This window comes from Narcine bancroftii, unplaced genomic scaffold (genome assembly GCF_036971445.1).
Source record: "Narcine bancroftii isolate sNarBan1 unplaced genomic scaffold, sNarBan1.hap1 Scaffold_248, whole genome shotgun sequence".
Lineage (NCBI taxonomy): Eukaryota > Metazoa > Chordata > Chondrichthyes > Torpediniformes > Narcinidae > Narcine > Narcine bancroftii.
This window is the reverse complement of record NW_027211983.1, coordinates 103,404-164,351: the sequence shown is the minus strand read 5'-3', so window position 1 is coordinate 164,351 and position 60,948 is coordinate 103,404. Positions and strand designations below refer to the sequence as shown.

At 49.2% G+C, this 60,948-nt stretch overlaps 2 protein-coding genes across 7 annotated transcripts; both read right to left on the bottom strand.

The window, feature by feature from the left end:
* Positions 1–4,243: 4,243 nt before the first annotated feature.
* On the bottom strand, positions 4,244–5,664 carry gjz1 (gap junction protein zeta 1). 4 transcript variants are annotated; one of them, XM_069912855.1, is made up of 2 exons: positions 5,632–5,664; positions 4,244–4,975 (listed from the first exon to the last, which is right to left on the bottom strand). In XM_069912855.1, the coding sequence occupies exon 2, from the start codon at positions 4,973–4,975 to the stop codon at positions 4,298–4,300; it is 678 nt and encodes a 225-aa protein (XP_069768956.1). In that variant the 5' UTR covers positions 5,632–5,664; the 3' UTR covers positions 4,244–4,297. The 4 variants fall into 4 exon arrangements, with proteins under 4 accessions (XP_069768956.1, XP_069768954.1, XP_069768953.1 ...); XM_069912853.1 differs by lacking the exon at positions 5,632–5,664 and adding an exon at positions 5,569–5,630; XM_069912852.1 differs by lacking the exon at positions 5,632–5,664 and adding an exon at positions 5,405–5,499.
* A 13,021-nt stretch (positions 5,665–18,685) lies between these two features.
* LOC138750744 (linker for activation of T-cells family member 1-like) lies at positions 18,686–36,659 on the bottom strand. 3 transcript variants are annotated; one of them, XM_069912861.1, is made up of 13 exons: positions 36,464–36,658; positions 34,113–34,215; positions 30,386–30,413; positions 29,751–29,815; positions 29,475–29,508; positions 29,332–29,384; positions 28,888–28,923; positions 28,735–28,780; positions 24,187–24,269; positions 23,646–23,702; positions 23,069–23,110; positions 22,701–22,838; positions 18,686–20,262 (listed from the first exon to the last, which is right to left on the bottom strand). In XM_069912861.1, the coding sequence occupies exons 2-12, from the start codon at positions 34,213–34,215 to the stop codon at positions 22,708–22,710; spliced, it is 678 nt and encodes a 225-aa protein (XP_069768962.1). In that variant the 5' UTR covers positions 36,464–36,658; the 3' UTR covers positions 18,686–20,262; positions 22,701–22,707. The 3 variants fall into 3 exon arrangements, with proteins under 3 accessions (XP_069768962.1, XP_069768963.1, XP_069768964.1); XM_069912862.1 differs by having other exon boundaries at positions 29,751–29,806; XM_069912863.1 differs by lacking the exon at positions 28,888–28,923 and having other exon boundaries at positions 36,464–36,659.
* Positions 36,660–60,948: the final 24,289 nt, after the last annotated feature.

Here is a 60,948-nt window from a genome sequence, read left to right as displayed (position 1 = left end):
AAAAAGAAATGGGAACAACAATTCATGCAATCTGGACATGTGAGAGAGTAGAAAAATTTTGGGATGATCTCAATCAGATATTAAATAAAATAACAGAAAACAATATACCAAAGAATCCAGAGATCTTTCTCCTAAGTAACATAAAAAACAAAGAATTTGGAATTGATTTGGAGTATGCACAAAAAAGATTTGTTAAGATAGCCCTAGCCGTAGCAAAGAAATGTATTATGTCAACCTGGAAATTGGAAGATAATTTGAAAATACAACAATGGTATATAGAAATGAATAAATGTATTCCATTAGAAAAAATAACATATAGTTTAAGAAATAATATGAAAATATTCGAACAAGTATGGGAGCCTTACATTAAATACAATAGCGAAAACCTACCGGGGATAAACATTACCTAAGTTGATGGAAGGAGAAGGAAAGAAAAGAATGGACTCAGTAGAATTTCTGGTGTATTTTTGTTGAATGACAACATTGTCTGACTGAATTAATGCAACCTTGATTGTATACCTAAAATGGATGAGAGGGGGGGAGGGGGGTGGGGGGTGGCTTGGGAGGAGGGAGGGGGGGGGGAGAAAAAGTCACTGTAAATGTGTGAAAAAGAAAAAGTGTATATCATGGCTAATGTGATTTATGGTGTGAAAAAAAAATAAAAAATAAAAATATTGAAAACCTTCCCTCTGTCCACAACGCCTCCAATCTCAGTGTCATCTGCAAACTTGCTGATCCGATTCACCACATGATCATCCAGATCATTGATATCGATGACAAACAACGATGGTCCCAGCACTGATCCCTGAGGGACCCCACTGGTCACAGGCCTCCAGTCTGAGAAGCATCATCCACCACTGCTCTCCAGTCTCTCCCATCCAGTTGTTGGCGAATTAAGTTCACCATGAAAACTCAGCAAATGAACCTTCCTGACTAATCTCCCATTCGGGACCTTGTCAAAGGCCTTACTAACATCCATGTAGACAACATCCACCACCTTCCCTTCATCAATTTTCCTGGTAACCTCCTTGAAAAACTATCAGACTGGTTCAACACGATCAACCATGCACAATGCCACATCGACTATCCCCAATCAGTCCTTGGAATCCAAATAATTGTATATCCGGTCTCTAAGAACACCTTCCAATAATTTACCTATGACTGACATTAGTCTCACCGGCCTATCTAATGGAAAAACCACAGTCGGTCCAGGTCTGCAGCATGATGTCGGGTGCTATTGCGCTGAGCACTGAAGCATCTTAGGGCGGTGTGCTCACCCCGCTCCAGTTCCCGCCACTGACCTACGAGTGCATTGCCAGGTCCAGCTCCAACAGGGTCATCGAGTTTTCAGACAACACAACAGTCATTGGCCTCATCAGCAACGATGAGTAATCGCACAGTGGAGAAGAGTGGAAATATCATGAAATGGTGTGAGAGTCTCATCATGAAAGAAGGAGATGATGGTGGACTTCAGGAGGATCAGGAACAACCACCCTCCACTACACATCAACATTTCTGTAGTGGAGAGCACCAAGTTCCCTGGAGTTCACTGAACCAGTGACCTATCATGGACACTCAACATCTCCTCACTTGTCAGGAAGGTGCCACAGGACCGCCCCTTCCTGAGAAGACTGATGTGGGCAAGGCCACCAGTCACCATCATGTCGACCTTCTACAGGAACTCTATGGAGAGTGTCCTGGGTGCCTGCGTCACCGTGCAGTTACGGTTATTGCAGAGAAATGGACCGGAGGGTGATCCACAGAACCAGAAGGAGAGGCAGAGTGGATCACTGGGGTCTCCCTCCCCCAGCGATGTGATCTTCTGGTATCGTTTTTTCAAAAACCATCGAGGACCCTTCCACCCCACATATGGCATCTTCCAACTGCTCCTGTCAGGGAAGAGGTCCAGGAGGATCAGAACCAGCACCACCAGGCTGAGGAGCAGCTTCTCCCCCATGGGGCAGTGAGAATGGTGAACAACCAAAGGAACTGCTCACACTGACCACCCGAGACTCTCGTGTTCACAAAACGATATTTGGACAGATGAAATGCTTGTCCTGTGTACATGTTGTTTGTCTGTATGTGTGTTATCTCTGGTTGTGTATCTGTGTTTTCCCCGAGGAGCGTAGAACACTGTTCCGTTGGGTTGCACTGGTACAATCAGATGACAATAAACTGGACTTGACCTTTAGATCTTCTGATTGGTTTGGTACAAAGATGAACAGAGGGACCTTGGGGTCCAGATCCCTCCATCCTTCAAGGTCACCGCGCAGTTTGATAGGATTGTTAAGAAGGCCTCTGGGATTCATTAGTCACGGGATTGAGTTCAGGATTTGAGAGGTCACCTTTCAACTCTTTTAAAGGAATATATTTTAAGGAAAGATGTTATGGTGAAATTGTACAAGACATTGATGAGGCCACATTTGGAGCATTGTGCAGTTTTGTCACCGAACTACAGGAAAGATCTCAATAAGATAGAAAGCTTCAGAGAAGGTTTACTAGGATGTTGCCCGGACTTCAGGACTGAGTTACAGGGAAAAGTTAAACAGGTGAGGACTTTATTTCCTGGAGCATAGAAGGATGAGGGGAGATTTGATCAAGGGGTTTAAAATGATGAGGGGGACGGACAGAGTAAATATAGGTCGGCTTTTTCCACTGAGGGTGGGTGAGATCCAAACCAGAGGACATGGGTTTAAGGGTGAAAGGGGAGAGGTTTAGGGGGAACTTCCTCACACAGAGAGGGGTGGGGTGGTGTAGAACGAGCTGAAGAGATGAATGTGGGCTCAGTTTTAACATTGAAGAAGAATTTGGACAGGTCCATGGATGGGAGAGGTACGGAAGGATATGGTCTGGGGGCAGGTCAGTGGGATGAGGCAAAACATAGTTCAGCACAGACTAGAAGGGCTGAAGGGCCTGTTTCTCTGCTGTAATGTTCTACGGTTTTGTCTAAGGTTCATGATTGGCTGCCTCCATTTCCCAGCCAATCAGGTGGTATACTCCCAAGGAACACAGACAGAAGGCCACACTGAGCCCAGTGATTGGTTGGTTTGATCAGGCCTTTATTATTCAACCAATGGGGCACCATTCCACGTGAGACCAGCAGGGCTTCCGATTGGTTGTCAGGGTGGTCAACAATGTCAGAGCGGAGGTCAGATGCTAACGAAGGTGCTGATGTCAGTCCCAGATCGAGGCCCGGCATTGGCTGACCCCTCCCATGCTGTGATGCTACCGGCGACTTGAGGCTTCTGATTCGCTGCCCGCTTCCTTGAGACATGACAGCTAGCGGAGTTTGCTGATTGGCTGCCTCGCTTTGGCCAGTGATGATGGCTCTAGTGAATGTCACCGATAGGTCAGGTTGCCCTGCTTTTGATGATGGGGGAGAGGGAAGGGTTGGGCTAGGCTGTTGATTGGCTGTGACCTGACCCTCCCAGGGACAGGGTCCCATCAAGGCAGGGGATTAGCCACCCAGGATGTCTAAGGGGATTGGAGGGAGGGAGAGGAGGGAAGGAGAGGGAGGAGAGGGATGGAAGGAGGGAGAAAGAGGGAGGAGGGATAGGGAGAAGGAGGGAGGGAGGGAAAGGGAGGGAGGTGGAAGGGGAGAGGGGTGGGGAGAAAGAGGGAGGAGGGAAGGGGAGAAGGAGGGAGGGAGAGGGAGGGAGGTGGAAGAAGGGTGAGGGGGTGGGGAGAAAGAGGGAGGAGGGATGGGAAGAGGGAGAGAGGAAGGGAGAGGTGAGGCTGCAGGGTCTGAGAGGAATGGGGTGCAGCTGGCAGGAGAGGAGGGATGGATGGAGGGGAGGGTGAGGGGCCTGTGGGGTGAGGGGGGAGGGAAAAGAGGTGGGATGGAAGGGACAGTGGGGAAAGATGGTAAGGAGGAAGGAGACATGTGAAGACACATGGGGGGGTATCCCTCACCTTTTCCTTCCCTCTCCCACCTCTCCCTTCCCCTCCCCCTCCACCCTCCCTCTCCCTCACCCCTCCTCCCATCCTCCCCTCTCTACTCCCCTCCCCTCCATTCCCCTTCACCCTCCCTTCTTCCCTCCCTCCTCTCCTCTCCCTTCCCCTCCCCACCCTCTCCCCTTCCCCTCCCCCTCACCCCCTCCTCTCCTCTCTCCCTCCCCATTCTCTATCCACTCTCACCCCACTCCCTCTCCCACCACACACCCTCTTTCCATTCCCTATCCACTCTCCCCTCACCCCTACCCCCCCTTTCCCCTCCCCTCTCTCTCCCCTCCCCATTCCCTATCCACTCTCCCCTCCCACTTCTCCCCTCTTCTCCTTTCCCTTAGACCCTGTTTTCTCACCCAGACAGACAGGCCACTCCGACAAACACTAAAGCTGCCATCAGGTTGATGGAGGACACCAGGCCCAGGATAGCAAGGGACGTCACCTTCTGGGCCATATTCCGCACCAGGCAGTTGACGACAGGCAGGCTGGGGCACCTGGAAGCCAGGCAAATCCGAGGCCTGATCTGTGGTAGCTGCAGGCGGAACACCACCGTGAGGAAGGTCACCTCCACCACAGCCAGTGACAGGCCACAAGCCACAGCCAGCCAAGGCCTGCGGCGAGGGCCTGAGGCCTGAATGGTAGGCTGCACAGCCTCCTGGGAAACAATGTCACCAGGATGCCCGCGGACTAAGCCCAAGGCCTGGTTGTCAGGTGATGGGGCCTCCGGGGAGGCCGGAGAGAGGAAATAGAGGCAGGCCACAGGCAGCAGGGCTAGGAGGTAGCTGAAATCCCAGGCCGCATCCATTGGGAAGGCAAAGTGGGCCTCGAAGCAGGCAGCTGAGCAGTACGGCGAGAGGGTGGCGTTGCACACGAAGTCACTTTCATCCTGCGACCAGGGTCGGCCAGCCATCAGGAGGCCCACAAAGCGCAGGCCCAGCAGGCCGTACCAGAGGCCCATCCCTTTGTGGCTGGAGAGGGTGGAGAGAAGCACGGAGGCCAGACGCACTAGACCGGCGAGAGAAGCAGCCATCTGCAAGGGAAGATGGTCAGGGAGAGAAGGGAGATCGTCAGGATGCATCTGGGGCCTAATAGGAGAAGGAGGAAGGAGAAAGGGGAGAGAGATGGGGAGGCAGAAAGGAGAGGGGATAGAAAGAGAGGGTAGAGAGAGGGTAGAGAGAGGGTAGAGAGAGGGTAGAGAGAGAGAGGTGGGTAGAAAGAGAGAGGGAAAGGGGAGGGGTAGAGAGAGGGGATAGAGAGGAGAGAGGGGAGGGAGAGGAGATGGAGGGGAGAGAGAGAGAGGAGAGAGGTGGAGAGGGGGAGAGAGAAGAGGGAGAGATGGGGAGAGAGGGGAAGAGGCGGGAGAGAGGGGGAGAGGTAGAGAGGGGAGAGAGAGGGGGGAGAGAGGGGGAGGGGGGAGAGAGGGGGAGAGATCGTTCCACAACCCACACTAATTTCTCACCATCTTGCCACTTCTCTGTCTGACACAGACCGAATCTACCAACTTCCTCCTGCTGCCGGGTCCCAGCAGCAATTCTCTCCCTCCCTCCCCCTGGAATCTCCGCAACGCCTCCCTCCAATCTGTGCCATTCCCCACCCCTCTCTGTCTCCCATCCCTCTCCATACCTCAGCCTGGAAATACTCCCTGCCAGGCTCTCCGTCACCCAGCCCCACTTCCCCCAGCTCTACCTTTATCGCACTCCCTCCCCATCCGCTCTCAGACCTCGGTGCTTCCTGCTCCTGTTCCCCTCTTCCTCCTCTTGGCATCTCTCCCTCTCCCTCTCCCCCCTCCCTCACTCCATCGCTCCCCTCTCCCCCTCCCTCTCTCCCCCTCCCTCTCCCCCTTCCTCTCCCCCTCCCTCTCTCCCCTTCACTTGCTCCCTCTCTCTCCTCCGTCTCCTTTCCTTCTCTCCCCTTCCCTCTCTCCCTCTCTCCCGCCCCTCTCCCACCTCTCTCTAACCTCCCTCTCTCTGCCATCTCCCTCCCCTCTTTCCCCCTCCCCTCTCTATCCTTCCCACTCCCTTTCCCTAGATCCCTCCCTCTCTCCATCCTTCTCTCCCTCCTCTCTCTCCCCTTCCCTCTCCCCCCCTCACTCTTCCTTCCCTTTCTCTCATCTCCTTCACCTTTTCTCTCCTCTCTCTATCTCCCTCTCTCCTGTGCAGCTGCTCTTCATCGACTACAGCTCGGCCTTCAACACCATTATTCCCTCAGTGCTAGTCAACAGGCTCCAAACTCTGGGCCTCTCTACTCCTTCCTGCAACTGGGTTTCCTCATTGGACGACCACAGTCAGTATGATTGAAAAACAGCGTCTCCTCCTCACGGATCATTGTCACAGATGCACCCCAAGGATGTGCGCTTAGCCCACTGCTCTACTCACTCTACACCCATAACTGTGTGGCCAGGCACAATTCCAATGCCGTCTACAAATTTGCCGATGACACCACAGTTTTCGGCAGAATCACAAATGGCAATGAGATAGCGTCCAGGAGGGAGAAGGATCAGCTCATTGAATGGGGTCACGACAACCACCTTGTGCTCAACGTCAGCAAAACTGAGGAGATGATTGTGGACTTCAGGAGGGAGTCAGGGGAACATCGAGGGCTCAGTAGTGGAGAGGGTCAAGAACGTCAAATCCCTGGGGGTCAACATCTCTGAGGATCTGTCCTGGAGCCTCCACGTTGATGTAACCATGAAGAAGCCTCGCAAGCAGCTGTACTTTGTGAGGTGTCTGAGGAGATTCGGCCTGTCACCGAAGACTCTCGTAACCTCTACATGTTGACCGTGGAGACCATTCTGGCCGGGTTGCATCACTGCCTGGTCTGGAGGCGCCAACTCTCGGGACAAGAATAAACTCCAGGGAGTTGTGAACTCACCTGCGACATCACGGGCACCAGACTTCACTCCATCAAGGACGCTAACATGAGGCGGGGTCTTAAAAAAGCAGCCTCTCTCCTCAAAGACCCCACCACCACTGTGGTGATACATCCACAGCACTGGGCTGTGTACCCAACAGCCAACTGCAGGGGGCGACCACTGTACCTGCAGGAAGACCACCTGGGAGGCCGGCCCCACCTAGCCAGCTGTCAATCACTGACCTGTATGTAGACTTGAGCCGGCCCCTCCCAGGCCAGTCACACCTGGAGCCATCGAGACTACTGCTGGTGTACAACAGAGTTGAAGTGGATTAAAACCTGTAGTACAGTCTTTGCATCTGCTGGCTGCACCACAACGCACCACAATTTAATCCACTTAAAATGTAAAGACCACGGAGAAGTTCCTCACCATCGAGAGTCTGGAGTCAACCCCCAACACCTGGATGCCCAGGTGCACTTCGAGCACCAGAAGAGACTCACGGTACTTTGCACCAAACTGGGCCCCCAAACTTTCCAGGCCATCAGAGCCTGCTCGGTCTTCGAACCAGCGATGGCCATGCTGGAGGGCATGTACGAATGTGCTTTACACCCGGTACCTGCTCAGCATCAGGGTGCTGACGGCAAACGTCTCTCTGGGGGCCCTGCAGGGGCTAGCTTGCCCGTGCACACTTGAAGCTGGGGTGACTGAAGGGGAGGGGGAGCGACTCGTCCGAGATGCCTGCGTGCGAAGACTGTGGTCAAGGGTGACTCGACAGAGGCTGTTGGAGGAGAATAATACTTCCCTTACCAGGATTGTGGAGGTGGTCTGCTCTATAGAAGCTGAAGCTCACCATGTAGAGGCCTTCGATGCTCGCCTCCCCCATCCTCCGGCCTGGTTGACAGCAGTCGCCGAGGGGCTCCACGTGGAAGAGACAATTGCCGCCGCAGTCTGCCAATGTAAGTACTGTGGATCCCGGTGTGGGTCGGGACAGGCGCTCCTGAAAGAGCTGCCCTGCTAGGAATTCATATTGCTCCCAGTGTGGCAAGAAAGGCCATTTTGCTAAAGTGTGCCTCTCCAAACCCACTGGGAGCGCTGCGGTCCTCCTCAATCAGCCGGGAGGCCCGTCCAGACACCGGCAAGTGCGAATGCAGGATCGCGCCATTACTCCACCCGCACTGTGGACGTCACTTCCGGCCCGGCCATCCACCCACGTCGCCACAGCGTGCTCACCACGGGCACTGCCATTTTTCATCGTCCAACTTCTGCCTGAACCAAAGATGTCACGTCTTCCCACACTGATGACATCACCACCGGCCTCAATTCCGGGTGGGTCGTCCGACCGCACCAACACCACATTTATCCACCGGGCGCCGCCATCATAGGCCAGCCAGCCCCTGACCGCCTCAACTTGTTCACCTCGCCAATGGGTACAAAACTGTCTTCCTGCCCCACCCCACACTCCCGAAGGGCACCCACTGGCCACTATTTGCCACAACTTTTGGAGAGCAGCGACCTGGACCATGAGGTGGTCCTAGCATCCACCTCACAAACGGAAGCCATTCCCCATGGACTCAGGTGCTCGATAATGGACATCGCTGTCAACGGGAAGGTAACAAAATGCCTGTTTGATAGCGGCAGGATTGAGAGCTTTGTGCATCCGAATGTGGCCCGGACACTGAAATTAAAGGTATACCCAATGAACCTCTCTATTGCCTTCGTGGCCCAGGACCACTCCATCACAGCCCTTGGGTGCTGCTCAGTGGACTTGACAGTGGGAGGGGGGGGATCATATCAAGGGTTTAGACTCCTGGTCATGCCCCATCTCTGTGTCCTGTTATCAGTATCACCTCCACAGCCTCACTCTCGCCTTCAGTGACCCACCCCCCCCACTCACTATCCACAGCACGAAGTCCAGCAACCGCCCCCAGTCCACCTCCGGTCTCTGCACACTACGGGCCCCCCCTCCATCCCTCTTCAACTACCTAACACCAGACTGTAAGCCGATAGCGGCCAAGAGTAGATGCTACTGTGAACCCAACATGACCTTTATCAAGGCAGAGGTGAGATGGCTTCTGGTGGAAGGAGTTATAGAGCCCAGCACCTGCCCCTGGAGAGCTCACATCCTGGTGGTCAAAGGGAATAGCAAACCAAGGATGGTCATCAACTATAGTCAGACCATCAATTGGTACACCCAGCTGGTCGCCTACCCCCTATCTCGCATCACCGACATGGTCAATGAGATAGCCCAGTACTGGTTCTTCTCCATGATTGATCTGGTTGGCCTATCACCAGCTCCCTATCCACACCCGGGATAAGCCCTATACCGCCTTCGAGACAGACAGGCGCCTCTACCGGTTCTGCCGAGTCCCATTTGGGGTCACTAACAGGGTCTCTGTTTTCCAGCAGGAGATGGACCGCATGGTAGACTGGAACAGAGCAACCTTCCTGTACTTGGACAATGTCACTATCTGCGGCTACGACCAGCAGGACCACGATGACAACCTGGAGAGATTTCTCCGGACGGCTGAGGAGCTGAACCTCATGTACAACAAAGAGAAGGGCGTGTTCAGCACCACCCCTTGCCATCCTGGAGTACATCGTGGAACATGGTGTCAACGGTCCTGACCCCGAATGCACGCACACAGTAATGGAGCTGCCCCTCCCCCCCACGCTCAAGGCCCTCCACAGGTGCCTTGGGCTCTTCTCATTCTACTCCCAGTGGGTCCCCTTTTTCTCGAACAAAGTCTGCTCACTGGCCCAAGCCACCACCTTTCCTCTCTTCCCTAAGGCACAAATAGCTTTTGCCCACATTAGGCAGGACATCACCAATGCCACAATACATGCCATGGACGAGGACACCCCATTCCAGATGGAATGCAATGTCTCTGATGTTGCCCTCACGGCCACCCTCAACCAACATATAACATAACATAACATAACAATTACAGCACGGAAACAGGCCATTAGGCCCTCTAGTCCGCACCGAACCAAACACCCCTTTCTAGTCCCACCTCCCTGCACAATGCCCATGACCCTCCATCTTCTTCTCATCCATATACCTGTCCAACCTTTTCTTAAATAATACAATTGACTCCGCCGCCACTATTTCTCCCGGAAGATCATTCCACACGGCTACCACTCTCTAAGTAAAGAAGTTCCCCCTCATGTTACCTCTAAACCTCTGCCCCTTAATTCTTAACTCATGTCCTCTTGTTTTAATCTTTCCTCCTCTTAACGGAAATAGTCTATCCACATCCACTCTGTCTATCCCTTTCATAATCTTAAATACTTCTATCAAATCCCCTCTCAACCTTCTACGCTCCAAAGAATAAAGACCTAATCTGTCCAATCTCTCCCTATACTCTAGATGCTTAAACCCAGGTAACATTCTGGTAAACCTTCTCTGCACTCTCTCCACTCTGTTTATATCCTTCCTATAATTAGGCGACCAGAACTGCACACAGAACTCCAAATTAGGCCGCACCAACGTCTTATACAATCTCAACATCACCTCCCAACTCCTATATTCCATGCAATGATTGATAAAGGCCAGCATACTAAAAGCCTTCTTCACCACCCTATTCACATGAGTTTCTATCTTCAGGGAACGATGTACCGTTACTCCTAAATCTTTCTGCTCTTCTGTATTCCTCAATGCTCTCCCATTTACCATGTATGTCCTATTCTGATTCTTCTTACCAAAATGAAGCACCTCACACTTATCAGCATTAAATTCCATCTGCCATTTTTCAGCCCACTTTTCTAAGCAGCCCAAATCCCTCTGCAATCCTTGAAAACCTTCTTCATTATCCACTATTCCACCTATCTTAGTATCGTCTGCATATTTACTAATCCAATTCACCACCCCATCATCTAGATCATTAATGTATATAACGAACAACAATGGCCCAATACAGATCCTTGAGGCACACCACTGGTCACCGGCCTCCAACCTGACAGACAATTATCCACTACCACTCTCTGGCCTCTCCCTTTCAGCCAATGTTCAATCCATTTGACTATCTTAAAATTTATACCTAAAGACTGCACCTTCCTAACTAACCTTCCATGTGGTACCTTATCGAAGGCCTTACTGAAGTCCATATAGACAACATCCACTGCGCTACCCTCATCCACATTCCTAGTCACCTCTTCAAAAAATTCAATCAGATTGGTCAAACATGACCTTCCTCCCACAAATCCATGTTGAGTGCTCCTGATCAGACCCTGTCTATCCAGATGTTTATAAGTACTATCTCTAAGAATTTTCTCCATTAATTTACCTACCACAGACGTCAAACTTACAGGCCGATAGTTGCCAGGCTTCCTCCTTGAACCCTTTTTAAATAACGGAACCACATGCGCAATGCGCCAATCCTCCGGCACTATCCCCATATCTAATGACATTTGGAAAACCAAGGGGGGGGGCGACTTGTGGCCTTTTTCTCCAGGACCCTCCATGGTTCCGAGCTCAGACATTCCACCATTGAAAAGGAAGTCCAGGCGATCGTGGAAGCGGTCTCACTGACACCACTATTTGGCAGGCAGGAGGTTCACCGTCCTCACCAACCAACACACAGTGGCTTTCTTGTTCAGTACCACCCATAAGGACAAGCTCAAGAACAATAAGATCTAGCACCGGAGAGTCGAGCTGGCCACGTTCAGCTATGACAACCAGTACAGACCGAGGAAGTTCAACAGCTCCTTGATGCCCTGTCCTGGATCTTGCTGCGGTGCAGTCAGATCAACTGCAGGCATTGCACGACGCCCTTTGTCACCTGGGCGTCACGCACCTGTACCATTTCATCAAGACCTGGAACCTCCCCTTCTCTGTCCAAGAAGTCTGGACCATGACTGAGTCCTGCAGGGTCTGTGTGGAGTGCAAACTGTGCTTCTTCTGCCCGCCGCAGGTCCATGTCGTCAAGGCCACTCGGCCCTTTGAATGGCTTAGCATCGACTTCAAGGGCCCCCTGCCTTCCACGAACAAGAACGTCTACTTCCTTGCAGTTGTAGATGAATACTCCCACTTTCCTTTCGCCATCCCTTGCCCTGACACCTCCACAGCCGCCGTTACCAAAGCTCTGATGCAGATCTTCACCATGTTTGGATACCCGGAGTTCATCTACAGTGACTGGGAGTCCGGCTTCATGAGTGAGGAGCTGTGCCAGCACCTGCAGCGCAAGGCATCACAATTAGTTGCATGACTAGCTACAACCCGAAGGGCAATGGGCAGGTGGAGTGCGAAAACGGGTATATCTGGAAGGCAGTCCTCCTGGCCCTAAGATCCAAAGGCTAGACTACTGGTGAGAGGCCCTCCCTGAGGTGCTCCATGCCATACGGTCGTTCTTGTGCACGACTACCAATCAGACCCCTCACGAGTGCCTTTTCTCATTCCCCAGGAAATCAGCTTGGCTCACATCTCCGGGACTGCTGCTCCTCTACAAACACATGCAGGCCCACAAGGCCAACCCACTGGTCGAGCAGGTGCTCCTTCTCTATGCCAACCAGAACTACGCCTACATCAGGTATCCCAGTAGCCATGAGGACACCGTTTCGACCAGGAGTCTGGCACCAGCAGGGGCCCAACCTTCCCATCCCGGGCACCCCTGGACAAGCCAGGATTCCCCAGGAGCCGGCTCCCTCCCTCAGACTCTCCAGAGGGCCCCACTCCTTGCGGACCTGCCCTTCATCTCCACCCTCTCACGGCCAGACATCATCCTGCCCGTACCACTGGCCACCCGGACCCAGCCGACCCTCAGGCAGCCCCATCCCTGCTGATCATTGACCAGGAGCCGGCCATGCGACGGTCCCAGAGGCACAGATGACTACTGGACTGCTTGAAATTGTAAATACTACCCGCCGCCGAGTCACCCCCACCCCCTTCACCCGGAGGACTCATTTTAAGAAGGGGATGAATGTGGTGATACAACCACTACACTGGGCCGCACTCCCACCAGCCGACTTCAGGGGGTGACCTCTGTACCTGCAGGAAGACCATCTGGAAGGCCGGCCCCACCAGTCCAGCTGTCATCACCGACCTGTATATGGACTCAAGCCAGCCCCTCCTGGGCCAGTCACACCTGGAGCCATCAAGACTACTATTGGTGTACTACAAAGTTGAAGTGGATTAAAGCCTGTAGTACAGTCTTTGCTGTGTTTTGCGTCAGCTGGCTGCACCACAGCACACCACAACCATCCAGGCCAGGCCCTCTTCACTCCATTACCATCAGGGAAAAGGTCCAGGAGCCTGAAGACAAGTTACTCAGCGGCACAAGGATAGCTTCTTCCCCTCCGCCACCAGATTCCTGGATGAACCACAGACACTGCCCGACTTTGACTTTTCGTGCACTGTTTTTATTTATGGTTGTAAGTTGGTTTATATGAACATTCTCCCTCCCTCCTCCCCTCTCTCTCTCCCCCTCTCCCTTTCCCCCCCACCCACCTCCCACTCTCACACCTCCCCTCCTCCCCTCTCTTTCCCTCATCCCTTCTCCCCACACACCTCCCACTCTCACACCTTCCCTCCTCCCCTCTCTTTCCCTCATCCCTTCTCCCCACTCTCTCCCCTTCCCTCCCTCTAACCCTTTCCCCCACCTCTCCCCCTCACATCCATCTTACCCTCTCCCTCATTCCCTATTCCCTTCTCTCCCCATTTCCCTCTCAGGCTCTCCCTTTTCCCACACCACTCTCTCCCTCATCCTCCATCTCCCCTCTCCTCTTCCCCCTCTCCATCTGTCTCCACTCTTGCATTCTCCCCTCTTCCTTCTCTTACCCTTTTCTCCCCCGCAGCCTTTCTCCCCCACTCCCCTCCTTCTGACAGTCTGAGCCTTGCAGCAGCAAGACCTTCGACCCTCCATGTGTATACTGACCCGTCAGACATTCTAGGGCTGATCTCTCTTGCATCTTTCTCCCTCCATCTCTCCCCCCTCTCTCTCTCCCCCCATCCTTCCCTCCCTCTCCCCCTCTTTCCTCATCTCCCCCTCCCTCCCCATAGAACATAGAACACTACAGCACAGGACAGGCCCTTCAGCCCTTGATGTTGTGTTGACCCATGTATTCCTTAAAAAAAGTACTAAACCCTCCCTACCCCGTAACCCTCTATTTTTATTCCATCTGTGAGAATGTCTATGAGTCTCTCAAATGCCCCCAATGTTCCAGCCTCCACCACCATCTACGACAAGGTATTCCCGGCCTCCACAACTCTGTGTAAAAACTTCCCCCTGACGTCTCCTCTAAACTTCCCTCGCTCCACTTTGTACACACGTCCTCTGGTGTTTGCTGATCCCTCCCTGGGAAACAGACGCTGACCATCCACCCTATCGATGCCTCTCAGAATCTATCCTCTCATCCTTCTACACTCCAGAGAAAAGTCCCAGCTCTGTGAACCTTGCCTCATAAAGACTTGTTTCCCGATCCAGGCAACGTCCTGGTGAATCTCCTCTGCCCCCTCTCCGTAGCTTCCACATCCTTCCTGTAATGAGGTGACCAGAACTGAACTCAATTCTCCAAGTGGGGGCTCACCAGAGATTTGTAGAGGTGTAACTTGACCTCTTGACTCCTGAACTCAATCCCCCCACTAATGAATCCCAGCATCCCACAGACCTTCTTAATCATCCTAGTAACCTGTGCGGCAGCCTTGAGGGATGTAGGGATCTGGGCCCCAAGGACCATGAATCCTGGTTTGTCTAAAATCCATCATCTCACCTTTATCCAGATTGAATCCATCTGCCACTTTCCTGCCCAACTCTGCCTCCTGTCGATATCCTCTTGTACCCTTCAACAACTTTCAGCTCCATCCACAACTCTTCCAACCTTCATGTCATCCACAAACTCACTGATCCATCCATCTGCCTCTTCACCCAGGTCATTTATAAAAATCACAGAGCAGGGGATCCCAGATCAAATCCCTGTGGCCCCTCCACTAGTCACCGACCTCCAAGTAGCAAACTTTCCTTCTACCACTACTCTCTGCTTTCTTCCTACGAGCCAATATTTTATCCACATGGACAAGGTTCCCCCGATCTTGTGACTCGTGACTTTCTGGATGAGTCTCTCGTGGGGACCTTGTTAAATGCCTCACGAAAATCCATGTAGACCCCTTCTACCACCCGACCTTCATCAATTTCTGTTACCTCCTCGAAAAACTCAATTAGTCTCGTGAGACATGAACTTACCCTCACACAGCCACGCTCTCTATCCTGAGTAGACTGGACATCTCCAAATGCTTGTAGATCCTATCCTTAAGAATCCTCTCCATTCGTTTGCTCACCACTGAACGTAAGACTCACCCGGGTCTATAATTCCCAGGATTCTCCCCATTACCTTTTTTAAACAAGGAGACTACATTTTACATTCTCCTATCCTCTGGCACCTCCCCTGTGGCCAAAGAGGACTCAAAGATCATCACTACTGCCCCAGCGATCTCTCCCCTCCCTTCCCACAGCAGCCTGGGGTATATCATGTCCAGCCCCGGGGACCTATTGATCTTGATGTTTGTAAGAAGATCCAACCCTTCCTCTCCAGCGCACAGGCCTGTTCAATTCCAACCTCAACCTGATCCAGGTCCTTTTGTGAATACTGACACAATGTATTAATTTAGCACCTCCCCAACCTCCTCCGCATCCAGGCACATGTTGCCTCCTTTATCCTTTAACGGCCCCACCTCATTCTCGTCGTCCCCCTGATCTTCACATAGGCATAGAACACCTTGGGCTTCTCCTTAATCCGACAGGCCAAGGCCTTCTCAGGCCCCCTTCGAGCTCTCCTCAGTCCTTTCTTAAGCTCCTTCCTGGCTCCCATGTACTTCTCGATCCCTTCCTGTTTCCTGCTTCCTGAATCTAACATATGTTTCCTTCTTCTTCTTCTTTACTTGTTTCCTCACCTGCTTTGTCAGCCACAGTTCCTTTTCCCATCATCTTTTCCCTTGTCCCAGTGGGACAGACCTATCCTGAACCAAGCATGTGATCCATAAACCTCCTCATGAGTTCAGAGCTTGAACACCCTTGAACATCTGTTTCCAATTTACTCTCGCGAGTTCCTGCCTCAATCCTTCGTAATTTGCCCTTCCCCAGTCCAGCACTTTCCCAGTTTGACTGTTTAAATCCTTTTCCGTAGCTATGTTGAAGCTCAGGGAGTTGTGGTCACTCCCTCTCTCCCACTTCCCTTCCCCTCCCATCTCTCTCTCTCTCTCTCTCTCTCTCTCTCTCTCTCTCTCTCTCTCTCTTTCTCTCTCCGCCCTGTCCCCTCTGTCTCCCACCTCCCCATCTCCTCTCCCACCCGCTGCCTCCCTCCTTTCCCTTGTCCCTCCAGCCCACCCCCACTTCTCCTCTCCTAGACTGTTTCGACCCTCCTCATGTACACTGACCTGTCGGACATTCAGAGGCTGGTCTCTCTTGTCTGTGCCTCTCACCCCCGTACCATCCTTCATTCTCCCATATATCCCTCAGGGTCGCCGCACAGGTTGATAGGATCATTAAGAAGGCCTGTGGGACGCTGGGATTCATTAGTCAGGGGATTGGGTTCAGGAGTCGAGAGGTCACGTACCAACTCTACAAATCTCTGGTGAGCCCACACTTGGAGAACTGTGTTCAGTCTGGTCACATTACAGGAGGATGTGGAAGCCACGAGAGGGGGCAGAGGAGATTCACCGGGATGTTGCCTGGATCTGGAAACAAGTCTTTATGAGGCAAGGTTCACAGAGGTGGGACTTTTCTCTTTGGAGCGTAGAAGGATGAGAGGAGACTTGATAGATGTCAACAGGATTCTGAGAGGCATCGATGGGGTGGACAGTCAGTGCCTGTTTCCCAGGGTGGAATCATCAAACACTGGAGGACGTGTGTACAAAGTGGAGGGAGGGAAGTTTAGGGGAGATGTCAGGGGTAGATTTTTTACACAGAGAGCTGTGGTGGCCAGGAATGCCTTTTTGGGGATGGTGGTGGAGGCTGGAACATTGGGGATATTTAAGAGACTCTTAGAAAGTGACACACCATTGATAATCGCAAAAGTTTGAAGTGGTGGCTGGAGTCTGCAGTGTCCTGGTGGTGGAGGCTTGAACATTTGGGGCATTTAGGAGACTCTTAGACAGGCACATGGATGGAAATAGAGGATTATAGGGTAGGGAGGGTTTAGTAGAATGAATATATGGGTCAGCACAAGATCGAGGGCCAAAGGGCCTGTATTGTGCTGAGGTGTTCTATGCTAGAATCAAGTCACCTTCAACTGCTGCCAGGATCTCGTTCCAGTCAAAACACTTCCCACCCCCATACCCCGAGTTCCTCTCCCCTCCTCTCTTTTCCCCCACCCTCTCCCCCTGTTCCCCCACACCTCTCTCCACCCCTCCATCCTCTGCCCTGCTCCCACGCACCTCTCTCCTCCCTCTGTCACCCCTCTCCTCCCTCCCCCTCAAACCAGTCACCCCTTTCCCAACCCCTAAGGGGGGGTGGTGTGGGAGAGGGCAACTCTCTAGCTTTTCCACGCACCTTTTGTGGTTTTAGGAATGCCTGGAAGGTCTCCCTCTCACCCGTTCTCTTCTCCCTCTTCTCCTCAATTCACCTGTGATCCCAGCTCAGAGGAGGCCCTTGGTCCCAGCTCAGAGAAAGGGAAGGAAGAGTGGTCCCAGCATGGAGGAAGAAGGCCTGCAGCCTCAGCTTGGAGGGGATCCTTGGTCTTAGCTCAGAGGAAGGGGACCCATGGTCTCAGCTCAGAGGAGGTCCCTGGTCCCAGCTCAGAGGAGATCCTTAGTCCCAGCTCAGAGGAAGGGGTCTGTTTTCCCATTTTGAAGGAGATGAGCCGTGGTTCCAGCTTGGAGAAGGGGACACTCTGTTCCATTTCGGAGGAGATCCTTGGTCCCCGATCGGAAGAAGGCAGCTCGCAGACCCAGGTCAAAAAAAGGGAGGCTGTGGTCCGAGCATGAAGGAAATGAGTCGTGGTCTCAGCTCAGAGGAGGTCCCTGGTCCCAGCTTTGAGGAAATCCTTAGTCCCAGCTCAGAGGAAAGAGTCTGTTGTCTCGTTTTGAAGGAGATCTGTGGTCCCAGCTTGGAGAAGGGGGCACTCTGTTCCATTTCAGAGGAGATCCTTGGTCCCAGATTGGAAAAAGGCAGCTCACAGACCCAAGTCAGAAAAAGGGAGGCCGTGGTCCGAGCATGAAGGAAATGAGTCGTGGTCCCAGTTCAGAGGAGGTCCTTGGAGGAAGATGCACAAGGCCCCAGCTCAAAGGGAATGACCCGCAATCCCCAGCTCGGAGGAAGTGACCTGTGGTCTCAGTTCAGAAGCATCCCGCGGTCCCAGTGCGGAAGAAGTGACCCATGATCGCAGCATGGAGGAAAGGGGGGGCCCTGGTCCCAGCTCGGAGGCAATCCTTGATTCCAGCGCAGAGGTCAATGGGTGTGAGATGGGGATGGGGGATGGGGAGACTGGAGGGGGATGGGTGGGATGATGGAGAGGAGGGAGCTCCCTTGGGATGCTGTGAGGGAGGGGATGGGGCATGGAAGCGCCATGGGGGGGTGGGGTGGAAGCAGAGAGGAGGGAAGTCTGCACGTGGACTCTGGGATGGTGAGGGAGCTCCTGACAGAAAGGAGGGAGAGAGGTCCCCAGGAGAGATGGTCCAGTGAGGATAGAGCCTCCCTTGAGGAGGAAAGGGATGGCGAGGAGGGAGCCTCCGGACAGGAGTGAGGGAGCCTCCCCTCAGGAAGGGGAGGTGTGGAAAGGAGGGAGCACTTACAGGATTGAGGGATCTCCCCAGTAGGGAGTGGGATGGGAAGAAAGATGTCACCAAACAGAGGCTGAAGGCGAGGTTTGAGAGATTTATTTACAAAGAGCCGCATTCCCTCCCTCCCTCCCTTTTCCCCCATCCCCCACCTCCTCCTTTAGGCCCCAGGCTTGAACCCTGAATTAAAGCCCCCTCCCTTACCCCCCACCCCAATCCCCTACAAAAACAGGGAAAGGAATCGGGAAACAAATCCAAGGAGATTTGCAGGCCCATTCTCGCCATCAAAATGGTAGGATTAGGATCCATGGGAGTCCTGAACGAATAGACCTGAGGCCATGGTGGGGGGGGGGTGGGGGGAGGTGGCCTGCAGCCTCGTGGGTCAGACTGCAGTCTAGTGGGATAGGCTGGGGCCAACTGGGACTGACTGGAGCCCAAGGGTATAGGCCAAGGCCTAGTGGGACTATATGCAGCCTAGGATTTAGACTGGGGCTGTGGGACTGGATGGAGCCTCGCAATCAGACAGGCCTAGTTGGTCAGGCTGGTACCCACAAGTCAGGCTTCGGTCTAATGGGACAGGCTGGGGCCTTGGGGTCAGGATTGGGTCTTGTAGTACTGGCTGTGGCCTAGTGAATCAGGCTGCAGCCTAGTGGTCATGCTGTAGCCTAGCGGCTCAGACTGAAACCTAGTGGGGCTGGTCTGGAGCCTAATAAGATAGTCTATGGCCCAGTGAGACAGCCTGTGGCCTGGCGGAATGACTTGAGACCTTGTGGGACAGGCTGTGACCTAAGGGACTGACTGAGTCCTAGAGGTCATGCTGTAGCCCCATTGGAATTGACTGGACCCAGGGGGCCGGGCTGCGGTCAAGCCCCAGAACTGGGTCCACTATGGAGATAAGGCAGGGGCAAAGTCGAGGGAGAGAGGGGCTCCGGATCGGGAGGGGATAATGCTCCTTGGTGCTGTTCACAAGGGAGGGGAATGGCAGAGGAAGTAGGGCAATGGGAAGGTCACAGATATGTACACGGTCAAACGGGAGGAGCAGATCTGGGAGATGCAGAGGAAAAGGTTGGAGGGAAAGAGGGGGGTGTAGGGAGAGGCGGGAGAAGGGGGAGGGGAAGAGGGGGGAGAGAGGGGAGAGAGGTGGAGAGTGAGGGGAGAGGGAAGAGAGGGGAGAGAGGAAGAGAGGGGAGAGAGAAAGAGGAGGAGAGAGGGGGAAGGGAGAGGGGGAAAGGGAGAGGGGAGAGAGGGGTGAAGTGAGAGGGGTGAGGGGGGAAAGAGAGAAGGGAGAGAGGTGGAGAATGAGGGGAGAGGGGAAGAGAGGGGGTTAGGGTGGGAGAGAGAGGGGAAGAGAGGGGAGAGAGAAAGAGGAGGAGAGAGGGGGAAGGGAGAGGGGTAAGGGAAAGGGGAGAGCGGGGTGAGGGGGAAAGAGAGGGGGAGAGAGAGGGGCAGAGAAAGGGGAAAGGGGAGATAGTCTGAGGAGAATAGAATCGCTTTCGAGCCACTCCATTCTTTCCACTCTCCCGTCGCTCTCTCCTCTTTCCTCCCCTCTAGCGACATCCCCTCATCCCCAATGACAATCCGTTCCCCAATCTGCTGCGTTCACACCCAGTTACAACACAACACACAAGATAACACAGCAAAAAAAAAGTTATCTCAGGGAAATCGTCAACCAAATGTAAGTGTCCTGTTGTGCAGGAATCAACAACGTTCCAATCGAATGGGGCATCCCTGAAGAATTCTGCTGCAGGGAGAGAAATCCGATCTGTAAAAACAGAGTGTGTCAGTGAGAGAGAGTATTGTGGGGTGGGGGGGGAAGGGGGTCCGTGGGGAGAGAGAGGGGGAAGGGGGGAGAGAGAGGGGGAAGGGGGGAGAGAGAGGGGGGGGGAAGAGAAAGGGGAGAGAGGAGGGATAGGAGGGGGATAGAGACAGGAAGAGGGGGAGACAGGTGGTGAGAGGGAGAGGGGTGAGAGGGGGAAGGGGGAGAGAGAGGGGGAAGGGGAAGAGATGGGAAAGAGTGGGGGGAAAGAGAGGGAAGAGAGAGGAGGGGAGAGGGGGAGTGAGGGGAGAGGAGAGAGATGGGGAGAGAGGGGAGAGAGGTGGTTAGAGAGAGGGGAGAAAAGGGGGAGAGGGAGAGAGGGGTAGAGAGGAGGGATAGAGAGAGTTGGAGAGAGGGAGAAGAGGGATAGAGACGGGGAGCGAGAGGGGAGAGAGACGGGGTGAGAGGGGAGAAAGATGGGGAAGAGAGGGGGAGAGAGAGGAGGGATAGGAGGGGGATAGAGACAAGGAGAGGGGGAGACAGGTGGTGAGAGGGGTGAGAGGGGGAAGGGGAGAGAGAGGGGGAAGGGGAAGAGAGAGGGGAAAGGGGAAGAGACAGGGGAGAGAGGGGGGAAATGAGAGGGGGGGAGAGGAGGAGAGAGGGATTGTGAGGGGAGAGATGGGGAGAGAGGGGAAAGAGGTGGTCGGAGAGGGGAGAAAGTGGGGAGGGGGGTAGAGACGGGGAGCGAGAGGGGAGAGAAATGGGGTGAGAGGGGAGAAAGATGGGGAAGAGAGGGGGATAGATGGGGAAAGAGGAGGAGAGAGAGGGAGAAGTGGAAGAAGAAGGGGATGTGAGAGAGGGGTAGAGATGGGGAGAGAGAGGGGGAGAGAAGGGTGAGGGGGGACAGAGGGGGGACAGAGGGGGGACAGAGGAGATGAGAGGGGGAGAGAGCAGGTGGGGAGAGGGGAGAGATGAGGGAGAGTGGGGAGAAAGACAGAGAGAGAGGGGGAGAGGGGGAGATTGAGGACGGGGATAGAGGAGTGAGAGGGATAGAGAGGGAATGAGGGGGAGAGACAGGGGTAAGAGCGGGGAGAGAAAGGGAAGAGAGTAGGAGAAAGGGGGAAGAGGCAGGGAGAGGGGGAGAGACAGAGGGGCAGAGGGGGTAAAGTGGGAGAGAGAGGGGGGAGAGATGGGGAGAGAGTGAATGGCGAGAGGGAGAGGGGAGTGAGTGAGGGAGAGCTGGGAAGGGGAGAGGGATGGGAGAGGGTGAGAATGGGAAGGGAAAGAGAGTGGGGAGAGACTGAGGGGAGAAACAGTGAGAGGGGGGAGAAAGTGGGAAGAGAGAGGTAGTGAAGGGGAGGGAGGTGGTATATAGAGGGGCAGAGAGAGGAGGGAGAACTATGGCAGAGATAGAGGGGAGAGAGGGGAAGGGGGGAGAGTGGGTGAAAGAGGGGAAGAGGGTGAGAGAGAGAGAGGGAGAATGACTGGAAGAGAGACTGAGGGGAGAGAGGGATCTGAGAGGGGGAGAGTGAGTGAAAGAGGGGGTGGGAGAGACAGAGGGAGAATGACTGGGAGAGAGACCGAGGGGAGAGAGGGGTCTGAGAGGGGGAGAATGAGTGAAAGAGGGGGTGGGAGAAAGAGAGAGGGAGAATGATGGGGAGAGAGACTGAGGGGAGAGAGGGGGATGAGAGGGGAGAGAAGGGGAGGGACGTGGTAGAGGGAGGGGGAGAGTGAGGGGTAGAGAGGTGAGAGAAGGGGAGAGAGGGCACAAGAGAGGGGGAGAGAAAGGGGAGAATGGGGGAGAGAGAGGAAGGAGAGAGGGGAAAGATGGTGGAGAAAGGGGGATAGTGAGGGGAAGTGAAGGGAAAGAGGGGAGAGAGAGAGAGAGCGGGAAAAGGGGAGATAAAGAGGGCGAGAGAAGGGGAGAGAGGGCGAGGGAGAGGGGAAGAGGGAGAAAGAGGAGGGAGTTCGAGGGTAGAGATAGAGAGGGGGGAGAGAGGGTTGGAGAAAGGGAGAGAATGAGGGGGAGAGAGGGTTGGAGGGAGGGAGAGAATGAGGGGATGAGAGGGGGAGTGAGAAGGGTGGGAAAAGGAAGAGAATGAGGGAGTGAAGGTGAGAGGGGGAGTGAGAGAGGGGGAAGAGAATAAGGGGGTGAGAGGGGGAGTGAGAGAGGGGGAAGAGAATGAGGGGGTGAGGGGGGAGTGTGAGGGAGAGTGAGAGAGGGGGAAGAGAGAGGTGGTGAGAGAGAGATGGGGAGAGAGGGGAAAGTGGGGGCAGAGAGAGGGGAGAGAATCGAGCCCCCACTCCTCTGAGAGCAGTGGAATGTTGGGACAGGGAGGCCATTCAGCCCCTGTGTGGGACAGTCCCAAATTAGGAAAGTGTTCCCATTCTGAGCTGCCACATACGCTGACCCCGATCTGGGCATTTCACCCACCGCCACTCACATGGTTCTCAATTCCTGGCCACACACTTGGAGGAATTGACGTAGTCTGATCCATCCTCCTCCTCATCGTCCTCGTCCTCCTCCTCCTCATCCTCCTCTGCTTTTTCCACCTCTCCTTCCTCTCCCATCACCTCTTCCTCTGCGAATGAGACAGGGCATTGGCGGCCACTACCACAGAGACAGGGAGGGGTGTATGGGGAAAGAGGGGGTTTACAGAGACAGGGAGGGGTGTAGGGGACCAGAGGGGGTTACAGAGTCAGGGAGGGGTGTTTGGAACAGGAGGGGGTTACAGAGAGAGGGAAGGGTGTAGGGGACTGGAAGAGTTACAGAGACAGGGAGGGGTGTAATTATGGCCCCTACCCCACCTACCTTCATTCATGTGTTCAATGTTGACGTAGTTGGAACTCCCATCTACAATGGGAGACAGTGGGTCAATTCTAGGATTCGGAGAATGGGGTTCGTAGGGAATGTTTGGGAGGACAAGGAAGGGGTTCAGGAGTGGGACGATTAGAGGACAGGTTCAGAGGTAGGAGAGTGGGGAGAGAGGAACAGGGTGGGATCGGGGGTATTTGGGGAGTGCAATGGGGTAAACATACTTGGGCCAGGAGTTCAGTGTGTGGGACAGCAGGGAGGAGAGGGGATGAATGACCTCCAATTAAGATTGGGGAGCAGTGGCAGCAGTGAGATGTGGGGATGAGAGATCTCCTCATTGCCTGGGGTGTGGGATAGCAGTATGAGAGGTCTGAGCTGCTCGGTGGGTGGAGTGGTATCGCAGGCCGAGATGGAATGAAGGGGCTCACCATATTATGAGAGAGTGGATAGCAGGGAGGGGAGAGATGAGTGGTCTCTGATGGACGGGGAGTGGGATAGCAGAGGGGAGATGAGATGAGCGACATTTGAAGAACGCAGAGTGGAATAGGAGGGGGAATAGAAAGAGTGCCCTCACCTTGTCCGTCAGTGAGTGGCTGGTCCCTGAGGTTCTCGTAGTCCTCAGCGATGGTTCCTGTCGGAAGGGGGAGTGTCAAAGTCCATTCTGCCCTTCACACACATACTAGCCCAAAATGAGGGGACAGGAAGGGGATCACCCCAGAGCTCAGACGGGTTTTGGGATGGTTTGTATTTTACACTTGAATGGTTCTCCCCCCTCTCTCCCTCTATCCTCCATCTCCTTCCCTCTCCTGCCTATCCCCCCTACTTTCACTCTCTACACCCCCTCTCCACATTCTCTCCCCCTCCCCTCTCCTGCCTACCTCTCACTCTCTCTCCCTAACCCTCTCTCCCCAATGCTCCCACTCCCCCTCTCTCTCACCTCATTTCCCCACTCACCCCCCCCCACTTTCCCTCCCTCCTCATTTCCCTCCTTTCCGCCTCTCTCCTTCTACCCCACCCCTCTCCCCCCACACTCTCTCCCCCTCTCTAGCCTCGATCCCTCCCTGTTCCCTCACTCCCTCGCCTGGTGAGGGGGACGTTCCGTGGGCTTCACTCACCACAGCTGTTACGATCGATTTGGGAATCTCCAGTGTTTGGAAGTGGCATTCCCAAGGCAGGAATATCATCAGGAAGGACTTCTCTGTCAAAGCAGATGGGAAAAAGAGTGAAGCTCCATCTCCTGCCATCCTGTCGCACACTCCCGGGGTGGACACAGAGTGAAGCCCCCTTACCCCCCCCTTCCCATCACACACCCCCGGGGTGGGACACAGAGTGAAGCCCCCTCTCTCCCCATCCCGCCACACACTCCCAGGGTGGGAAATAGAGTGAGGTCCCCTCTCCCCTGTCCCATCACACACTCCTGGGGTGGGACACAGAGTGAAGCCCGCTCTCCCCCCATCCCATCACACACTCCTGGGGTGGGACATTGAGTGAAGCTCCCTCTCCCCCCATCACGTCACACATTCTCGGAGTTGGACACAGAGTGAAGCCCCCTCTAACCCATCCCATCACACTTCCTGGGGTGGGATAGAGTGAATTCCCTCTTCCCCAGTCCTGTCACACACTCCTGGGGTGGGACACAGATTGAAGCCCCCTCTACCCCATCCCATCACACTTTCCCGGGGTGGGATAGAGTGAATTCCCTCTCCCCCAGTCCCGTCACACACTCCTGGGGTGAGACACAGAGTGAAGCTCTCTCTTCCCCCTTCCCATCACACACTCTCGTGGTGGGACACAGAGTGAAGCTCCCACTCCCCTCAACCCATCACACACTCCTGGGGTCGGACACAATAGACAATAGGTGTTGGAATAGGCCAATTGGCCCGTTGAGCCAGCACCGCCATTTATCGGATCAAGGCTGATCTTTCCCTTACAATAACCAATCCCAGCCTTATCCCCATAACCCTTAACTCTCCTGCCCACAAGAGCCTTATCCAACTCTCTCTTAAATCTATCCAACAAATCCGCCCCCACTACCCTCTGTGGCAATGCATTCCACAGATCCACAACTCTCTGGGTAAAAAAAAATTCTCCTCATTTCTGTGTTAAATGGCCTTCCCTGTATTCTTAAACTATGCCCTCTGGTCCTGTGCTCTTATTTCAACCTGTTAAACCCTTTGATAATCCTAAATACCTCAATCATGTCTCTCCTCATCCTTTTAAGCTCCATCGCATATAATCCCAGTCTTTCTAACCTATCCGCGTATGACAATCCTGCCATCCCGGGAACAAATCTTGTAAATCTGTGCTGCACTTTCTCTATAGCAAGTATGTCCTTTCTTAAACATGGGGACCAGAACTGGACTCAATACTCCAGTTGAGGTCTCACCAGGGCCCTGTACAACTGCAGGAGGACTTCTCTACTCCTATACTCCAATCCCCTCTTTATGAAACCCAACATACCGTTCGCCTTCTTCACCGCTTGCTGAACCTGCACGCTAGTTTTCAATGACTGGTGAACAAGTACGCCCAGATCCCTTTGTATTACCCCACTCCACAGCTTAACTAATACTCTGCTCTCTTGTTTCTGCCTCCAAAATTGACTACCTCGTATTTTCTCACATTAAACTTCATCTGCCATTTCTCCACCCACTCCCCTAACCTGTCCAAGTCCTCCTGTAATTTCCTGACATCTTCCTCACATTTCACACTACCATCCAGTTTAGTGTCATCTGCGAATTTGTATATGTAGTTATTAATCCCTTCATCCAAATCATTTACATAAATGATAAACAAATGAGGGCCCAACACTGACCCATGTGTGACCCCATTCATAACATCCTGCCATCAGAAAATGGCCCGTTTATTCCCACCCTTTGCTTCCTATTTCTCAACCAACTATCTATCCATGACAACACCCTACCCCTGATACCATGCTCCTTGATTTTGCTAACCAGCCTCCTGTGTGGGACTTTATCAAAGGCTTTCTGGAAGTCCAAGTACACCACATCCACTGGCTCTCCCGAGTCCACCCTCCTTGTTATGTCCTCAAAAAATTCCAAGAGATTAGTCAAGCAAGATTTTCCTTTAAGGAACCCACACTGACTAGCTCCGATACTATTATTCCTTTATAAATGTTCTGCTATTTCTCCTATAATGATGGATTCCAATATATTCCCCACCACCGACGTCAAGCTGACCCGTCTATAATTTCCTGTATTCTCTCTCCCTCCCTTCTTAAAAAGTGGTACAATATCAGCCACTCTCCAGTCTGCAGCCACTTCCTCCGAATCTAAAGAACTTTGGAAAATGTCGACCAGTGCTTCCACAATTTCCAGAGCCACCTCTAAGCTCCCTGGGATGCAGCCCATCAGGCCCTGAGGACTTATCAGTCCTCAGTTTAACAATTTGCTCACAACCACCTGCTTCTGGATCTGATTGTCCATCAGATTCTCTATTTCCTTCGGTAATTTCACCAAGTCCCTAGATACTGCTTGACCCCCTACCCCTTATCTGATCATAACCTATATCCTCCTTGATGAAAACAGATGCAAAGTATTTGATAAATTCCTCAGCCATCTCCATGTTCCCATTGATAATTTCACCTTTCTTCATTTTTAAGGGCCCAATTTTGGGCCTAACCAATTTCTTCCTTTTAACATAATTGAAGAGGCTTTTGCTATTCCATTTTATATTACTTGCCAATTTACCCTTATACTTCATTTTCCCCTCCTGAATTACTTTCTTAGTTTCTCTCTCTTTTGGTTTTTAAAGGCCTCCAACTCTGCTTTGCCATCTTATACTTATTTCTTTTAGACCTGATACTGCTCTTGATCTCCTTTGTCAACCACAGCTGGCATTTGCTCTTCGTAGAGCCTCTCCTGCTCCTTGGGATGAATATCTTCTGAATCCTGTAAAAAAATGTCTAGAAATACCTGCCATTTTTGTCCAGTTGCCCTTTTTATTTTATTTTGACTAGCTCCTCTCTCATAGTCACCCTTATTTAGCTGTAGCACTAATGTTTCTGACTTCCTTCTCTTCTGCCTTTCCATTTGTAGATTAAAAGTAATCATATTATGGTCACTATTACCTAATGGCTCCCCTACCTCAAGGTCCCTTATTAACTCCATGTCATTGCACAGTATCAAGTCCAGAATCGACTTCCCCCGGTAGGTTCCATCACAAGCTGCTCCAAGAATATATCTCGGAGACATTCAATAAACTCATTCTCTAGCTTTCCCACACCTACTTGATTTTCCCAGTCCACTTGCAAGTTGAAGTCGCCCATAACTACTGTATCACTACCACTCTGACATGCCATTCTTAATTCTTTATTTATTCTGATTCCCACATCTGAGCCACTGTTCAGAGGTCTGTATATAACCCCCATTATGGTTCTTTTGCCTTTGCAATTTCTCACCTCTATCCAAACAGACTCTACTCCACCTGATTCAATGTCTTTCCTTTCCAGCACCCGAATTTCATTCTTCACCATCAGGGCCACTCCACCTCCTCTACCTAACTTTCTGTCTTTTCGAGAGGACATATACCCTGGAACATTAATTTCCCAATCCTGTCCCTCCTGCAGCCATGTCTCCGTTATTTCGATAACATCATATCTTCCAATGCCCATTTGCACCTCAAGCTCATCCATTTTATTCTTTATACTCTGTGCATTCATATACAATACCTTGAAACAGTACCACCCTGCTCTCTCCAAAATGCTGCCTGACACCCTCTATGAAACTCTCCTATCCCCCTTTGCTCCCTCTGGCTTTGAGATTTCACAGTCTATCGGAGCTACCCCAACCTTCTCCTTCCTATGCAGTTCCCTATATGTCTGGTTCCCCTCCCCCTGCCAATTCAGTTTAAAATATATCCAACAGCATTATTAAACCTTACTGCAAGCATATTCACCCACTTTGGATTCAGGTGCAACACATCCTTCCTGTAGAGGTCATGTCTCCCCCAGAAGAGATCTCAATGATCCATGAACCCGAAACCTTGCTCCCTGCACCAATCCTCCAGCCATACATTTAACTTACAATTTTTTTCATTTTTGCCCCATCCTGCACGCAGCACAGGTAGCAACCCTGAGATTATGACCCTGGAGGTCCTGCTTTTTAATTTCCGTCCTAGCTCACGGTATTCCATCTTCAGGATCTCCTCTCTCAATTTGTCAATGTCATGGGTACCCACGTGTACCAGGACGTCTGGCTGCTCACACATTCCTCTCAGAATACCATGAACCCCGTCTGAGATATCCCGCACTTTGGCTCCTGGAAGGCAACGTACCATGCGAGAATACTTGTCGGGTGCGCAGAACCTTCTGCCAGTTTCCCTGATGATGGAGTCCCCAATGACCACCTTGTCCCTCTTCCTTCCATTCTGCACCGCTGGCTCCCCTGGCCCAACCTCAGACTGGCCATCTTCCCCAACATCATCCAATACAATATATTTGTTGCTAAGAGGAGTAGTCACTGGAATGTTCTCCACCGACAGCAATTTTCCTCACCTTTGACACAAAGTGAAGCCCCCTCTCCCCCTTCACGTCACACACTCCCTGGGTGGGACACAGAGTGAATCCCCTCGCCCCAGTACAGTCACACACTCCCGGGGTGGGACACAGAGTGAAGCTCCCTCCCCCCGTCCCGTCACAGACTTACATGTAGTTCCTTGCAATGTTTAAGTCTGGATCTTCGTCACTGCTGTCTGTGAAGAGATGGAAGGTTTTATGGGGTTGAGAAACCCCCCCCCCACCCAACTCATCCCTGTACCTCGTCCACCTCGTGGTACTCCCCTTCCCCACCCTCACTCACCTTTTCCATCCGTATTCTCGTAATTTGGATAAAATTCTGTAATGGAGACAATCATCAAACTGGAGATTGAAACCACTCTTCCCCCCATCTCTCTCCCCCACTCTCTCCCCCTCCCCCTCCCCTTTCTCCCACTCTCTCTCCCCTCTCTCCTCCCCTCTATCCCCCTCTTCCCTTCTCTCCTTCCCACTCTCCCTCCCCCTTCTCTCTCCCTTCTCACACTCTCTTACCCCCTATAGCCCCCGTGCTTTCCCACTTCTCTCTCCCCCTCATTCAACCCTCTCAATCCTATCTCTCTCCCACTCCCCTCTCCCACTTTTCATCACTCCTCTTTCCTCTTTCAACATCACCCTACCTCTTCCTCTCCCTCCCCATCACCTCCCATTCATTTAACCCTTCCCTCCTTCTCTCTCTCTCTCTTTCTCTCTCTCCCCCCCCCCCCCTCACCTGAATCAGATTCCTTCTCGACAGAATTTCTCTGACTTGTAGTCTGTTGGGGTCTGTTGGACGGGGAGTTCGGAGGGTTAGCTGAGGCAATCCGTCTATTCTGGGACAGTTCACACATTCATTTCAATAAATTTTATACTTACATAAATAAAAAATTTGGGGTCATGGGTGTTTGATCTGTCAGGGAAAAGCATGTCTGTTAAATATGAACTCGCATCACATTCAAACCAAATCTGTGTCCGACCCCGGGAGTGTGTGATGGGACGGGGGAGAGGGAGCTTCACTCTGTGTCCCACCCCGGGAGTGTGTGACGGGTTGGGGGGAGGGGGCTTCACTCTGTGTCCCATCCTGGGAGTGTGTGACCGGGCGGTTGGGGGTGGGGGGGTGCAGGGGGAGAGGGAGGACTGGGGATTACTCACAGTTGGTTGGTCTTATGACAGTGAAACTTGACACATTGGGGCAGCCACTAACGTTCCTGCACAAACAGTGAACAAAGGCAGGACATTTATAGCCCCCAGGGTGGGTTCCCCTCTCCAACACTGTAGTCCACACCCCGGCTCTCAACCTGGCACCAGTTTTCGCTACTCTCCCCCCACTCCCTTCCCCTCTCTCTTCCCCCCTCTCTCCCCCCTCTTTTCTTCCTCCCTCTTTCTCTCTCTCTCCTTTCCCCCTCTTTCCACCTCTCTCCTCACCCCTTCCCCCTTTCTCTTCCTCCCTTTCTCTCCCCATCCTAACCCCCTCTCTGTCCCTTCTGGATGCCCCTCTCTTCCTTCTCTTTTTCCATCTCCTCTTTCCCTCTCTACCCCCTCTCTCTTCCCCTCTCTCCCTCCCTTTCTTTCCTCCCTCTCTCCCTCCATTTTTCTCCCCCCTCTCTCTCCCCTTCCCTCCTCCCACTGTCTCCCCCTCTCCCCCATTCCTCCCTCTCTTCCCTCTCTCCCCCTCCCCTCTCCCCCTCTCTTTCCTTCTCTCTGCCACCTTTCCCTCACCCCTCTCATACCCCCTCTTCCTCCCATTTCCCACTTCCCTCCCCAAATCCTTTGCACCTAACACTCACTTGTTGTCGATTGCTGCTGGTATTCGAGCTGAGAGAGAGAGAGACATGGATGAGATATTGTCTATGGAGGGAGAGTGGCTGGTGTGTGGGAGAGAGGGGGAGGGGGAGAGAGAGGGAGGAGAGATGAGAGATGGGGAGAGAGAAGGGGAGAGAGAGGGAATAAAGGAGGAGGGGAGGGTAAAGAGAAGGGGAGAGGGGGAGAGATGGAGAGGGTGGGGGAGAGAGGGGGAGAGAGAGAGAAGAGAGAGGGGGAGAGAGATGGAGAGGGAGAGAGAGATGGAGAGGGGAGAGAGAAGGGGAGGGGGAGAGAAAGGAGGGAGAGAGAGGAGAGAGGGGGAGAGATGGAGAGGAAGGGGGAGAGAGAAGAGAGAGGGGGAGAGATGGAGAGGGGGAGAGAAAAGGGGAGAGTGGGAGAGAAGGGGAGAGAGCTGGGTAGAGATGAAAAGAGGGGGGAAGGTGAGAGAGTGGGGGAGGAGAAAGAGAGGGAAAGGAGGGAGAGAAAGAGGATTAGAGAGGGAAGAGAAATTGGGAGGGAGATGGTAGAGGCGGGGAGAGAGAAATGGGGCAGAGAGAGGGAGCAATGGGATTGAGAGACGGGGGGCAGAGAGGGGGAGAGAGGGGATTAGAGAGAAGGTGAGAGATGGGGAGGGATATGGGGAGAGGGGGGGGCAGGTCAGGGAGAGAGAAACAGGAGAGAGAGAGGAGGGGGAGAAGGGAGAGGTGAAGAGGTGGAAGGGGGTGAGATACAGGGGAGAGAGGTAGGAAAGAGGGGAAGAGAGAGGTTGGGAGGTCAGGGAATGAGCAACAGGGAAGAGAGAGAGGTAAAATAAGGAGAGGAGGGTCAGAGGCAAGAGAGAGGAAGATGGAGAGCTGGGAAGGTGTAGAGAGAGGGAAAATAACCCTGTTAAATCAAAGCTGTTAATTGCCTTGATCCCAACCCTCGAGACGGGAATGGTGGAGAGGCTTGAATTTGGTCAATTCCCTATGAAGTATGTGTCACTACCTCTGCCACTCGCCAGACCACCCCTCTATCTAAGAGCAGGTTCCTTCCCCCCATCCCTCAGTTCATTAGTCTCTGCCCCTTTTCCCCCAGGAGGAATCTCCCCTCCTCCCTGTCGAAGCTCCCCCCACCCCCATATGCTTCCCTTTTGGAACCCAAAACATTTCGACCCATTTACCACCCACCCACTACCCCCATCTTCCCGAGTTCAGGGTCTCGTCCTATTCCTGGAAACTGACTATCCCCACCCACCCCCCCCCGACCCCCCACCCCACTCACTAGATTGTCAAAACACCCTCGGGATTCAAGATGTTTCACAACCTCTCATGATTATTACTCTCCCTGCTTAATCAACTGTCGAAATCCCTTGAGATTCAAGATGTTCCACAACCTCTCCTGACTACTTAATCTCCCACTTACCTACTGTCAAAACCCCTCAGAAATGAAGATTTTTCACAACCTCTTCTCCCCTACTTCATCGACTGTCGAAAATCCTCGGGATTCAAGATGTTTCACAACCTCTCCTGATTATGTCCTCTCCCTGCTTACGAGGCATTAAAACCTCTTGGGATTCTTCATTTTTATTCATCCTATCCTTGTTACTTGCTCCCCTGCTTACTCAACTGTCGAACCCCTCAGCATTCAAGATGTTTCTCTCGACCTCTCTTCCTTTCTTGCTTCCCACTGTCCACTTGCTCAAATTCAAAACCCCTGGAGGATTGCAAGCCTTTCTCTCAACTTCTTGCGATGACATCTGTTTACGAGACTCTGAAATATCCTCAGGCCGGTAAATGTCTCTGTCAACCTCTCCCGATTGCTTGCTCCCACCCCCACCCCTACCTCCGCTTAATCGACTGTCAAAACCGCTCAGGATTCAGGATATTTCACACCCTCTCTGGATTTACTTACACTCCCTGCCTGACTTAGCAATCAAAACCGCCCAGGATTCTACTTTTTCACCCAATCTCTCCTCGTTACTAGCTCCTCCCTCCCATTTACTTGACTGCCAAAATCCCTCAGAATCCAAATGACAGATGGTTTCCCCCCTGCTTGACGACTGTTGAAATCACTCAGGGTTCAAGGTGGTTCACCAAACCTGATTACTTCCTCTCCCTGCTTAATTGACTTAATTCACTTGGGATTCAAGATGTTTCACATCCTGATACTTGCCCGCTCTGCTGACTAAACTGTTAAAGCACCTGAGATTCAAGATGTTTCACTTAATTATTTAATATAATTACTCGTCTCTGCTTATTTTACAGTCAAAACCCCCCCAGGAATCTAGATTTTCACTCAACCTCTCCTCCTTACTAGCTCCCCCAGCTTAATCGACTGTCGAAACCGCTCAGGGTTCAAGATATTTAACCACCTGATTACTTACTCTCTCCACTTATTCATCTGTCAAAACCTCTCAGGGATCTGGATGTTTCACCCATCCTCTTCTCCATACTAACTCTCCACACCTTCCCCCCCCCTCCCACTTACTTGACTGTCAAACCCTCTTGGGGTTCAAGATGTCTCACAATCTCTCCTCGTTTCTTGCTCTCCCTGCTTAATCAGCTGTTGAAACCCTTTGTCGAAACCCCATTCAAGGCTTGACTCGTTCCCTTGACTGTCAAAACCCCTCAGGATCCAAGATGTTTCGCAACCTCTCCTGATGATTTGCCTCCCTGTGGTTCAAACCATAGAACCATTGAACACAACAGCACAAAAACAGACCCCTTTGGCCCTTCTAGACTGTGCTGAACTATTATGCTGCCACGTCCCACTGACCTGCACCCAGTCCATATCCTTCCGTACCCTCCCATCCATGTACCCATCCAAATTCCTCTTCAATGTTAACATTGAGCCCACATTCACCTCCTCAGCTCATTTCACACCCCCACCACTCTCTGGATGAAGACATTCCCCCTAAACTTCTCCCCTTTCACCCTTAATCTCCCACTTCTTAATCCCTTCGGGATACAGGACCCTTGCCTCCACTCACTTGACTGTCGAGCACCAATGGGATCCAAGATGTTGCACAATCTTTCCTCCCGCTTACTTAACTTTTGAAAGCCTTGGGGGAGGGGTGCTGTAAATCTTTCTCTCAACCCCTCACGAGAACTACCTCTATCCACTTATCAGACTGCCAGAAGATCTCCAGACCGTAGATATCCCACTCAACTTCTTCTGATTGCTTGCAACACCATCCCCCCTGCTTACCTAACTGTTGTAACCCTTCAGAATTCTAGATTTTCATTCAACCTCTTCTCCTTACTTGATTGTCAAACCCCCTTGGGATTCTAGAGCTTTCAAACCTCTCCTCTTCACATAACCACCCCCCCACCCCACACCCCGCTTACTCAGCAGTCAAATTCGTTGGGGGATTGCAAATCATTTTCCCAACCTTTCACGGTGACTTGTGTTCACATCAGACTCTCAACCGTCTCTCTCAACCTCTCCCGATTACCTGCTCCCACCTCCGGTCAATTGACTTTCAAAAGCCCTAGGGACAAGGTAAATCTTTCTCTCAGCTTCTCACAACAACATCCTCCGTCTGCTTATCAGACTCTCAAAAGACCTGTGAATATCTCTCTCAAGTTTGTGCCTCGCTCTCTCGACTGTCAAAATTCCTCGGTTTTCAAGATGTTTCTTCTTGATGATAACTCTGCATAAACCAAGGGGTACCAAGTGTTTCTGGCCTGTGTTCATGCCCCTACCTAACAGATTGGTGATGGAACAAACCTGGAACCCGGTCTCGGCAGCGAATACAAACCAACGCAATAACCCAAAAGGGGATAAACCAAGACAGTATCCAGCAAACAGAGACGGCATCCACAGACTCCATCTGCAAGTAGAGAGATATTCATCAGACAGGACTCTCCCAGGGTGGGACACAGAGTGAAGCCCCCTCTACCCCCATCCTGTCACATACTCTTGGGGTGGGACACAGGGTGAAGCTCCCTCTCCCCCCCATCCCGTCACACACTCCTGGGGTGGGACACAGAGTGAAGCTCCCTCTCCACCCATCCCATCACACACTCCTGTGCTGAGGCACAGAGTGAAGGTACCTCTCCCCCCCGTCCCATCACACACTCCCAGGGTGGAACACAGAGTGAAGCCCCCTCTTCCCCCATTCCGTTAGACACTCCTGGGGTGGGACACAGTGTGAAGCTCCCTCTCCCCCTGTTCCGTTACACACTCCTGGGTGTTGGGACCTCAAAAGAAGTTAACATCAGTTTTTGTAGACCTCTTCTTGATGTGTAATGGAAAATTTGTTAATGGGAAGATGGAATGTGGGAATTAAATTTGTTCTGTGGCCTGGGGAGGTCAGTGAGGAAGGATTCAGGACCCTTCAAAACAGGAGCCCCTGTTTCATCTTGATTGCCTGGGCATTGAACACTTCTGCTGAGGCTGGGATTTATTAAATGGCAGATCACCATCTCCTCAAGGCCCAATCTGGCCTCAGCAAGATCCAGGCCCTCAAAAAGGATCAACTGGACCTCAATGAGGCCTGTTTTGGCCTCAACAGCCTAAGGCTTCAACAAGGCCTCAATTAGCCTCAGTAAGGCCCAACTAAGCCTCGACTCGACTGATCTTCAACAAGGCCTGACAGCTTCAACAAGGCATGACCAGATCTCAACTAGGCTGGACTAGGCCTCAACAAGACTCAAGGCCTCAAACTGGCCTCAATATGGCCTAACTAAGCTTAGTGTCTTGACTATGACTCAACAAGGCTTGATTAGACCTCAACAAGGTCCACTAGGCCTCATAAATGCCAGACTAGGCTTCAACAAGGCTCAACAAAGTATCAACACAGCCCACTGCTTCAACAAGATTAGACTAGGCCTCCACAAGGCTTGTGTGGGCTTCAAAAAAAGGGGACAAAACTGAACAATGTCTGATGTCACAAAAAGGCCCAACTAGGCCTCATTGAGGCAAGACTGTGCTTCATTAAGGCACTCCCACATCAACGAGGCCTCACTGGGACACAACAAAAGAAGAAAGAGCCTTGCCAAGACCCAAACAGACAGGAACAAGCTCCGCAGCTTCAACAAAGTCTAATTAGGCCACAATAAGGTTCCTTACACCACTCCCTGTATCTGTAACACCCTCCAGTCCCCTACACCCTCCCAGTCTCTGTAAACCCCTCTGGTCCCCTATACCCTTCCCTGTCTCTGTAATCCCCTCCAGTCCCCTACACCCCTTCCTGTCTCTGTAAACCCCTCCAGTCCCCTACACCCCTACCTGTCTCTGTAACCCCCTCTGGTCCCCTACACCCCTCCCTGTCTCTGTAACCCCCTCCTTCCTCATACACCCCTCCCTGTCTCTATTACACCCTCCAGTCCCCAACATACCTCCCAGTCTTTGTAAATCCCTCCGGTCCCCTAAACCCCTCCCAGTCTCTATAAACCTCTGTGGTCCCCTACACCCCTCCCTGTCTCTGTAACCCCCTCCAGTCCCCTACACCCCTCCCTGTCTCTGTAACCCCCTCCAGTCCCCTACACCCCTCCCTGTCTCTGTAAACCCCTCCGGTCCCATACACCCTCTCAGTCACTATAATCCCCTCCAGTCCCCTACACCCCTCCCTGTCTCTGTAACCCCCTCCAGTCCCCTACACTCCTCCCTGTCTCTGTAACCCCCTCCAGTCCCCTACACCCTTCCCTGTCTCTGTAACCCCCTCCAGTCCCCTACACCCCTCCCTGTCTCTGTAAGCCCCTCCAGTCCCCTGCACCCCTCCCTGTCTCTGTAAACCCCTCTGGTCCCCTACACCCCTCTCAGTCACTATAATCCCCTCCAGTCCCCTACACCCCTCCCTGTCTCTGTAACCCCCTCTGATCCCCTACACACCTCCCTGTCTCTGTAACCCCCTCCTTCCCCATACACCCCTCCCTGTCTCTATTACACCCTCCAGTCCCCAACACACCTCCCAGTCTCTGTAAATCCCTCTGGTCCTCTACACCCCTCCCTGTCTCTGTAAACCCCTCTGGTCCCCTACACCCCTCCCTATCTCTGGAACCTCTACAGCTCGACAATTGAAACTGTCTCCCTGCGGTGTTGAGATGTTACACCGAATACTATGCCAAGCCTGGTACCTCTAGTCTTCGAAGGAAGTCTCAGGAGGTCTCGTGGCCCAGAAACGTGGCAGGTAGCTCGAAGGTTTAATGGTGCCCACGGATCGCTTCTTTTTTGAGATTGGAGAGATTTAGAGGAGGTAAAGTTCGAGATCGCAGCTAACAACCTCCCACATCTCGTTGTTTAACATCGGAAATTACTTCCTGCACCTGGTCGTGCATCAAAACCTCAAACTTGCAAACATCCGTTGCCCCAAGGTCACATGTAATCAGGCTCCCTCTCCCCTGTCCCGTCACAGACTCCCGGGGTGGGACACAGAGTGAAACTTCCTCTCTTCACGTCCCGTCACTCACTCCCGGGTGGGACACAGAGTGAAGCCCCCTCTCCTCCCGTCCCATCACATACAAATCTTGTTGATTTCTTTCAAGACATCTCGTAGAAAAGTCGACAAAGGAAAGGTTGTGGATGTTGTCTACATAGACGTTAGAAAGGCCTTTTACAAGGTCCCGCATGGAAGGCTGGGTTTTCATGGTGACCTGGATTCGACAACAGCTAGATGGGAGAAGCCAGAGAACAGTGGTGGACGATGTGGGCTCCCTAAGGGATCAGTGCTGGGACCATTGCTGTTTGTCATCGATATCAATGATCTGGGTGATACTGTGATAAATTGGATCAGCAAGTTTGCAGATGACATTGAGATTGGAGGTGTTGTGAACAGAGAGGGTTTTCATAAGAACACAAGACCATATCAGAGCCATTCAGCCCATCCAGTCTGCCTGATAGTTTCACAACTCCAGACTTTTGTTATTTTTGATGGTGCATCAATTTTATCAACCATAAATTTTCCAGAAAGTTGTAATAGTTCCTGAAACCTGATGAGCTCAACATCGACCCTCGATTGTCCGACACCCAGAACACATTCAAACTCTGGCTACGCTGTTTTGAGGACTTACTTTTGAGGATGGCAGCCACGGGCATGAAACCTGACTGAGGCTCCTCTCCTCGCGGGGAGGCCATGGGGATACCAAAGGCCCAGTGAAGCAGGACGGTACATGAGGTCCATGCCTTAAAGTAGCGATGCCATGGAATCAAGTGCTGCATATCTGCGGACCCTCCGGAGCCCATGTAGAGCGTGTGATTGCAAGGCCGTGATGGCCGCCCAGATCGCTGAGAATCTCATTCAGTGGCTGTCATCCACTCCGGGTACATGAGGAAGAGACTCCAGGAACAAAAGGTACTTGATCCACAGACGGCGGTTGAACTGACAGGGACACTTGACATAGCCCTCCAAACCTCGGATGATTACACAGTCTCAACTAGGACACTGCGGGCTCCAGCCACCACTTCAAACTTTTGCGATTATCAATGGTATGTCATTTTCTAAGAGTCTCTTAAATATCCCCAATGTTCCAGCCTCCACCACCATCCCCGACAAGGCAATCCCAGCCCCCACAGCTCTCTGTGTAAAAAATCTTCCCTGACATCTCCCCTAAACCTCCCTCCCTCCACTTTGTACACACGTCCTCCAGTGTTTGTTGATCCCACCCTTGGAAGCAGGCGCTGACTGTTCACCCTATCGATGCCTTTCAGAATCTTGTTGACTTGATAAAGTCTCCTCTCATCCTTCTACGCTCCAAAGAGAAAAGTCCCACCTTTGTAAACCTTGCCTCATAAAGACTTGTTTCCCGATCCAGGCAACGTCCTGATGAATCTCCTCTGCCCCCTCTCCGTAGCTTCCACATCCTTCCTGTAATGAAGTGACCAGAACTGAACTCAATTCTCCAAGTGGGGGCTCACCAGAGATTTGTAGAGTTGTAATGTGACCTCTCGACTCCTGAACTCAATCCCCTGACTATTGAAGCCCTGCATCCCACAGGCCTTCTTAATGATCCTATCAACCTGTGCAGTGACTTTGAGAGATGTAGGGATCTGGACACCAAGATCCCTCTGTTCATCCACACTCTGAAGTAACCGACCATGAATCCTGGACTCAGCCTCCTAGTTTGTCCAAAAGCCATCACCTCAACCTTGTCCGGATTGAATCCATCTGCCACTTTCCTGCCCAACTCTGTCTCCTGTCAATATCCTCTTATAACCTTCGACAACCTTCAGCTCCATCCACAACTCCTCCAACCTTCATATCATCTGCAAACTCACTGACCCATCCATCCGCCTCTTTGCCAGGGTCATTTATAAAAATTGCACAGAGAGCAGGAGGTCCAAGAACAGATCCCTGCGGCCACCCCACTAGTCACCGACCTCCAGCAGAAAACTTTCCTTCCACCACTACTCTCTGCTTTCTTCCTACAAGCCAATGTTTTATCCACACAGCCAAGGTTCTACTGATCCCATGACCCGTGACTTTCTGGATGAGTCTCTTGTGGGGACCTTGTCAAATGCCTCATGAAAATCCACGTAGACCCCGTCTACCACTTGACTCTCATCAATTTCTGTTACCTCCTCAAACAACTCAATTAGACTCGTGAGGCACGACCTTCCCTTCACAAACCCAGTCTGACTGTCCTTGAGTCGACTGGATGTCTTCAAATGCTCATAAATCCTATCCTTAAGAATCTTCTACATTAGTTTGCCCACCATTAACATAAGACTCACCCTGGTCTACAATTCCCAGGATTCTCCCCATTACTTTTTTTAAACAAGGAGACTACATTTGCAATTCTCCAATCTTCTGGCACCTCTCCTGTGCCCAAAGAGGACTCAAATATCATCACTACCGCCCCAGCGATCTCTTCCTTTCCTTTCCACAGCAGCCTGGGGTATATCACGTCCAGCCCCGGGGACCTATCGATCTTGATGTTTGTAAGAAGATCCAACCCTTCCTCTTCCTTAACCCTTATTGAAGAAGGTAACCTTCAACACCAGGACTATTCAGATACCTATCAATCTCTGCCTTAACATAATAACATCAGAAAAAGGAGTGGGAGTTGGCTATTCGACCCATCGAGCCTGCTTTACCATTCAATAGGATCATGGCTGATCTGATCATCGACTCAACTCCTGCCTTTTCCCCATATCCCTGATTTTATGTAAAAATCTGAATAACTGAACCTTAAATATGCTTAATGAAGTTGCCTCTGGGGGCAGAGAATTCCACAGATTCTCTGGGAAAAACAGTTTTTCCTCATCTCCATCTTAAATCTACCCTCCCCTCCTCCTTAATCTTGAGGCCGTGCCCCCTAGTTCTGGTCTCACCTCCCAGTGAAAACAATTTTCCTGCCTCTATCTTATCTCTCCCTTTCATAATTTTATATGTTTCGATAAGATCTCCTCTCATTCTTCTGAATTCGAGTGAGTATGATCCCAGACGATTTAGTCTCTCCTCGTAGGTCAAACCCCCTCACCTCCGAGATTGACCTGGTGAACCTCTTCTGGACTGCCTCCAAGGACAGTACATCCTTCCTCAAGTATGGAGACCAGAACTGCACAGAGTACTTCAGGTGCGACCTTGCCAGTACCTTGTACAGTTGCAGCAGGACCTCCCTGCTCTTGAATTCAATTACTCCAGCATTGAAAGCAACATTCCATTTTCCTCCTTAATAACCTGTTAAACCTACAACCCAACCTTTTGCGATTTGTGCTCAAGCACTCCCAGTATGCTGCTGTTTTTTATCATTTAAATAATAATCTGCTCATCTATTTTTCCTGCCAAAATGGATGACCTCACATTCACTAACATTTTACTCCATTTGCCAGACCTTTGCTCACTCACCTAACTTAACTCGATCCTTCTGCAGCCTCTCCACATCTTTGGTACAATTTGCTTTTCCATTCAATCTGCAAACTTTTTTACACGACCCTCTGTCCCCTCTTCCAACTCATCAATGTAAATGGCGAACAGCTGCGGGCCCGGCATCGACCCCTGCAGCCCACCACTCACCACTGTCTGGGGGCAATCAGAAAAACACCCATTCACCCAGACTCTCTGCCCTCTGTCCATTCACCGATCCTCAATCCATGCCAATATACTTCCCTTGACTCCATTCATCTGGATCTTATTGATGTCTCTTGTGTGACACCTTATCAAACACCTTCTGGAAATCCAAATTTGTTCCCCTCTATCGACTGCGCCCATTATATCCTCAAAGAACTCCAGCAAGTTTGTCAAACAAGTCCTGTCCTTTCTGAATCCAGGCTGCGTCTGCCTGATGGAACCACTTCGTTCTAAATGCCTCGCTATTTCATCCTTAATGACAGCTTCAAGCATTTTCCCGACTACTGATGTTAAGCTAACTGGCCGATAGTTACCCGTCTTCTGCCTACATCCCTTTTTAAATTCAAGTCAAGTTTATTGTTGTTTGATTGTACAAGTACAACCTGACAAAACAGCGTTCTCTAGTCCTCGGTGCAGACACACAACCAGCTGTAACTCACAGATGCACAATATGTATTCAGGACAAGAATTTCATCTGTAAATTGGATTAGGGAGTGATATCATACCTGTGGTGTGCTGCAGAGCAAACAAACAGGCTCAAACTACGAGAGGCTGATCTACAGGCTTTAATTAGCTTAAAACCTGCCCACCTGGTTCTGTGCCCCTTTCTGGCTCCATGGGCTCTGCTCCTGCCCAAGGGCCAGCGGGAGCCTTTGTATGGGGCCAGTGAATGGCAGGGAGTGGGTGGAGCCAGTCTCCCGGGTTACCTCCCCCTGCAGGTACAGTGGGTTGGCCCCCTGGCACAGGCAGTCACTGACAGGCCAGTGGTCCTATCACCACAGTGCACCCAAGGCTAATATGTTGCGACCAATGGGCAAGTATTTTCAGCCTTCCCACTTACTAGATCTAGTGGATGGGGTGTCCGTGATCTTCAGCTCTGGTCACATTAGCTGTTGAACTGTTGGCCGAGGCCCCAATTCCCACTGTTTGGTGACTGGTTATTGAAGAACGAGAAGGTGCACCCCACTGATTTCAGTGGTCTCTGATTTTCTTGCTTGCCGTCAGCGGTTTGAGCGAGTGATATCCGGATAGGAGACTCTGGAGATATTACAAGTCAATATGAGATCATTTCAGTTGGAGAGAAAGGAACCAAAAGCCCAAGCCAATTTACAGGTGTTCCCTTTGAGGGAGGTTCATATAGGAGAAGGGGCGTTGGAATTTGTCAACGTTCCTCTCACCAGTATGGAGGTGAGAAATTTTAAGAAAGAAATGAAAAGCCTCTTGGAAGACCCCCTAGGCTTGGCTGAATAGTTTAATCAATTCCTGGGACCTAACATTTACACCTGGAGTGAAATGCAATCAATATTAGGAACTCTATTCACTGCAAGGAAAGGCAAATGGTATGACAGGCAGGAATGAGGATTTGGGAAAGAGAGCATCCCCCTGGAGACCAACAGGGGGCTGCCGCAGAGACTAAATTTCCAATTGTTCAGCCAGATTGGGACAAGCAGCAGGAGGAGAGAAGGAGGAACATGCAGGATTTAATAATAAAAGGAATTAGAGAAGCAGTGCCAAAAAGCCAAAATTTTGAATGAGCTTTTGAAAATCATCAGATAAAGGAGGAGGCACCTCGCAGTCTTCCTGCAGAGGTTAAGAGAAAACATGCAGCAGTATTCTGATGTGAATCCAGACTCAGAGGCAGGACAGCAACTCCTTCGAGCAAACTTCGTTATAAAATCCTGGCCAGACATTAAAAAGAAGCTAGAAAAGATGGAGGATTGGAATGAGAAATCTCTGGATCAGTTGTTGAAAGAGGCCCAGAAAGTGCATGTCCAGAGAGACGATGAGAAACAGAAGGGAAAGGCGAGAATGATGACGCAAACAGTGGAACAAGTTGTGGAGAGAAGGTGGGAACGTGAGAGACAGACAGCCCCGAGAAGGGGGAGAGGTACAACAAGAGGAGGCAGAAGAGGACAAGAAAAAGGGGGAGTCTGGAGGATGGGACCCCTGAGATGTTACTATTGTGATGAAGAAGGGCATCTGAGGCGAGACTGCCCAAAATGGAGGAGAGAGACTCGATCCTATGCTCTGATGGAAAATGAGGACTAGAGGTGTCAGGGGATCCCCTCTCTGGGGTCAATTAGATACTAACAGGAACCCCTGGTAAATCTAAAATTAGGACCCCTAGAAGAAGAAATAGTGTTTTTGGTAGATTCAGGAGCGGAGAGATCCAGTGTGATACAGCCCCCACGAGACATATCAGTGGGGAAAGAAAATATCAGAATATCGGGAGTAGTGGGGAGAGTCATGAAGACCCCTCTGATCAAGGGGGTCTGTGTGAAGTACCGGAATAGGGAGGCAGTTGAAGACCTGATTCTGGTTCCTCAAGCTGGTGTGAATCTGATGGGATGAGATCTGCAGGTTAGACTAGGAGTCGGTACTGCTCCAGTGGAAGGACGTATCATGGCGAAATTGTATTCGTTGAAGGAAGAGGATATCCAGGACATTGAGGTCTGTATCTGGGCTGGAGAGGGAAACAGGGGAGGATTGCACATAACCCCTCTCAAAATAATTCTAAAGGAGGGATTCTAACCAATGCGGGTGAAACAGTATCCTATTTCGGTAGAGGGATGGAGAGGCCTTCAGCTGGTTATCGAAAACTTGCTTCAAGATGGAATGCTAGAAAGTTTCATGTCCCTCTATAATACCCCTGTCCTCCCTGTTCAGAAAGCAGATGGGACTTCCCGCTTGGTCCTGGATCTATGAGAATTAAATAAGATTATTCAGACATAACACCCAGTAGTCTCAGACCCCTATAACATATTGAATCAAATTCCCCCAGAACACAAGTGGTTTAGTGTTGCAGATTGGAAAGACGCTTTTTGGAGTTGCCCCTTGGATGAGAATAGTCAGGACTTGTTTGCATTTGAGTGGGAGGACCCTCACTCGGGAATAAAACAGCAGTATTGATGGACAGTCCTCCCCCAAGGGTTTACAGAATCTCCCAATCTATTTGGACACGTTTTAGAGCAAGTAAGAACACTCAAGCACTTTGGGAACACAGTTAATACAGTATGTAGACGATCTGTTGATTTTAGGAACAAAAAAAGATGAAGTTCATGAGTCCACTATTGAGTTGCTAAATTTCTTGGGAGAAAAGGGGTTAAGAGTTTCCAAGAACAAGTTACAATTTGTGGAACAAGAAGTAAAGTATTTGGGACATTTGATAAGTCAAGGGAAAAAGAGAATTGGATCTAAACGAATTGCTGGCATCACTGGTCTGCCTCTACCTAAAAAACAGAAGGAGATAAGGAAGTTCCTCGGATTAATCGGGTACTGCTGATTATGGATAGACAAATACATGCAGATAGTCCAATTTTTATATGATAAACTGGGAAGCAAAAAAGAAAATGTGGAGTGGAATCTAGAGGAACAACAGAAATTTCATCACTTGAAGAAGGACTTGATTAATGCTCCAGTCCTGGCTTTGCCTGATATTAATCAGTCTTTCCACTTGTTTGTAAATGTGGAAAAAGGGATAGCCTTTGGAGTGCTAGCTCAGAAAAGAGGTCAGAGGCAGCCTGTGGCATTCCTCTCAAAGATGTTGGACCCAGTGTCACGAGAATGCATTCAAGCGGTGTGATAGTACAGATTCTATCACCAATGTGTATATGTACATATGTACAGATGGTAGTGTAGGATGACTGTGATTGGCTGAGAGTGTAGCCACACCTACTGGCAGGTCTTAAAGGATTGCTCCCAGCCAGACCAGGTCGTTCTGGACTGGTCGACCTACTTGTGATATGCTCCAGACTTTTAGTTAATAAAAACCTTGGTTTGGGTCAACAAGTCTTTGGTTCTTTCGACATGCATTACAATTTTATTAACTAACATAAATTTTGAAGGGATGGACCGTATGCTACGGCTGGAACGCCTTGACGTCGACTCACAGTCAGCTACAGCCTCGAATGACTTTAAGCACTGGGTGAGATGCTTCAAAACATACTTACAGCTCTCTAATCCTGCTGTGATAGAGGACAGCCTTCGACTACTAATATTGATGACTATGGTGTCCCCGAGAGTCTACCAGAGTGTCCAGGACGTGACCACTTATGCTGCAGCCATGAAAGTGCTGGAAGGGCTCTACGAGCGACCAGTGAACAGGGTCTATGCTCGGTACAAACTTTCTACAAGGAGGCAACAGCCCAGTGAGTCCTGTAAAGCTTATATTCAGACACTAAGGGCAATGGGCAAGGACTGTGCCTGCACAGACAGAACTGCTGAGGAGACCACAGACAATCTTATTCGGGATGCCTATGTGACCAGGGTTTGATCGAATGAGGTGAGGCAGCGCCTGCTAGAGCACGGGGGAGAAAACCAAGAGGACGTGATTCAGATCACAGAGAAGACGATGGAGGCTGCAGTCTTAAGTATGGACATGTACTCTCGGGGCTGGACCCCACACTCTGATGTGAGTAGGATGCCCTCCCTCTACCCTACAAAACCCAGGCAGCGTTTGAGTGCCAGTTTCAAACCATTTCCCTGCACTTTGGGGGGCCTCACGCTCCGCTCTGTCTGTAACCACTCCACCCCGGGAACCTCCTGCCAGCGGCAGCCCGAGCCACCCGCCCCCATGCCCCGGGGCCTCACCTGTAGTCTTTCCACCCTCCAAGTTGTTCCGCCAGCACTTTGCGCAAATCTCACCCCTGGCTGGAAGCAGGTGGCCACCAAAAGCCGGCAATATAGTTCTGAACACAGGAAATTTATCACAAGCGAGGTGCGCAGACTGCTGGATGAGGACATTATCGAACCTAGCTCGAGTCCATGGAGGGCCCAGGTAGTGGTTGTTAAAAACAGGGAGAAGCCGCAGATGGTGGTTAACTATAGCCAGACTATCAACCGCTTCATGCTCCTGGATGCGTACCCCCTTCCACAGATCACGGATGTGGTGAATCAGATCGCCCAATACCATGTATTTTCCACCATTGACTTACGTTCGGCATATCATCAGCTCCCAATTTGCCGAGAAGACCGACCTTTCACGGCCTTCGAAGCGAATGGGCAGCCGTATCAATTCCTCAGGGTACCCTTTGGGGTCACAAATGGTGTCGCGGTCTTCCAGCGGGAAATGGACTGGATGGTGGACCAGAACGGGCTGACTGCTACTTTCCCGTATCTGGAATGTCACCATCTGCCGCCATGACACGGAGGATCATGATGCCAACCTTGAGTAATTTTTTCAGACTGCAACTTGGCTGAACTTGACCTACAATTTCGACAAGTGTGTCTTCTGGAACACGGCTCACAATTCTGGGCTGTGTGGTGGAGAACGGGGTGGTCATGCCGGACCCTGACCGCATGCGTCCCCTCATGGACTTGCCCCCTTCCCTCACACCCAGAAGGCACTCAGACACTGCCTGGGCTTTTTCTCCTACTATGCCCAATGGGTTCCACGCTATGCCAACAAGGCATGGCCACTCATCAAGACCACCTCCTTCCCCCTGTCAACCAAAGCCAGAGTGGCCTTCGACCGCATCAAATTGGACATCGCTGCTGCAACGCTGCATGCCATTGACGAGTCCATTGCATTGCAAGTCGAAAGCGATGCATCTGACTTTGCACTGGCAGCCACTTTGAACCAGGCCGGCTGGCCGGTAGCCTTCTTCTCCAGAACCCTCCAGGGTCCTGAGAGCCGACACTCCTCTGTTGAGGAGGCCCAGGCCATAGTCGAGGCAATACGTCGTTGGAAACACTACCTCACTGGCAGGCGCTTTACGCTGCTGACCGACCAACGCGCGGTCTCCTTCATGTTTAGCAATACCCAGCGAGGTAAGATCAAGAATAACAAAATCGCCAGGTGGAAAATCGAGTTCTCCACTTTTAATTATGACATACTGTATTGGCCAGGTAAACTCAACAACCCACCAGATGTGCTCTCCAGGGGGACTTGCGCCAACATGCAACTGGACAGGCTGCAGAAACTCCATGAGGAGCTCTGTCATCCAGGGGTCACTAGGTTCGCGCACTTTGTCAAATCTCGCAACCTGCCCTACACGGTCGAGGAAATTCGCTCCATGACCTGAGCCTGACCAGTGTGCACTTAGTGCAAGCCCTACTTCTTCCGTCCGGAGAACACCCACGTCATCAAAGCCACCCGCCCCTTTGAGCGTCTCAGCGTAGACTTCAAGGGGCCCCTACTGTCAACCAACCGTAACACTTACATCTTTACAGCCATCGACGAGTACTCCCACTTCCCATTCCCATGCCCTGCTCGGACATGACTGCCTCTTCAGTTATAGAGGCCTTGCACAGCATCTTCACCATCTTCGGGTACCCCAATTACATCCACAGTGACAGGGGATCCTTGTCCTTATGTGGCAGTACCTTCTGGAGCATGGTATCGCTTCAAGCAGGACCACCAGCTATAACCCACGCGGTAATGGGCAAGTCGAAAGAGAGAATGCCACCGTCTGGAAAGCGGTTATGCATGCCCTCTGGTCCAAAGGTCTCCCCACCTCTCGCTGGCAGAATGTGCTCACTAGTGCCCTACACTCCATCCGCTCCCTCCTATGCACCGCGACCAATGCCACCCCCCCATGAAAGGATGTTCTCTTTCCCGAGGAAATTCGAGTCGGGTATGTGTTGGGTTCCCGGTCCAGTCCTTTTACGATGGCACGTCCAGTACTCAAAGAACGACCCCTTGTTTGACCGAATGACTCTGCTCCATGAGTACCCAGATGGACGGGAGGCCAGTCTCAGTAAGGGATCTAGCTCAAGCCGGATCAGGCTCAGCAGTGCCTTTAACCTAACCTCCCCCTATTCCTTCTCCCCCAGGGCATGTGCTTGAACAGAGGGACCAACACCACCCCACCAGCTCAGGCCAGATTGTCGAAAACACCGTTGGGGAATTGAGCGAAGCAGTGGCCGCTCCCTACGGGCCTGCCGGCGACACGACTCCGGCGACCCCAATCCCGGTACCACAGCGGTCATGCCGGATGGTCAGGCCCCCTGACCAGTACAGCCCCTAACCTCCATCCACCCTGGGGTCGGTTCTCAAAGAAGGGTTGAATGTGATACTACAGATTCTATCACTAATGTGTATATGTACATATGTACATCCGATACCACACGGATGGCAGTCTCTTCAATCTGATGCGCCTGCGGGGGGTCACGTGATGGAGTAGTGGCCGGACGGTGAACTCCAGCCCTCTCCAGAAAAGTCGGAAAAAATAAAGGAAAACACAAAGGCACAAAAATTAAAATTAAAATGAGTATAAAGGTGGAAAGAAGATGGCGACGAAAAAAGAAAAGTCGAAACCAACGGTAAGAAGAGAGGAAGAGAAGACAACGGAAGAAGAAGGAGAAGGCCTTACCTGTTTGAAGAGGCCCGCGGTGGAGAGAGAAACCCGCTCCCTCAGGTCGGTAGAAAGTGGACTACAAAAATGGCTCGCTGAGCCGAGTAAAAGTGCGCAACTGCGCATGAAAAAAAACACACCGACGGGAGGGGTGACCAGCTGGGGAGTCGATCTCCACAGCCGGCAATGACAGCTGCAGAACACCTGCAGCAAGAAGAGAACACAGAAGACAATGAAAACAAGAAAGAAGAGAAGAAAAGAAACAACAGATGGCCAACCCAGAGGAAGAGGAAGAGTACAGTGAAATAGAAGAAGAAGGATAAGGCAAGACAAAGGATATACTTTCTCTTATTAAAGAATACATGGAGTCATTTAAAGAATGGCAAGCGCAAGAATTTAATGATTTAAGAAGAAGAATAAACAATACAGAAGAGAAAATGAATAAAATAGATATGACCTTATCAGAAATGGGAAAAAGAATGGACAAGGTGGAAGAACGAGAAGCAGCAGTAGAAATGGAGGTAGAGGACTTAAAAAAGAAATTAGAGGAATCTAATAAAAAAGTTAAAGAGACACAAGAGCTGTTAGCTCAGAAAATAGATATAATGGAAAATTATAACAGAAGAAATAACATAAAGATAGTGGGCCTTAAGGAAGATGAAGAAGGCAAGAATATGAGAGAGTTTATAAAAGATTGGATCCCCAGGATCCTAGGATGTCCAGAACTACAGCAAGAAATGGAAATAGAAAGGGCACATAGAACATTGGCCTTTAAACCACAACCACAACAAAAGCCAAGATCTATTTTAGTAAAATTCCTAAGATTTACTACAAGAGAAAAGGTACTGGAGAAAACAATGGAAAAAGTAAGAGAGGACAATAAGCCACTGGAGTACAAAGGGCGAAAAATCTTCATTTATCCAGATATAAGTTTTGAACTCCTGAAGAAGAGAAAGGAGTTCAATACAGCAAAGGCGATTTTATGGAAGAAAGGGTATAAATTTATACTAAAGCATCCAGCGGTATTGAAAATATTTATTCCAGGACAGCAAAACAGACTATTCTCGGATCCAGAGGAAGCACGAAAATTTGCAGAACAATTACAAAATAGACTGAGAGATGAAGACGTGTAACGAGAGTACAAAAGACTGCGAACTAAAAAGACACATAAGTTTTGAACTCCTGAAGAAGAGGAAGGAGTTCAATACAGCGAAAACAATCTTATGGAAAAAAACTATTCTCAGATCCAGAGGAAGCAAGGAAATTTGCAGAACAACTACAAAACAAGCAGAGAGATGAAGACATGTAATAAGAGTAAAAATGATCACGATTTATATGTATGTGGGTAAAGAGGTATATGTGTGCATATGTATAGTGTGCATACATGAATGTATCCGTATTTAGAGGAAAATATAGAGCGTATAGACAAGAATTAATAAGGGAAGGAAATGGAATAGAGGGAATAAGGAGGGAATTAAGAGTGACCTTTGTTACATATGAAAAGTGAAATCTTTTCTGGGGGGGCTGGGTGGGGAGGAGTTATGGTCACTGCAAAATCAGCTGACGCTTGCGAGTGAATTCGCAAATCCAAATGGAGAGGGGAGATGTGGTTGTCCAACAAGGGATAAAGGACAACTCAGGAGGGGAAGGGGAGATTGGGGCTAAAGAAGTTTTAAATAGGAGAATAAGGAAAATGTTTGATGTTTTAGGAATGTTGTCTCATAAAGGGTTCAAAACAAGAAAACAGAAATGGAAAGGTAATGATGGAGAAACGGAAAGGGAAGATAAACAAAGTATAAAATGGCTACGCTGAACTATATGACTTTAAATATTAATGGAATACATAACAAAATTAAAAGGAAGAAACTGCTAAATTTACTGAAAAAAGAAAAAATTGATATAGCATTTGTGCAAGAAACACATTTAACTGAATTGGAGCACAAGAAATTAAAGAGAGATTGGGTAGGACACGTAACAGCAGCATCGTATAATTCAAAAGCAAGAGGAGTAGCTATATTAATTAGTAAAAATGTGCCAATTAAAATAGAAGAGGAAATAATAGATCCAGCAGGGAGATATGTCATGATAAAATGTCAGATATATTCGGAGTTTTGGAATCTACTCAATGTATATTCACCTAACGAAGAAGATCAAAAGTTTATGCAAGATATCTTTTTGAAGATAGCAGATACGCAAGGGAACATATTAATAGGAGGGGATTTCAACCTGAATTTGGATTCAAATATGGACAAAACTGGGAAAAAAATTAACAGAAAGAACAAAGTAACCAAATTTATAATTAAATCGATGGAAGAAATGCAACTTTTGGATATATGGAGGAAACAACACCCAAAGGAAAAGGAATATTCATATTACTCGGCTAGACATAAAACATACTCAAGAACAGACCTTTTTGTTATCAGCTCGTATGCAAGATAGAGTAAGAAAAACAGAATATAAAGCTAGAATACTATCGGACCATTCACCCTTAATATTGACAATAAAGTTAGAGGACATCCCTCCAAGAATGTATAGATGGAGATTAAACCCCATGTTACTTCAAAGGCAGGATTTTAGAGAATTTATTGAAAGACAAATTAAAATGTATTTTGAAATAAATACGAAATCAGTGAAAGATAAGTTTATACTATGGGATGCAATGAAAGCATTCATTAGAGGGCAAATAATAAGTTATGTAACCAAGATGAAAAAAGACTATAATCAGGAAACAGAGCAGTTGGAAAGGGAAATAGTAAATATAGAAAAAGAATTAGCAATGAAGGAAGATACAACTAAAAGAAGAGAATTGGCGGATAAAAAAATAAAATATGAAACACTACAAACATATAAGGTGGAGAAGAATATAATGAAGAGAAAACAGAAATATTATGAACTAGGGGAAAAAACGCACAAAATCCTAGCATGGCAGCTTAAGACAGAACAAGCTAAGAAAATGGTATTGGCATCAAGGAAAAAAGACAAACAAATTACATATAATCCAAAAGAAATTAAGGAAAACTTTAGAGAATTCTATGAACAATTATACCGAACTGAAAATGAAGGGAAAGAAGGGAAAATAGATGAATTTCTAACTAAAATTGAACTACCAAAACTACAAATAGAGGAACAAAATAAATTAACAGAGCCATTTGGAATAGTAGAAATACAAGAGATAATAAAAAAATTACCAAATAATAAGACACCAGGAGAGGATGGTTCCCAATAGAATTCTATAAAACATTTAAAGGCTTATTAATTCCACCCCTCCTGGAAGTAATCAACCAGATTGATAAAACACAAAGCTTACCAGATTCATATAAAACAGCAATAATTACAGTAATACTAAAGCAAGGGAAAGATCCACTCACACCAGCGTCATATAGACCAATATCTTTACTCAACACAGATTATAAGATAATAGCTAAACTATTAGCAAACAGATTAGCAGAGTATGTACCGAAAATGGTAAATCTAGACCAAACTGGATTTATCAAAAAAAGACGCACAACAGACAATATATGTAAATTTATTAACTTAATTCATGCAGTAGAAGGGAATAAAGCGCCAACAGTAGCAGTTGCTTTAGACGCAGAGAAGGCCTTTGACAGAGTAGAATGGAATTATTTGTTCAAAGTATTGCAAAAATTCATTTTACCGGAGAAGTATATTAATTGGATTAAAGCATTATATAAGGGACCATTAGCGAAAGTGACAGTAAATGGACATGTATCAAAGCAATTTAACTTAAGCAGGTCAACATGGCAGGGATGCCCACTATCACCTTTATTGTTTGCGTTAGCTATAGAACCACTAGCAGAATTGATAAGAACAGAAAATAATATAAAAGGGATAAAAATAAAAGACAAGGAATATAAAATCCGTTTATTTGCAGATGATGTTATAGTATACTTAACAGAACCAGAACTATCAATAAAAGAATTACATAAGAAATTGAAGGAATATGGAGAAGTGTCGGGTTACAAGATCAACGTAAATAAAAGTGAAGCAATGCCTATGAATAATGCGGATTTCTCAAAATTTAAGAAGGAATCACCATTTAGATGGCAAATGCAAGCAATAAGATACCTAGGTGTACAAATAAATAAAAATCTCAGCCAACTATATAAACTCAATTATTATCCACTAATGAAAAAATTACAGGACGATTTAGAGCATTGGAAAGATTTACCACTAACACTAATAGGAAGGATAAACTGTATTAAAATGAACATTTTTCCAAGGATATTATACCTATTTCAGGCATTGCCAATACAACTGACAGAGAAATTCTTCAAGGAGTTAAAGAAAATAATAGGGAAATTTTTATGGAAAGGGGGGAAACTGAGGATAGCACTAGATAAATTAACAGAATGGTATAAGCAAGGAGGCTTACAACTGCCAAACTTTAAAAATTATTATAGAGCCGCACAATTAAGATACCTATCAGATTTTTATCAAACAAGGGAAAAGCCAGATTGGACCAGATTAGAATTAGATAAAATAGGGGAAAAGATACCTGAACACATATTATATAAATGGGATGAAAAATTGGTACAACATAGAAGTTCTCCAGTATTACATCATCGACTCAATATTTGGAAGAAGATTCATGTAGAAAGAAATAAAACAAATTATCAATTACCAAAACTAATATTGACGCAAAATAAGTTACTCCCTTTTACAATAGATAACCTTTCCTTTAGAGAATGGGAGAAAAAAGGGATTAAAAGAATAGAAAATTGTTTTTCAGGAAATAGATTATTATCCTTTGAACAAATGAAAGATAAATACAATATAACTCAAGATACAGCGCTGGCATATTACCAATTGAGATCCTACTTGAAGGATAAATTAGGAAGCAGTTTGAGTTTGCCAGAGGGAAGTAACTTTGAATATGTGATTACAGATACAATGATAATCAAAAAATTTATAACAAATATGTATATTAAACTGCAAGAAAAGGAGAATGAGGAAACAAATGGTAAAACTAAACAAAAATGGGAACAAGATTTAAATATAAAGATAAAAAAGGAAACATGGGAGAAGTTATGCTCTGGAACGATGAGAAATACAATAAATACGAGGTTACGTATGATACAATATAATTGGATACACAGGCTATACATTACACCTCAAAAGTTAAATAAATGGGACTCAACAGTATCTGATAGATTTTTTCGATGTAAAAAAGAAATGGGAACAACAATTCATGCAATCTGGACATGTGAGAAAGTATAAAAATTTTGGGAAGATCTAAATCAGATATTAAATAAAATAGCAGAAAACAATATGCCAAATAATCCAGAGATCTTCCTCCTAAGTAACATAAAAAACAAAGAATTTGGAATTGATTTGGAGGATGCACAAAAAAGATTTGTTAAGATAGCTCTAGCCGTAGCAAAAAAATGTATTATGTCAACCTGGAAATTGGAAGATAATTTGAGAATACAACAATGGTGTATAGAAATGAATAAATGTATTCCATTAGAAAAAATAACATAGAGTTTAAGAAATAATATTGAAATATTCGAACAAATATGGGAGCCTTACATGAAACACAATAGCGAAAACCTACCGGGGACAATCACTACCTAAGTTAACGGAAGGAAAAGGAAATGAAAAGAATGGACTCAGTGGAATTTCTGGTGTATTTTTATTGAATGACAACATTGTCTGACTGGTTTATTGTATCCTAGTTTTTGTACCTTAAATGGACGGGAGGGGGGAGGTAGGAGGGTGGGATGGGAGGAGTGGGGGGGGGGGAAATGGCACTGTATATGTGTGAAAAGGAAAAAGTGTGTATCATGGTTAATGTGATTTATGGTGTGAAAAATAAAAAATTGAAAAAAAAACTGATGCGCCTGCAAGCTCACACCAAGACACAAGAGCAACTTGTCCGTGAACTACTCTTTGCAGATGATGCCGCTTCAGTTACCCATTCAGAGCCAGCTCTTCAGTGCTTGACGTCCTGTTTTGCGGAAACTGCCAAAATGTTTGGCCTGGAAGTCAGCCTGAAGAAAACTGAGGTCCTCCATCAGCCAGCTCCCCACCATGACTACCAACCCTCCCCCCACATCTCCATCGGGCACAAAACTCAAAACAGTCAACCAGTTTACCTATCTCGGCTGCACCATTTCATCAGATGCAAGGATCGACAATGAGATAGACAACAGACTCGCCAAGGCAAATAGCGCCTTTGGAAGACTACACAAAAGAGGCTGGAAAAACAACCAACTGAAAAACCTCACAAAGATTAGCGTATACAGAGCTGTTGTCATACCCACACTCCTGTTCGGCTCCGAATCATGGGTCCTCTACCGGCATCATCTACGGCTCCTAGAACGCTTCCACCAGCGTTGTCTCCGCTCCATCCTCAACATTCATTGGAGCGACTTCATTCCTAACAACGAAGTACTCAAGATGGCAGAGGCCGACAGCATCGAATCCACGCTGCTGAAGATCCAACTGCGTTGGGTAGGTCACGTCTCCAGAATGGAGGACCATCGCCTTCCCAAGATCGTGTTATATGGCGAGCTCTCCACTGGCCACCGTGACAGAGGTGCACCAAAGAAGAGGTACAAGAACTGCCTAAAGAAATCTCTTGGTGCCTGCCACATTGACCACCGCCAGTGGGCTGATATCGCCTCAAACCGTGCATCTTGGTGCCTCACAGTTTGGCGGGTAGCAACCTCCTTTGAAGAAGACCGCAGAGCCCACCTCACTGACAAAAGACAAAGGAGGAAAAACCCAACACCCAACCCCAACCAATCAATTTTCCCCTGCAACCGCTGCAACCGTGTCTGCCTGACCCGCATCGGACCTGTTAGCCACAAACGAGCCTGCAGCTGACGTGGACATTTACCGCTCCATAAATCTTCATCCGCGAAGCCAAGCCAAAGAAAAAAGATGGTAGTGTAGGATGATTGTGATTGGCTGAGAGTGTAGCCACACCTACTGGCAGGTCTTAAAGGATTTCTCCTAGCCAGACCACATCATTCTGGACTGGTCGACCTACAGGTGATATGCTCCAGTCTTTTAGTTAATAAAAGCCTTGGTTTGGATCAACAAGTCTTTGGTTCTTTCGACGCGCTTTACAAGTGGTAGCAGCCACGGCAGTATTAGTGGAGGAAAGCCAAAAAATTACCTTTGGAGGGAGTCTGGTTGTATTCACTCCCCACACTGTCAGAACCATTTTAACTCCCACAGATGGTTGATAGACTCGAGAACTTTAAAGTATGAGGCAATCTTAATGGAAAGAGATGACTTAACTATTTCTACAGATAAAAGCCTGAACCCTTCACAGTTCCTGTATTCGTCGAGAGAAGATAAAGAACCAGAGGACTCAGGACATGACTGCAGCAAGGTGGTCAAGCTGCAGACGAAAAGTCGAGAAGACCTGGAAGACGAGCCCCTCTCAGAAGGACAACGGTGGTTCATAGATGGATCATCAAGCTGTATAGATGGAAAGAGGTACAGTGGCTATGCCATCGTTGATGGGGTTACAGGAACTGAGGTGGAGACTGGGTGTCTGCCTGGCAGCTGGTCTGCTCAGTCCTGCGAGTTGTATGCCCTAATGAGAGCCCTGGAACTGTTGGAAGGGCAGGAAGGTACCATATATACAGATTTGAAATATGCCTTTGGAGTGGTACACAATTTGGGAAGATCTGGAAAGAATCAGGGATGATAACAGCAAGAGGAAAATAACTAGCTCATGAGCAACTAATTGAAAAGATTTTGGAAGCATTAATCAAACCAAAAACAATTGCAATAGTACATGCACCAGGACATCAGAAGGGGAGGAAATTGGATGGCTGATGAACTGGCCCAACAAGCAGCACGATCAGGAATAGTGCAGGCACATGATGACTCTGATACCTCTCAGAGAAGGGCTGAAGAAGGTCTTATCTTTTCCCTCCCTGAAGAAGAACAAATAGAAACATAGAAACATGGAAGATAGGAGCAGGAGTAGGTCATTCGGCCCTTCGAGCCTGCTCTGCCATTCAATGAAATCATGGCTGATCTTAAAGTTCAGTACCCCGTCCCCTCCTTCTCTCCGTAACCCCTAATTCCCTTATACTGAAGAAATATATCTAATTCCCTCTTAAATATATTCAATGAACCTGCCTCTACTGCCCTCTGTAGCAATGAATTCCACAGATTCACCACCCTCTGGGTAAAGAAATTCCTCCTCATCTCGGTCCTAAATGGTTTGCCTATTATCCTCGAACCATGGCCCCGGGTACTGGACTCCCCCACATTGGAAACATCCCTTCCGCATCCATTCTGTCCAATTCTGCCAGAATTTTATATGTCTCTATGAGATCCCCTCTCAATCTTCTAAACTCCAGCGAGTACAATCCCAAATTGCGCAATCTTTCCTTATAGGTTATTCCTGCCATTCCAGGTATCAGCCTGGTGAATCGCCTTTGCACTCCCTCCATTGCAAGAACATCCTTCCTTAGATAAGGTGACCAAAACTGCACACAATACTCCAGGTGTGGTCTCACCAAGGCTCTGTACAGCTGCAGTAAGGTATCCTTATTCCTATATCAAACCCTCTTGATATGAAGGCCAACATACCATTTGCCTATTTAACTGTCTGCTGTACCTGCATGCTCACCTTCAATGACTGGTGCACAAGAACCCCTAGGTCTCTCTGCACTTCCCCATCTCCCAATCTATTGGCATTCAAATAGTAATCTGCCCTTCGGTTTGTATTACCAAAGTGGATAACCTCACATTTATCCATATTGTAGTGCATTTTCCATGTATCTGCCCAGCCCCCAATTTATCCAAATCACACTGGAGCTTCCTGACCCCCTCTTCCGTGCACACAACCCCTCCTAGCTTAGTGTCGTCTGCAAATTTGGAGATATTACATCCAATCCCTTCATCTAGATCATTAATGTAAATTGTGAACAGCTGGGGTCCCAGTACAGATCCCTGTGGCATCCCACTGGTCACCGCCTGCCACTCAGAAAATGAGCCGTTTATCCCAACTCTCTGTCTTCTATCTGCCAGCCAGTTCTCAATCCACATCAATACCTTGCCCCCAATCCCATGAGCCTTGATTTTGCATGCCAGTCATTTATGTGGGACCTTATCGAAGACCTTATGGAAGTCCAGGTACACCACATCCACTGGCTCTCCCCCATCTATTTTACCTGTCACCATCTCAAAGAATTCCAATAGATTTGTCAAGCACGATTTACCTTTTGTAAATCCATGTTGACTCTGTCCGATCCCTTCTCTGCTAGTCATATGCTCCGCTATTACATCCTTAATAATGGATTCCATCATTTTGCCCACTACTGATGTAAGGCCCACCGGCCTATAATTCCCTGCTTTTTCTCTACCCACCTTTTTAAATAGTGGGGTAACATTAGCTAACCTCCAATCCATGGGTACTGATCCTGAGTCTATCGAGTTCTGGTTTATTTTTATGCCAAACCGGTATAAACGATTTCTGCAATTCTTCCATTAGATCTGTGAATGCTTTCCATTGTCTATCCACCGTCAACCCCCCCATAAACACCACCCAATCAATCTTACTCAACTCCCGTCTCATACCATCACAATTCCCTTTATTTAAATTCAGGACCTTAGTCTCGGTTTTAATTTCTTCACTCTCCATGTTGAGTGAGAATTCGATCATATTGTGATCGCTCCTACCCAAAGGGCCTCGTACAACAAGATTGCTGATTAGCCCCTTTTCATTGCATAATACCCAGTTTAAAATGGCCTGCTCCCGAGTTGGTTCCTTGACATATTGGTCTAGATAACCGTTCCGTAAACATTCAAGGAATTCCTCCTCCTCAGTATTTTTACTAATTTGGCTAGTCCAATCTATATGTAAATTAAAGTCTCCCACGATGACAGCTGTTCCCTTATTGCACGCTTCTCTAATTTCTCTTTTTATGCCTTCCCTCACCTCTACATTACTATTTGGAGGCCTATATACCACCCCCACTAACTTTATCCGCCCCTTGCCATTCCTCAGTTCTACCCATATAGATTCCATATCTTCCGAGTTAATATCCTTCCTGTCAATCATGTCGGTTCCTTCTCTCACCATCAATGCTACCCACCCCCTTTTCTTTCTTGCCAATCCTTCCTAAATATCATATACCCCGGGATGTTAAGTTCCCAGGCTTGCCATGTTTCTGTAATCCCAATCAAATCGTATTTGTTTGTCTCAATTTCCACAGCCAATTCATCTACCTTGTTCCGAATGCTTCTTGCATTAAGATATAAAGCCTTCAGATTTGCTTTTTTCACCCTCCTTGCTCTTTCTGATTTTTTACTTTCGCCGCCTAACCTAACTTTTCCTATTTTATCTTTCCTGTCCTTTGCCCTATCAAATGGAAAAGATGGGAGCAAAGAAGACGGAAGATGGAAAATGGTGGCTCCCCGAAGAAAGACAATTGTTAAATAAAGAAATCACCCGGCAGATACTAGGGGAACTGCACTCACACTCCCACTGGGGAGCGCAAGCACTGTGTGATGCATTCTTACAAACTTACGGCTGCAGAGGAGTCTATACCCTAGCAAGACAGACAGTGAACCGCTGTGTGATCTGTTTAAAGGTTAATAAGGAAGTTATGAGAGCTATGTCTGGAGGAGGACAACCTTTAGCAATCCAGCCATTTCAGCGGATACAAGTGGATTTCACCGAAATCCCTAAGGTCCAGCGATGGAAATTTCTACTATTAATAGTGGACCACTTCATGAGATAGGTCGAAGTGTTCCCCACCGTCAATGCCACTGCAGAGGCAGTGGAAAAAATAATTCTGGAACAAATTGTACCCCGATATGGAATAGCTGAGTCCATAAATTCAGATTGGGGAACTCACTTCGCTTCTAAAATATACAGCCTGGTCTGTGAAACCTTAGGGATAGAATGGAAACTGCATACACCATGGCATCCACAGAATTCGGGAAGAGTGAAATGAATGAATGCCACTTTAAAAAGGCAAATTACAAAACTAAAAGAGACTAAATTACCCTGGACCAAGTGCTTACTGATAGCTCTTCTCAGAATTTGGACAGCCCCACAACAAGACATTAGAATATCCTTTTACGAGATGTTGTTTGGACTCCCATATTTGGGGCGGGTAGAAGGAATGCCTACAGTCGAAAGTAATGATGTGTTTTTAAGGAACTACTTACTGGGAATCTCTCGTTCTCTTGCAGATTTAAAAGCTAAGGGTCTGCTGGCGCAGAGCCCTCCTCTGGATTTCCCTATCCACTCTGTGAATGCTGGTGACTGGGTCCTAATCAAATCATGGAAAGAGGAAAAGCTTCAGCCCCAGTGGACTAGACTATATTTGGTACTATTAACCACAAAAACAGCAGTCTGAATGAAGGAAAAGGGGTGGACACACGCTTCAAGAATAAAGGGACCAGTGGACCCACCACCAGCCACAGAAGGAAGGAAAGAGGAGTAAAAAAAAAACCTCAACAATGAGATTTTTACATTTACTATTTCAATTTGTACTTCTACATATCATAGCTTTGCGTGTTGAACCTAAAAATTCTCTTATCTATCTGTGTACTAATTATGCTAAGAACCAAAATCAAACAGATTGTTGGGTATGTGCGAAAATACCACATCATGGCAAGTCAGGAGTCCCCTTAGTAGCAGTCCCTCTCTCCCTACACGAATTGTTTGATATATATATATATATATATCTTCTTTGGCTTGGCTTCACGGACGAAGATTTATGGAGGGGGTAAAAAGTCCACGTCAGCTGCAGGCTCGTTTGTGGCTGACAAGTCCGATGCGGGACAGGCAGACACGGTTGCAGCGGTTGCAGGGGAAAATTGGTTGGTTGGGGTTGGGTGTTGGGTTTTATCTCCTTTGCCTTTTGTCAGTGAGGTGGGCTCTGCGGTCTTCTTCAAAGGAGGTTGCTGCCCGCCAAACTGTGAGGCGCCAAGATGCACGGTTTGAGGCGTTATCAGCCCACTGGCGGTGGTCAATGTGGCAGGCACCAAGAGATTTCTTTAGGCAGTCCTTGTACCTTTTCTTTGGTGCACCTCTGTCACGGTGGCCAGTGGAGAGCTCGCCATATAACACGATCTTGGGAAGGCGATGGTCCTCCATTCTGGAGACGTGACCCATCCAGCGCAGCTGGATCTTCAGCAGCGTGGACTCGATGCTGTCGACCTCTGCCATCTCGAGTACTTCGACGTTAGGGATGAAAGCGCTCCAATGGATGTTGAGGATGGAGCGGAGACAACGCTGGTGGAAGCGTTCTAGGAGCCGTAGGTGGTGCCTACCCTGCCGAAAAACCGTGATCAAACCACTGAGTATAAGTTCAAAGGGTGGTCTTTATGGCCAAAATCGGCAAAGTCGGCAACTACTCAGTCTGGGGTATAGCTTTCTTGACACGACCTGTCTGTAAATCTATTACCTCTAAACAGAACGGCTCTAGAGGAGTAGATTTGATTTGTATTTTGGCCTCTACAGGTATTGAAAAGAGGAGTTTTAAAGGGATAGCACAAAGAAAATGGTGAGACAATGACAGACAGAATGTTAGTCAGGATTGTACATGTAGCAGAGATAGAGTGAATACATATGCTAATATTCACAGACAGGCTGCAACACACAGTGATACTTATGCTAATGTTCGCAGACAAGCTGCAACTCACAGGTTAAGTGACAAGAAACACCCCTCCCCAACTTGGTCTCCTGTAAATCATCCTTTGGGTCACACAGACATTCGGAATGTTAAGAACCACCACTGTAAGGGGAGTTCCAGTTGTAAACGACGTAAGCTGCTCCAGAATACTAAAGCTGCTTGGCATTTAAATCGTTTAATCAGACTCCAGCCTTGGAGATCATCACCGAACAGACAGTGATGGCCCTGAATTTATGGGCTGAAGAAAGACGACAGATACGAGCCACAGTTCAACAAAACCACCTGGCTCTCGATTACTCGTTGGCTGCTGAAGGCAGCGTTTGTGAAAGACTGGTTAAGGACAATGCTCACAACGGTCAGGCGGTTAAAGACACTTCTTCAGGAGTTCGAAAATCTTCCCATGCCCAGGTTCAGACGTGGCAACCTTGGTCCGGTGTGGGATGGACTAGACTTTTTATTGGTAACTGGAGTCTGATACCCACAGCCCTTATAGCAGCTGGACTCGCTATTCTGGACATTATGGTGCTCCCCTGCCTAAAGACGTGTGCAGTATTTAATTCATTGAACCCCTCGTCAGAACACTATAACCCAAAGGATGTATGTTTCCCAAATTCTGT

Coding starts and splice junctions, on each gene's coding strand:
- LOC138750744 (XM_069912861.1), bottom strand. CDS start 34,215: ATGGAGTCTGTGGATGCCGTCTCTGTTTGCTGGATACTGTCTTGGTTT. Junction 24,270..28,734: donor AACATTGCAAGGAACTACAT/GTAAGTCTGTGA, acceptor CTGCTTTGACAG/AGAAGTCCTTCCTGATGATA. Junction 23,703..24,186: donor AATCGATCGTAACAGCTGTG/GTGAGTGAAGCC, acceptor CCCTTCCGACAG/GAACCATCGCTGAGGACTAC.